The 72,089-nt window shown below is 39.4% G+C and overlaps 2 protein-coding genes across 3 annotated transcripts; one reads left to right on the forward strand and one right to left on the reverse strand.

Moving 5' to 3' along the window:
* Positions 1-10,905: 10,905 nt before the first annotated feature.
* On the reverse strand, positions 10,906-55,348 carry LOC124284951 (gelsolin-like protein 2). Of its 2 annotated transcripts, none has more exons than XM_046721083.1 (15): positions 55,211-55,348; positions 35,968-36,020; positions 35,284-35,364; positions 34,714-34,787; positions 32,085-32,159; positions 30,479-30,550; positions 29,800-29,930; positions 27,880-27,988; positions 25,723-25,833; positions 24,614-24,691; positions 21,499-21,590; positions 19,694-19,763; positions 18,742-18,837; positions 16,452-16,529; positions 10,906-12,266 (listed from the first exon to the last, which is right to left on the reverse strand). In XM_046721083.1, exons 2-15 carry the CDS (start codon positions 35,972-35,974, stop codon positions 12,249-12,251), a joined length of 1,092 nt encoding a protein of 363 aa, XP_046577039.1. In that variant the 5' UTR covers positions 35,975-36,020; positions 55,211-55,348; the 3' UTR covers positions 10,906-12,248. The 2 variants fall into 2 exon arrangements, with proteins under 2 accessions (XP_046577039.1, XP_046577040.1); XM_046721084.1 differs by lacking the exon at positions 55,211-55,348 and adding an exon at positions 36,104-36,128.
* Positions 55,349-62,482: 7,134 nt separating this feature from the next.
* Positions 62,483-68,807, forward strand: LOC124284957 (PI-PLC X domain-containing protein 2-like). The gene is given in 3 exon segments (XM_046721088.1): positions 62,483-62,690; positions 66,275-66,901; positions 66,904-68,807. Coding segments are annotated over 3 exon segments (993 nt in total). The 5' UTR covers positions 62,483-62,605; the 3' UTR covers positions 67,185-68,807.
* The last annotated feature ends 3,282 nt before the right edge of the window (positions 68,808-72,089 follow it).

Below are 72,089 nucleotides of genomic sequence, written 5' to 3' on the forward strand. Positions count from 1 at the left end.
TCAGAGGGTTGATCTGATTTGTCAAATCAGTCTGAACAGAAACTGAAGTGCATTTAGTAGTAAGTAGCAGCAACTGCAGAAAAAGTTTTATTGAGTGGAATTGGTGACTGATTTTCAACAAATGTTTTTGCTTCATAAAACGAGATGGTTTTTTTCATGTTTGACCTTAAGTATTTTAGACTGGTTTTGCCACACAGGACATAACCTTGATGAAGCAAGATGTTGTCCTTTGCAATTTGCACATTTGATGTCTGCTGAGCAATCTGTCCCTCTCCACAGCGTTGACAAAAAGCAGATCGATTGCATGATTTGGAGCCATGTCCAAATTTTTGGCACTTGAAACATCGGAGTGGATTGGGGACATACACCTCCACTCCGATGTTGACATAACCAGCTTTTATTGATTTGGGTAAGGCAGACAATGAAAAGGTAAACAGATATGTATTTGAGGGAATGATATCACCGTCCCGGGTCTTCACTGTAAAACGTTTGACTGTTGTCACGCCTTGATTTTGTAGTTCGTTTGAAATATCTTCTTCGGACATGTCGGACAGGCAACGTGCTCTGTCACGAACAATGCCGCGACAAGTATTTAACGTTTTGTGTGCAAACGCAACGACCTCAGTGTTTACAAATATTTTCAATGATAACAGGTTAAGAGACTGTTGCTTCCGCAAACACTCAATAAGAAGCTATCCACTACGAAGACGTGTCACGTTCTTTACTTCTCCGCAAATTCCTGAAATGGCTTTAGAAATTGCAAACGGGTTGAGCTTAAGTGGGTGCTTGTCTGCTGCTTCAATGATAATAAATCGAGGCCATGAATCAAGTACAGGAGATACATTGTGATCAGTTTTATCTGAATCAACATGTCGACGTTTAGATCTGTTTGAACCAGGATTTTGTTGAGCCATCGTGGAAATAATGGGATTCAGCATCCCTGCTCCCCACCCACCATGGAGTGCAAATGAGAGCGGTGTTTAATTGCATCGGATCTCCAACATGCAAACACCAGGGATACAGGGATGGTATACTTCAGCAAATATGACGCGAATAGCTGCGTAAGTTTACCAAATTAAATGTCTGGCTGGTTCGCCCATAACAAGAAATAGGAAACATACAGATTTCGGAGGTCAACATCACCGAATTGGCCCATGAGCCACCGCCTTCTGGCATGACACTCTAGGCAGATTTAATTTTGATAACGTAAAACGTTAGCCAAGACCAATCAAAACATTGTATATATTCAAAAATTGTATATGCACATAAATCATGCGCAGGGCTTGGCATGACCAGCCGATTGGTTGAACCGGGCCCATTCAACCACCCGTCTAGGTGAAGTCAGGGCCGAAGTGGTGTGTTTGGCAAAGGAACACTGTTCCTGGAACCAGTGCCCTCAACCACCAGAATCCCTTCCTCCACCGACACAGGGGCGCAACCCACGGCCAACAGGTTGGTGGACCAAATATACCCCCGGGTCCACAACGGGGGTTCGAAGAGCGCTTAGCGTGACCCAGCACCCACCACGAGGAGGTGGCTCTTCACGGGTGCCAACTCATTAAAGTGATTGGTCTGTAATTAGACGGATCAGTATGAACCCGGCCAGGGTTTGGTATAGGGACTACAATGCCATTACGCCAAGAAGAAGGGAATTATTATTGGCAATGTCAGCCTTATCAGTTAATAAATTATCACCGTCCTTTAAATGCTGAACGGTAGATTTGGAACGTTTGCCCTTTATTCTTTGTATCATGTTCCACACCTTTGAAATCGGTGTGCGCGAATTTATTTTGGAAACATAGTTTATTTAACACGCTTATTCTGTTTAAATGCGCGTCGAGCCTTGGCATTTAAAAATTTAACTTCATCTAAATTGTGAACTATAGAATGTCGTCAAATATATTTTTCAGCTTTTTTCCTATTCTTCCTGGCCTGATTATATTCGTTATTAAACCATGGTTTGCGAATGTGAGGATTTGCAGAGGACTTAGGTATTGTTTGATCAGCTACGTCATTGAGCTGATCTGAAAATATCTTAATTGGATCTTCAGTATTATTAAAACGGTCAGGTGTTAGGTTTGAAGTCTACAATACATCATACATTTGCCAATTTGCTTTTCTAAAATTCCACCTAGATGACGATGAATCAGCAGTTGGGGTCATGGCTTTCAGAACAATGGGAAAGTGATCACTGCACAAAGGTCGTCATGAACTGATCATTCAAATTCTTTTAATAAGTTTGCATCTGTGAGAGAAAGATCAAGTGCTGAATACGTTCCAGTGGCAGGACGTAAATATTTGTTTGAATCATCATTAAATATGCATAAGTTATTGTCATTTATGAATTCCTCGAGGACTTTCCCTTTATTGTTTGTATTTATACTTCCCCATAGAGGGTTGTGTCCATTCAGATCACCCATGATTATGCATGGCCAAGGGAGCTGATCATATAGCTGTTCAAGCTCAGATTGTCGGAGTGTAGTAGATCGGCACAGAGTAAATACAATGTGTATAGTTATTCGGACGGCAACAACTTGAAGATGGGTATTAAGGGCAACAAGGCTAGAAATGACTCCTTGTCGTATGAAATAGAAGATCCTCCCTAAGCCTTATCTCCAGGTGGAGAAAAGGAATGATAACAGTTGTATTGATTCAAATCAAATTGATCAGTTGATTTAAGATATGTCTCTTGGATATACAGTGCTGATGGTTGAAAATCCTCCTGAGTCCTCTGCAGTTCCACTGAATCAGATGTTTTTAGCCATTCATGGAGGTTCAACTGGGGGTCTAGAATGTGTTGAATGACCACTGCCATGTACAGGATGTGATGGAGTGACGTCCATATGAAGCAGTTCAAATGGGCTTCCAAAGAAGGGGGACCTCTAAATGCTTTAGCGTTTTACCCTTTTTCTTTAACTGTTTCCGTTTACTTTTTACAGTTGAATTGTCTCATTTTCCTGGTCAGATGTTGGCACAGTGAGTGGTTCTGATGGATCCTCTGTCTGAGAAGCTGATTAGTTTTTTTGGACAGTTTGGGATGAGACAGATTTATCAAGTGTGACCTGTTTATCTGTCACCCAAGATATCTGTCTGACATGGAACAGATTTCTGTGAAACGTAAACAGGACAAGATGAAGATACTGCTGCAGAATAAGAAGAAACAGTTGTTTGTGTCTGTATTGGAACTAATTTTTTGGCTTCTGTAAAAGAGATATTGTAAGCATACTTTAGTTTGAGTATTTTAGACTGATGTTTGACTGATGCTAAATGCTGTCAATCACAGTTGGCACACTTGATTTCATTAGTGCACTCTGAGCTCTCAGGAGCCCCACTGCAACGGACACAAATAGAGACACGATGGCACCATGACAAAAGTTTTGACAATTAAAACATCAGAGCGGGTTTGGAATATAAACTCCCGTACTGATGTTAAAGTAACCAGCCTTAATTGATTTTGGAAGAGTGGAGAGGGCAAAGGTGAACAAGTAAGTATTTGTTTTGATAATGGTGTTGTCCTGTTTTCTGGTGAAGCGTTTCACAGAGGTAACGCCTTGATTTGTTAAAGAAGCAGAAAATTCATCTTCTGTCATGTCAGACAGACATATAGCTGAATCCCGAACAATCCCTCTACATTAATTAAGTGATTTGTGCACCGAGACAACAACCTTGGTGTTATCAAACTTCTGGAGACCCAGCAAGTTAACAGATTGCTGTCTTCGGGCACATTCAACAAGCAATGAACCACTGCAAGACGAGTTACATTCTTCACTTCTCCGCAGACACTTTGTATGCCCTTGGATACAGCGAAAGGATTTATGTTCTATGGATTTCCATCAGCAGAAGATAGAACAATAAACTTTGGCCAAGATTTAGCAACATCTAGAGAAACTTCTTCATCAGAAGACAAAGATTCTACATGACATTTATTAGTTTTCAAAGAACCAGAGTTTTGGTTTTGAGACATGGCGTGCACATAGTATTTGACACCCTCGATCCCCACCCGCCATCGAGTGTCAACATGGGCGATGATGCAGAGGTAAACATCTACAACAAAAGGGATACAAGGGTGTTATACTCCGGCAAATACAACATGAAAAGCCAGAATTGTCTACCAAGAAAGAACTGTCCTGCTGGCTCTGCCCATAACAGGTATTTAGAGACATACGGAATTGAGAGGTTGACATTACTAGATTGGCCCATGAGCCACCGCCTTCTGGCATAGGACTCTAGGCAATGTAATGCAATCAATAAACTATACTTTGAAAATCGAAAAAGCCAAGACACAATGATTAAAATGTGTGCACAAATTGTCACCATGCACAGGGCTTGGCATGACCAGCCGATTGATTGAACCAGGCCCATACAACCACCCGTCTAGGTGAAGTAAGGGGCGAATTGATGTGGAATACCTGGTCATGGTTCCAGTGCCCTCAACCACCAGACTGCCGTCCTCCACCGTCCTCCAACCCACGGCGAACAGGTTACCCAATTCGGTCTTATGACCAGCAGTGGGGTGCGGTGGACCTATATGCCCCTGTGTCCCCACACAGGGGTTTAAGAGCTCTTAGTAGGGCTGTGCAATATTACCGGTAAACCAGTATATACCCGTACAGTATCTCGCGATATGATTATTGCGATATTGTTCAGATGCTGTAATATATTGGGTCATCCAGAGTTAGCCCCCTTTGCATTATCTGCCCTTGATATCCAAGCCCAAAAATGTGGGAGTATCTTTATAAATGGCTCCAAAAGTGCCAAATATTCTACCAAATGCGTTACGTTTTGTGGGTTTGAATGGTTTCATATGTGACATTTTGGAGGAATTAAGGGATCGCTCATAATTATGGCTTGGGGGGTGATGATATTTATGGATTAGCATGTGCAATGTGAATCTCTTAAATTTATGTACAAAAATAAGTTAACTTCAGGCGATTACGTCATCAAAACATGTGATTCAGAGATTGTTTTATGTATGAAATCTGCTAAAATATAGATGAATATTAAAAAACGTACTTATGCAGGCGTGTTCCTGGAGGTGGTAATTGGTAAACTATATCCGTTTAATTTAATGTCACGTCTTATTATCCCCAGCAACGCGTTTTTAGGGGGTATTAAAATGCACTCAGTCCGTGCACATTTGTCTTTTCCGGAGCATAACTCTGAAACCGTTCACTATTTCTTCACCAAACTTGGCACATAGATAGATCTGGTGGTGAGCTGGTGCCTTTGGTAGTTTTGGATTTTTTAATATAACATTTTTGTGTTTCCATGGCAACAAGTTTGACTTAGACAGAAATTGGTGGTAGTACTCTTTTCCAGAGCAGAACTCTAAAACCGTTCACTATTTCTTCACCAAACGTGGCACATAGATAGATCTGGTGGTCTACTGGTGTCTTTTGCTAGTTTTGGATTTCTGAATAAAATATTTTTTGCGTTTCCATGGCAACAAGTTCCACTTACACTGAAATTGGTGGTAGTGCTCTTTTCCAGAGCTGAACTTAAAAACAGAAACACTGTTTCATCACCAAATTTCATACATAGGTAGGTCTAGTGGTGAACTGGTGCCTTTTGCTAGTTTTGGATTTCTGAATAAATATTTTTGCGTTTCCATGGCAACAAGTTCCACTTAGACTGAAATTGGTGGTAGTACTCTTTTCCGGAGCAGAACTCTAAACCCGTTCCAGGTTTCCTCACCAAACTTGGCACATAGATAGATCTGGTGGTGAGCTGGTGCCTTTTGGTAGTTTTGGATTTTTTTAATATAATATTTTTTGTGTTTCCATGGCAACAAGTTTGACTTAGACAGAAATTGGTGGTAGTACTCTTTTTCCAGAGCAGAACTCTAAAACCGTTCACTATTTCTTCACCAAACGTGGCACATAGATAGATCTGGTGGTGAGCTGGTGCCTTTTGGTAGTTTTGGATTTTTTAATATAATATTTTTTGTGTTTCCATGGCAACAAGTTTGACTTAGACAGAAATTGGTGGTAGTACTCTTTTTCCAGAGCAGAACTCTAAAACCCGTTCACTATTTCTTCACCAAACGTTGCACATAGATAGATCTGGTGGTGAACTGGTTTTGGTAGTTTTGGATTTTTTAATATAATATTTTTTGTGTTTCCATGGCAACGAGTTTGACTTAGACAGAAATTGGTGGTAGTACTCTTTTCCGGAGCAGAACTCAAAAACCGTTCACTATTTCTTCACCAAACGTGGCACATCGATAGGTCTGGTAGGGTACTGGTGCCTTTTGGTAGTTTTGGATTTCTGATTAAAACATTTTTTGCGTTTCCATGGCAACAAGTTTCACTTTGGCTGAAATTTGTGGTAGTACTCTTTTCCGGAGCTGAACTTAAAAACTGAAACACTGTTTCATCACCAAATTTCATACATAGGTAGGTCTAGTGGTGAACTGGTGCCTTTTGGTAGTTTTGGATTTCTTAATATTATAAAATAAAAAAAAATTGCGTTTCCATGGCAACAATTTTGGCTTCAACTGAATTTGGTGGTAGTGCTTTTGTCTGGAGCAGAACTTTGAAACCTTTCAGTACTCTCCTTCCACTTAGTTACATACACGCCAAAACATTCGACATAGTAACTCGTAGACATATTCATGAAGAGTATTTTACCATTGCGGGGAATATTGATGATTTTGTCTTCTTGTTTGGATGTTAGATTGAATTCTTCTCGCTCTAACGTTCGCCGTCTCCTGCTACATGTACGATGACGCCACATATAGCTTACTCTCGTTCTAAAGCAGCTAGAGACACAATAGACTCAGCGTAAGTAATTTTTGCATTATTAGAGTTATATATTTGAATTAATAATAATTACAGTGCTGCAGTCTTGGCTCTGCCTTTGTGCACAGTAGTTATTTTCGAGCCGACCAGTCCTTGTGCTGATTAATGCCGAGCGCCAGGCAGGGACCATCAGGTACCATATTTTAACGTCCTTTTGGTATGACGCAGGGGGGATCGAACCGAAGACGTTCCGCTCTCCGGGCGGACGCTCTAACCACTACACCACGGATGCAGCGCCTTAAGTGTGACTATCGAACAATTCAACCCCTGGACTAAACAACCTTAACCATCTTTATCTCTGATTATGTATCACAGAGTGTCCTTAAACACTGAGTGATCGAGTACATTAACGTTGTTCGGCCTCGTACGTGTATGTGATTCACAAGTCGCTGGGGACGGTGGGGTAGCCTTGTGGTTAAAGCGTTCGCTCGTCTCACTGAAGGAACGGGTTCGATTTCCCACATGGGTATAATGTGTGAAGCCCATTTCTTGTGTCCCCCGCCGTGATACTGCTGGAATATTGCTAAAAGCGGCGAAAAAAACTAAACTCACTCACTCACAATTTTACTGAACATGCTACGTCATGGTTGTTTATATTTGAACTTAGGGGTGTTCGGTTGCTACGATTTCACTATTCAAGACTAAATACATGCATCATTTGAGTTTTACGTTAATCCACAATTATTCTGTTCACCTGGTGCATTTCATGTCACTGATAAAGACCTGTAGACATAAAACAGTGCACTGTCATCTTGTGCCAAGACGTCACCCACGTTCAGATGGGCCGTACAGTTGCACCGCCAAGAAACGGAAATCTACGCACCACTGCACTGTATGCGTGCCAAGGACTAAGAGTCGGTTTAAATAAGCAAAGGTTAGTCATGGTAAAATGGCGATAAACCGAGTTAGTTTCAAACGATTCTGTCTAATGAACGATGAACACTACACAATGTATTACAGAATCAGGTTCTTCTAAATGACCGATGGTCAAAACCTTTCAAAAATAGTGCTCACTCAAGAACTAGTATGGACGTTTGTAGGTAAATGTGATGTATCACCTTCTGTTCTTATGCTGAACAAACCAGGACTGATCTCTCAAGGGAATATAAATGGATGCATCCGTTCTCATGAAGTACAGATCGTTGCGCTAGTTGACATCTGAAGACATCCATTACACTCGCTGCATGAAGAACATTTTACGTTTGTTGCTGTTGTCAGGCAAGCCCGGACCAGACAATACAATGTTTGATATTGTGAGCGACAAGGTTACGATGACACACGATCACCCATGAAGCCTGATCAGCAGCTCCATCTGGTAACCTCTTAAAACCAGGGGCCCGCCTTACACTGGCGTAAGTCTATGTTAAAGTATGGGAGTATACGATCACCTTAGCGGTAAGATTGATTTGTGAAATGGGGCCCAGGTTGGTTGCTGGGGACCAGCTCTAGTCCCAAATCCCCACAGCACACTACGCTTACACACACAATAATTATTTTTCTTAAAGATTTGTTTCTGGAACATTTCCACTGTCAGATCTGTCTTTACTTTTGAGACAATGAGAACTCATGTTGTCTGCTTGCCTCTTTCATGTCTGTTTGTCAGTATTCCAATGATACAGTTCTCTATTCATTGGGTGTGTGTGTGTGTGTGTGTGTGTGTGTTTCTACGTCTATTACTCTCCATACAGCACCTGAAGTGTGACAGACACAACTGACAAGCATTTATTTATCTCTTACAACAAGCATAGTGGCATCTTACAAAGAGTATGGGTTGCACTTGATGTGCTGAGAACAAGACGAGTGGAAGATTTTTATGTCGTTGCTTGTTACAATCAGATCGGACGGCTGTCTCTACCGTTGCGACACTGAGCCTGAGAACTTTAGCGAATGGCCTTCTCCAACGTATTGGTGGTGGTGTGTAGTCATAGCATAGAGCTCAGGTCACAAATCAGTTGAAGTTAAGCAACGTTAGGGAAGGAGAGTCTTTGGATGAGTGAGCGTGTTTGGCAGCTTGACTCCTGAAAGTTTCTAGGACGTTAGTCTGTGGTCTCACCTGTGCATTCTAAAAGACAGTACCTGTGAAGATCCGGGTTAAAACTGGTTTTCAGTAACCAATTCTTGTCATAACAGGCGACTAACGAGATCGGGTGGTCCGGCTCGCTGACTTGGTTGGCACATCGTATCCGAATTGTGTAGATCAATTCTCATGCTGTTAGTGGTTAGTGCTGTTGACCACTGGATTGTCTGGTCCAGACTAGATTATTTACAGACCGCCGCCATATAGCTGGAATATTGTTAAATGCAGCTTTAAACAACAAACAAACCCAACCAATCTAAAGAAAGTGTGTACAGCCATACTTTTCTGAACAAACATAGCATGGCTGTGCATGTCATCAGATATCCGTCAACACGAAATCCGTCAACACGTCATCCATCAACTGGGTTGCATCCATGTTCAGCAGGCTTTGGCTGGGGAATTTCACTGCACATTATAGCAGACATGTGAGGGTGCCAACGTGGAAATTAAACAAACCCCACCCTTCGGTGGCAAACAGTTTTATAACCACTAAACTACCTCGCAGCCCTGCAGACTTCAGTAAAGAGTTCAAATCTCAGTTACCATTTTGTGTCTGTTCAAGTCAGTGACAAATAGCAATAATAAGCAGAAATATTTAACAATCTGACCCAGACAAAGCACCTGTGTGAAGCCCAGCCTTTTGTTATGAGAACATATATATTCTCATAATGTGCCATATATATAATTATAAATCTGATGTGATTCTCAAATTTATTTATCTTTCCTTAAAAATAACTATTCACCCAAAATCTAACGTCATCTTACCACTGACCACTTTTCATTGTCCATATTGTGTGTGTGTGTGTGTGGTGTGTGTGGTGTATTCAAACAACAAAGGGGGATATTTAAATGTAGCTTGGTGTTTTGTCTTATGTCTTTTTCAAGTTAGGTTAAACACAAAGTGCTCAGTACCCAGGTCGGAAGTGTAAGGAAAGGACAAGCCATGTCGGCAAGTTTGAGGTGAGGTGAGGTGAAATTGGGTTTAACGTCGTACTTGAGAATATTTCGCTCATATGACGACGTGCATGCGTGTGTATGTGTATGTGCGTCTGCTTGTACTAGCCCAGACTTAAGCTGGTTTTATAGTGCTAGCTCACTGAGATACCATGCTGCAGTGAAGCATGAATACCCCACTCAGACACAGTATACTGACTCCGAGCAGACCAGTCCTTGTTGTACCCATTAATGCCGAGCGCCAGGCAGGGACCAACACGTACCATATTTTAACGTCTTTTGGTATGACGCGGTCGGGGATCGAACCCGCGACCTTCCGCTCTCCCGGGCGGACGCTCTAACCACTACACCACGGAAGCGGTCTCGGCAAGTTCGAACTGAATATGACGGCATTGAGTAAATTAAGCACGTTGTGCTATTTCATATGATGGATTTATTTGTGGATTTTATTCTGAGGATCTAGTTGGAACATCAATGATTTCACCACAAAGTAAGACTTTTAACAGAGATGCCAACCCTAATTTAGCCCATTGTACACATTGTACCCGTGTGGGGATTTGAACCCGGGTCTTCGGCGTGACGAGCCAACGCTTTAACCACTAGGCTACCCCACCGCCCATTTAATAAAGAATATATAGATATTCTAAGAACTTATTAACATTGTACTCACCTAAATCAGTAGTAAGTATCCACATATTGCTTGATACTGAATAAAATGTGGTTCCAACTTATTGTGTACAATAAATTCAAACCACATATGCTATTGATAATTTAATTTAATGCATTTTTTGGTGTATTTTTACTGCTATCGTAGTCGTGTATTTTGTGTTGTTTTTTCATAACAAATACATCGTATCAGTTGGCATCTCTCCTTTTAACCATTTACACTGATTTTTCATCACATGTATATAGACTGCCACAATTAAAACTATTTTACATTGTCGTGTGATCTCTCTTTGGTATGTGTGGATACATGTTCTGTGGATCCACCCCTAACACTCTGGTGTGACGGGCACTTACTACTGTACTACATCATCATCCAGTAGATCTGCACAAAATCAAGGACAAAACACCTCACAACAGAGTATTTTTATTTCTATCTAAATATGTCAGGAAGAAAATAAACTGCTCAAAATAACAATAACATACAAAGCTATAAATGAAAATAACTACCAAAGCCTTATATGCTCTGAACTCAATAAAGGCAAGCTACAAGCCATCTAGCAACAGTGTTTGCATAGGGCTGACGGTCATGGATAAAAATGACATTAACTCAAGTTTTATCGTCTCTAAAAATGTTTAGTCAATTCATTGGAGCACAGTATGATGAAAATATATTTTACAGAAAAGACAAATATCAAAATTATTTCAAAATAAATCCACCATTTTAAGTCCCAATAAAAGAAATGACATGTTTGACACTTGTGTCAATAGAAATGAAGTTGGTTTGTATATAACACATAGGGTTTGTTCCACTACTTCGTTGATGGTAGACCCAGAACATAAGTAAAATAAGCATATGGAGTAGTTAGTGCGTTGTTTAAGTATTGTATGAAAGGATTTGGGTAGCATTAATATTTATCAGATCACATAACATTAAGACATGCACTTACAAATACAAGTTACAAGAAAACTCTACATGCATTTTATCACATATGTTCAGGTTTTAAGGCACATGTAACATGGGTTTAATTTTTAAAGAATAACTGTCCGGCAGTTTTTATTTTGAATTATTGAAAAAGCTTTCATTCAGATCTTAATTTTCCTCTTCCACACTGTTTAAATTTTCATGACATGTTATTCATTAACATGACTGAAATATACAAATTTAACTTCAACATCCAATTTCTTTCAGTAAAGTTAAAAACTTAGCACTTGAGGATGAATATCAATAATTTATCATCTATTGCACAAGTATAGTTAGAAACAAATAAATCAGATATGATTAAGTCATTGATAAATTCCCAGGCAAAACCTTGGAGAATCAGCAACATTGTTTAAAAAGTGTGTCATGCACAATTATTACCCTATATGCTTGTGGTAGCAGCTACATGGTACATTAGGCTATTGATACAGAAAATGTTCAACACCAGAATCTCTCAGTCAGGACATTGACCTTCACAAAGGTCATTTCTGTAAGGTCAAAAGGTAAAGGTCATTTCTTAAAAACGAATTTGACCTTGCTTTAATAGCAGTATTCCCAGAATCAAAGATTACCAGTTAAAATGAAACTGTTCTTTAGCAAATATTTCCATTATGGTCATTTTAAAACTTTAATGCCATAAGTTTGTAAGTGTGAGATAATGGATGGAGATGAATCATGCTTCGAACATCCTCCTCCTGGTGTTCATGCCTACAGGAATCTGTGCCGATGCCTGTCTGGGAGATCTGGTGTCCAATATGGCTGTAGTTGTGGTTTATGCAGAGATTGCCACCTACAAAAGAAAACAAAAATTGTGGCAAGGTCCCAAAAACACAAATATGGAAATGAAACAAGAACAGAGGTCATGAACAAAGAGGAGTGAGTGAGTGAGTTTAGTTTTACGCCACACTCAGCAATATTCCACCTATATGACGGCGGTCTGTAAATATTCGAGTGTGGACCACACAATCCAGTGATCAACAGCATGAGCATCAATCTGTGCAATTGGGAACAGATGATGTGTCAACCAAGTCAGTGAGCCTGACCACCTGATCCCGTTCACCTGATCCCGTTAGTCGCCTCTTACCATGAAATTAGAAGATACTAAACCACCATACGCATAATACCATTTTTATTAAACAAGTTAATGATTTGGTATCAAACTAGCGAAAGCAAGTTTGATACTAAATCTTTCACGAGTTTTATAAAAATGTTTTTTCACGGATGCAAGTTTTGTAATCTGTTCATTACTCTCCAACATAAATTGATAGAAACTGCCTGTGTCATTGTGATGACTCTCAGCTTTCTGCAAGTCAAGCAAGGTATTAGCATTGTGATGTCATTGAGTTATGTACTCGCTTGTGTTCATCTCAATTGGATATCCTAATTTTCCTTTGAGTAACCATATAAACTGTACCCACCTCACTCAAACCCAGTTGGGTATTTTGTGATATTCCATTAATTGTAAAAATAGTATAAAGTTTAAATGTTATTTATATTTAATCTGTAACATGAGAAACGATCAGAAAGACTGCAAGTTGTCTTGTTCATGTGTTGAAATAGAACCTCTCAATATACCTCAGTCAGTTTATCTATGCACCTTTACGCAAGCTAAGATTTGACATTTTTGCGTGTACGCATGTAAGATCTAACATATTGAGTATTTACAAAAATCCAAGCGTACTTGTACACAATAGACTTAATAAGAACTGAGTTTTCACATAATTTTTTGCGTAATCTACGCAGATATGCAGCTTATCTGTACCTCTGTGTAAAACATTATGACATCATATATCCGGCATCACGTGCATGCGATGTTACTACACAATGTGTAATACATTGTAGATGTATTAAACAGTGATATCCCTTTACTATGTGAACTTGCTGATCCTTGTCAGACATGCTATGTACTTTTCATTTTATTTTTTTTCACAAAGCTAAACACTAATACATATTTCATATGCACATTTATTGGTCACATGACCATTGGCGCTAGTGTATGCATGTACATGCACTGATGCACATTGGCAAATACACATCAATCTCAAATTTAAATTCTGTTTCATATCATTGACATGATTAAGATATTTTATCAAGGATCAAGTGAGTGAGTTAAAATTTTACGTCACATCGGCAATTTTTTCGGCCATATAGTGACAAGAAACATTTAGTTTAACTATAAGAAATATCTGTCGCAAAGCACAGTAAAACAGTAGCAAGTTATCACAATTTGAATCTAAAAACTAACCATTTCAAATCATATAAGACTTTATTCAACACAAAGATCAATATTGCATGTAATACCAATAAAATACGAGCTATATACCACCAGTCACCAGAGCCAGACCGCCTCACTGGGGATCATGATCAAGGATCAGCAGGGGGATCTAAAGTCAATTAGACACTTGTGGTATTCTTTGATAATTCTCTGGTAGACAGATATATATTTATATTTGTAAGATGCTTCGGTAAAGATCAAAGGCGCCGACAGTACTTTATCAGACGATAATGTGCACTTTTTGCATTACGTCACAATGTATTGGCATCACTGCGCCATTCTAGTCTGCCCCCTCATAACCGAACACTTTTGCATTACGTCACAATGTCACCAATGTCACGATGCATGTCAGTTGTCATCATTGCCTACAGTCTCCTACAGTAAACTACTCCATTGCATCCCGTTTCTTGGTTTGCAGTTGCTTCACTCGGCTAACATCACTGTTGGAAACATTATGTTTATGTTTTCCGACAGATGAAATGTCTCAGTTCAACTCACAATTTTACAGCGAGCCGGTAACGTTCGCAATGTTTACATTCCCACAATGCATTCGTAGAATGTCGCATGACTAGTCAGCTTCATCTGGATGTACTGATCTAAACTTACGTAGTTAGTTAAAATGCAACATTCATATTGCCTCATATGGTTTACGTTAATAACAGATGTAATTAAAATAATTTAGAGAAGATCAAACCGTCATCAAACTGTTTATCATTTGTTTTTCTGGCAATGTTCGTCTTAACATAGGGGGGCAGACATGTCAATAGAACAGCGCGTCAGTTAGCCCTGTGGGATGATTTTTAATTTAGGTCATCGACACTGTCGTTCATTTTCTGCCTCAGATTAATCGTAATTATCCTTAGAAAGTATTAAATTTAGCATCTAAGAAAAGAAATACAGTTCGCCCTACCACCATGTATAGTGTAATAAAGCACACTTTCGCCCTGAACTATTATAACGTTAAAGCACTCGGACGCAAACGTCCTCGTGCTTTAACTGTAATAGTTCAGGGTGAAAGTGTGCTTTGTTACACTATACATGGTGGTAGAACGAACTGTATTTCTTAAACACGTATTTCCTGTAATTAATGCTGTCATACAAAAACCTCTTGATCCATTCACCTGACTGCAGTATTTTGGGGTTGTTTTTATCTTATGTTAATGCTTGATCAAACTATCTCTCTACTTGCTTCAGGTACATTGTCAGTACCAGAATGTGACAGTGATATATAGATGGACAATATGTACATGATATATTACAAAGAATTTTTTTATTTTTCTCGACATATGGACAAGGCATTTTTGGGTCAGAGTATGAATATGTATACATATATGTACATACCAAGCAACAATTTGAAGTATTTTCATCATTGCATTGGCCATTTTTCCTCAATGTTTGCAATATTGCTAGCCATTAAGTGTTGAACAATATGTTTAATCATTTTTAAGAATCCATAAGATTTAAGTTTATTATTTTTAATACCAGAGATGTTTATATTTCTTTTTGCAGATAAGAGAGTACTATTCCAGAAATTACAGCCAGTGTTAATTTACAGAAGCATTGCAAAGTCAGTGAAAATAGCACTGAATATCAAGTTGCCTTGAAATATACAGAGTTATATTATATACTCAAGAAAACAAATAATGGAACACATGAAAGTACAAGTGTTCCTTTATTTATTTCCAGATTTTCACCCACATTGCAATACATACCTTGTGAAGAAACCTGGAAAAGAATAAAGGAACACTTGTACTTTCAAGCGTTACCATATGTTTCCATGAGTATATTATAATCTATTTTGGCTGCTCACAGGCGCTTTGTTTTTTCCTCGATCATAGGATGTCAATCTCAACGGCACTTTGTACTATCAATCTCAACTCCCTGGGGATCATACAACTTTGTCCAAGTTTACTGCACTTTGATCTACCCACAACCAGGCGTTTGCACGTATTCATGTGGCCACCATCTGGTCATTTACCAACGGATTTGTGGGTTCTTTTAAGTGCACAGTGTTGTATACTGTACACTAAGGGATGTGAAAACACTGAAAGAGTCTGCACACAAAGTTGACTCCAAGGTTTTCACACCTGGTCAAAGGTGGGCTTGATTCCGGCACCTCAAGCTCACTGGATTACTAGCCTGGTGCCTTAGAAAGCTCACACCCCACCACACCCCAAAGTTAGATAATCCCAGACATTTTTCACATGCTCACAGGAAAAAAAAGAGATATTTTCTGTTCTCCAAGTTATCCTCACAGAAAGTACAGGTTTTTAGTTAATACTTTCATCTTTCATAATTCATTTTAATGTATTCTAAGTGGTGAATTAGATTGTATTGAAAGTCAAACAACTTAGCACTATTAGCACTTATCTTCTATAATGAGACTTCATAATTCCACAAACATGTAAGTTTAGTTTTACGCCGCTTTGAGGAATATTCCAGCAACAGCATGGCGGAGGACACCAGAAATAGGCTTAACACATTATACCCATGTGGGAATCGAACGCGGTTCTTCAGCGTGATGAGTGAACACCTTAACCACTAGGCTACCATACCCCCTCGTGAAATATGTGTAATGTTTTCCCATTTTGTACATATTGCTGGTACAGTTTGTGCTTTCATAATGTTCCGGGGAGCAACTCCATCACAGATTATCCAAAACTAGAATACTGTCCAGTTTGTCTGTAGTGACCCACTTACCTGGAAGGCAGTTGACCTTCCCCCTTCCTTGATGACCGTCACAGGAGTGGCCAGCTTGGGTCTGGTGCTCATGTACACCTGGAAAAAAAACACAGAGTAAGGCAAAAGATACTGACAAGGAGAACAATATAGAACAAACTTTATGGATAACAACTTCTTTTATTCTTGAGTGCGACGTTTCGTTACAGATTCTTGTACCGTTGTCAAGCATCTGTATCGAAACGTCGCACTCACGATTAAAAGAAGTTGCTGTCCATAGAGTTGGTTCTATATTGTACTTCCCAACTTCTAAAATGCCACTCAAAGAAGAGCTCAAAGAGACAAATATATTTTGGGGAAATAAAACTTGTTGTTTTTATATATTTGTCTCTTTTGGACAACCATATGTTGATGATGACAAGAGTTTAATGTATCTATGTCTTAAGAGGCTCAAGAAGACAGCAGTAAAGTTCTTAGATTTGGAAACCATTTAATAACTGAGATCTTCCCCAGATACTTTAGCTCTTTTGTATGTCTCATTAATATTTGTAAGATAAGACAATAAATTTGACGAAAGAAAAAAATAATAATACATTAAATAGATGACAGAACATTTCATCACAGCAAGCTAATAAATGAGGTATGCTATTTTTTCCTTTTCCAAAATTCATACATTACATACTAAAATAGCTGAGTTACTAGCAAAACTACATAACTGAACATTTGCTTGTTTTCAGTAAATGATCCGCTTTCAGTTAGCGATCCAAGTTTCACATCTTCACATTTCTACTTTTGAACAATGTTGCAACCATGACGACTAAAACAGAAGTCAGAGCAGCCATTACCTTACTGATGTGCCTTCACTAGGCACATCCCAGATAGCATTCGGACGTTGGCAAAAGCATTGCCAACGTTGGGCCAACGTCTGAATTCTATCTGGGATGGGGCAACAAGACATAATATTGTTTATAAAAACAACATTTTGATGTGATATACAGCTATAGCTTACAATACCAGTGCTACACGTACACAGTGACAAAACTGAAGGTTGGATTATAGGGACTTATTGTTGCAAGGTCCTAGTTAGACCCATTGCAAAGGGAAGTAACTCTGACTTGTGCGATTTTAGTAGCCTACAGGAACATCACACACTGTACAATGCATGACTAAAAGTCAGTTCTTACAATAAGCATATAGACCTCGTGTGTGGCAATGTCACAATTAGATCCACAGAGTTACTTCCCTTTGATACCGACATGAGACAAAGCCAACAAACTTTGCAGCGAACAAAGACATCAAAAAGGAACAAGTGGGTGGGTGAGTGAGTTAGGTTTTTCACAGCTTTTAGCACTATTCAAGCATTGTTTCACCAGTAAAGGGCTTCAAACATTTTGTCCCCATCTGTTGAATCCAACCCTGGTATTTGTGATAATGAGTGAACACTTTAACCATCAGACTAATCACTGTGTATCTTATGGAGTACGGACAATTCCCCATCAAGACAATTTCCCACTAGGACAATTCCCCACATGACATTTCCCCATCTTGACATTTCCCCACACCTGTTTTGTACCCAGTAGAGCAATTCCCCACACCCATCACAAATTATGAACAAACACAAGCTGAGATTGTATTAACATAGTTAAGAAGTTATACATATATAAAATTATATAATCAGTTCACTCAGTTTAATGAATTCATTGTCATCAGATCACTCAGTTAAATGAGTACATTGTCAGATTGATTAACTTGAAATTCTGACCAACATACCCCAAATGCACAGATTAGTTAATCCCATCGCCCCTAACAAGTGAATACACATAACACACAGATTAGTTAATTCAATCACATCTATTGTACTACAATTTTATGATGAGTGGGGAATTGTCCTACTGGTTACAAAACAGGTGTGGCGAAATGTCAAGAAAGGGATATGTCATTTGTGAATTGTCCTAGTGGGGAATTGTCCTGATGGGAATTGTCCTAGTTGTGGAATTGTCCTAGTAGGGAATTGTCCTAGTGGGGAATTGTCCTACTGGTTACAAAACAGGTGTGGCGAAATGTCAAGAAGGGGATATGTCATGTGGGAATTGTCCTAGTGGGGAATTGTCCTGATGGGAATTGTCCTAGTAGGGAATTGTCCTACTGGTTACAAAACAGGTGTGGCGAAATGTCAAGAAAACAGGTGTGGCGAAATGTCAAGAAGGGGATATGTCATGTGGGAATTGTCCTGGTGGGGAATTGTCCTGCTGGGGAATTGTCCAAGTGGGGAATTGTCCTGATGGTTAAATGTCCTACACTCGTATCTTACATGTGCACGAGGGAGTCCGTTCCTCTTCTCTGCTGAGGAAGCACCAGAGCCGATCCAGACGAAGACTTCTGAGGGTGTGTCCAGGAGGAAAACATCCTGTAACGTTAAAAATGATCATAGCATCATCATCACCAACTCCTGTGACACCTCTCTCACACAAATCATGGTGTGGTGTAACAACATGCGAATCAAACCTGGGACTCTACTTAACTCTGCAACACACTAACTACTTGACTATCATACATCTCCATTCCAAAACGTGACCTCATGCTAGGAGACTTCTTTGAGAAATGTAGAATGAGAAAGTCATTAGTTAGTGACTGACATATCCAGTTGTACTCCAGCTCTATGAATACTATAGTAAAGTGGCTTACAATTATAGACTGTTTGCTGTGAAAACGTTCGATGAATTTCACTTTAAACAGAAACGTAAATCGAATAAAGTGAAATTAAGACTGCTAATCCTCATAATCTTACTGTGCCAGTTGAACATTTAAATCTAAGAATTTTATTCAACTTAGGATAAAAGTTGTTTAACAAACGATTATAGTTTCAAATCGCTATTATTGGTTTGTATTACAAGGGGGTATGCAAATTAAATAAAAACACCGAGCACAAGTAGGGTTGGTCTAAGTTAACGCTCATCACGTACCGCACGTACATTTGTTTCACTGTTCCAACTACTGCGCTTACCCCCTTGAAATACAAACCAACAATAACGATTTGAATGTATGATCATTTGTTAAACAACTTTTTTCCTAAGTTGAATAGTATTCTGAGATTTAAATGTTCAATTGGCAAGGTAAAATCACGAGGATTCGCAATCTTAATTTCATTTTATTTGATTTACATTTTTATTTAAAGTGAAATTCATCAGTACGTTTTCACAGCAAACAGACTATACACAGTTTTAAGTAACTAAAAGAAAAATCTTGTTGAGAATGCCACTTACCTCAGAAACAAAGTCGTCCTTACTAATATCTCCTGTCTTGACATCCTCAAAGACACCCTCAGCATTCAGCCTGGAGAGGAAAAGAAACATCATTCTACAAACATCAGTATTCAGTCTAGACATAACAGCTAGGTGATGTTTATTCATCTTTCACCGATCTGGTCTACAGGAACAGAAAGCGTGACACTTCACTCATATCAATATACTGCCATGATATATTCTCGGGGTGATGTTTATTCATCTTTCACCGATCTGGTCTACAGGAACAGAAAGCGTGACACTTCACTCATATCAATATACTGCCATGATATATTCTCGGGGTGATGTTTATTCATCTTTCACCGATCTGGTGATGACACTTCACTCATATTATTCATGATATATTCTATTCATCTTTCACCGATCTGGTCTACAGGAACAGAAAGCGTGACACTTCACTCATATCAATATACTGCCATGATATATTCTCGGGGTGATGTTTATTCATCTTTCACCGATCTGGTCTACAGGAACAGAAAGCGTGACACTTCACTCATATCAATATACTGCCATGATATATTCAGGGCGTGATGTTTATTCATCTTTCACCGATCTGGTCTACAGGAACAGAAAGCATTCTACTGGGTGATGACACTTCACTCATATCAATATACTGCCATGATATATTCTCGGGGTGATGTTTATTCATCTTTCACCGATCTGGTCTACAGGAACAGAAAGCGTGACACTTCACTCATATCAATATGATTGCCATGATATATTCTCGGGGTGATGTTTATTCATCTTTCACGGGGTGATGTTTATTCATCTTTCACCGATCTGGTCTACAGGAACAGAAAGCATGACACTTCACTCATATCAATATACTGCCATGATATATTCTCGTTTATTCATCTTTCACGGGGTGATGTTTATTCATCTTTCACCGATCTGGTCTACAGGAACAGAAAGCGTGACACTTCACTCATATCAATATACTGCCATGATATATTCTCGGGGTGATGTTTATTCATCTTTCACTGATCTGGTCTACAGGAACAGAAAGCGTGACACTTCACTCATATCAATATACTGCCATGATATATTCTCGGGGTGATGTTTATTCATCTTTCACCGATCTGGTCTACAGGAACAGATAGCCTGACACTTTACACTTATCAAAGAAATGCTATGATACATTCTCTAGGTGACGTATATTCATTCTTTCACTCATCTGGTGTACAGGAACAGGATCGGTCACATTGCACACACGCGCACGCACGCAGCACACATGCACGCACCCACACACACTTCTGCTATTACCAGGCTACACATATATTGGTTTTATAGTGCCAGCCCATATCGGTACTGCCATGATGCATCTGGTCATTTTCACTACCAAATCACCATCTCGGTCAGTTGTAACTACCATAGGTCTCTTTGCACCTGTTCTGATTTAGAATCTCTCCATTGGAAACAATAATACAGATAGTCTTGAACCACACACAGCAGGTACTTCATTAATAATGCAACGCTGGGCCTAGACTTTCGAAGCTCTCTTAGTGCTAAGATAGTCGTAATACCGTATATTACCGTAGATAAGCCGAATTTTTAGGTGAAAAAAAATAAGATATAATTTCACGAAAGTATTTTTCAGGTAATGGTAATGTATGGCACTTACGACTATCTTAGAGCTAAGAGAGCTTTGAAAATCTAGGCCCTGGCATGAATTAAGACAATATATAGGTTATGCCTGTCATTTTCGGTATTCGACCTAAACATACTTCAGAATACAGACCATCACTGTCAAGGTCTGCTGCACTTACTTCAAGAGTTTCTTCTCTCCATCAGCATCCTCATCCTCGTCATCACTGTCGCCATCGACATCTTCTTCAGTCAGAGCATCGAAAAACTCGGGCTGAAACATAACAAGTTATGAAGATGGTCATTTATACAGCAGAGTCGCAATTCTTCCCAGGAAAAACTACAACTTGTGTCTTCAACAAATGTTCACATTTTGAAGGGATTCACATTGTATTTGAAAAGAAATCTCTATGCAAAATGATTCCCATAACACCTAACAAGACAATCATCTGTGATGCAGTACAGTCACCTAACAAGACAATCATCTGTGATACAGCACAGAGTCACCTAACAAGACAATCATCTGTGATACAGCACAGTCACCTAACAAGACAATCATCTGTGATACAGCACAGAGTCACCTAACAATACAATCATCTGTGATACAGCACAGTCACCTAACAACACAATCATCTGTGATACAGCACAGTCACCTAACAAGACAATCATCTGTGATACAGCACAGTCACCTAACAAGACAATCATCTGTGATACAGCACAGTCACCTAACAAGACAATCATCTGTGATACAGCACAGAGTCACCTAACAAGACAATCATCTGTGATACAGCACAGAGTCACCTAACAAGACAATCATCTGTGATACAGCACAGTCACCTAACAAGACAATCATCTGTGATACAGCACAGAGTCACCTAACAAGACAATCATCTGTGATACAGCACAGAGTCACCTAACAAGACAATCATCTGTGATACAGCACAGAGTCACCTAACAAGACAATCATCATTGATACAGTACAAGACAGTCACCTAATACAGTAATCACTAAACAATCATTTGTGATACAGCACAGTCACCTAACAATACAATCATCTGTGATACAGTACAGAGTCACCTAACAAGACAACCATCAGTGATACAGCACAGAGTCACCTTACAAGACAATCATCTGTGATACAGCACACAGTCACCTTACAAGACAATCATCTGTGATACAGCACAGTCACCTAACAAGACAATCATCTGTGATACAGCACAGAGTCACCTAACAAGACAATCATCTGTGATACAGCACAGAGTCACCTAACAAGACAATCATCTGTGATACAGTACAGTCACCTAACAAGACAATCATCTGTGATACAGCACAGTCACCTAACAAGACAATCATCTGTGATACAGCACAGTCACCTAACAAGACAATCATCTGTGATACAGCACAGAGTCACCTAACAAGACAATCATCTGTGATACAGCACAGAGTCACCTAACAAGACAATCATCTGTGATACAGCACAGTCACCTAACAAGACAATCATCTGTGATACAGATACAGCACAGTCACCTAACAAGACAATCATCTGTGATACAGCACAGAGTCACCTAACAAGACAATCATCTGTGATACAGCACAGTCACCTAACAAGACAATCATCTGTGATACAGCACAGTCACCTAACAAGACAATCATCTGTGATACAGCACAGTCACCTAACAAGACAATCATCTGTGATACAGCACAGTCACCTAACAAGACAATCATCTGTGATACAGCACAGAGTCACCTAACAAGACAATCATCTGTGATACAGCACAGAGTCACCTAACAAGACAATCATCTGTGATACAGCACAGTCACCTCTAACAAGACAATCATCTGTGATAACAGCACAGTCACCTAACAAGACAATCATCTGTGATACAGCACAGTCACCTAACAAGACAATCATCTGTGATACAGCACAGAGTCACCTAACAAGACAATCATCTGTGATACAGTACAGTCACCTAACAAGACAATCATCAGTGTGATACAGCACAGTCACCTAACAAGACAATCATCTGTGATACAGCACAGTCACCTAACAAGACAATCAGATACAGCACAGAGTCACAAGACAATCAACAGTCACCTAACAAGACAATCATCTGTGATACAGCACAGAGTCACCTAACAAGACAATCATCTGTGATACAGCACAGTCACCTAACAAGACAATCATCTGATGATACAGCACAAGTCAATCATCCTAACAAGACAATCATCTGTGATACAGCACACAGTCACCTAACAAGACAATCATCTGTGATACAGCACAGTCACCTAACAAGACAATCATCTGTGATACAGCACAGTCACCTAACAAGACAATCATCTGTGATACAGCACAGTCACCTAACAAGACAATCATCTGTGATACAGCACAGTCACCTAACAACACAATCATCTGTGATACAGCACAGTCACCTAACAACACAATCATCTGTGATACAGCACAGTCACCTAACAAGACAATCATCTGTGATACAGCACAGTCACCTAACAAGACAATCATCTGTGATACAGCACCTAACAAGTCACCTAACACAGCACAATCACTAATCAATCATCTGTGATACAGCACAGTCACCTAACAAGACAATCATCTGTGATACAGCACGGAGTCACCTAACAAGACAATCATCTGTGATACAGCACAGTCACCTAACAAGGCAATCATCTGTGATACAGTGCAGAGTCACCTTACAAGACAACCATCTGTGATACAGCACAGTCACCTAACAAGGCAATCATCTGTGATACAGCACAGTCACCTAACAAGACAATCATCTGTGATACAGCAGAAAGTCAACAAACCTGACAATTATCAGCTGGCGGTGTTAAAGTATTAGGGCGATGTGGGCCAATAAGATGTCTCTTTGCACCCAAGTCAGCAATATTCCATCTATATGACAGCGGTCTGTAAATAATCCAGTCTGGACCAGCCAATCCAGTGATCAACAGCATGATCATCGATCTATGCAATTGGGATACAATGACATGTGTCAACCAAGTCAGTGAGCCTGACCACCTGATCCCATTAATCACCTCTTACGACAAGCATGGGTTACTGAAGACCAATTCTAAAACATGACTTCAGTTTGCCTGGTCATGTCTGTTTATGCCAATTATATTTCTGTGTGCACAATGGCCACATCTACAAGATTATGTTGTGTGCTGGAGTAAAACGGTATTATTGGTGGTGCTTTCCTTTAAAGAGGTGAAACATTTATCTCATACGTTGTGTCATATAGTATGTGAGACTCAGTAGTGAATGCTGAAGTCTAAACTCACACATCCATCGCCCTCCTCGATGACGGTGTCATCGCTGGATCCTCTGTCATTCTTCAGTTTACCCATAAATTCCATAGCCTGCAACAACAATGTTTTCATTGTCAAAATCACCATCAACATCATTACCAACATCAACAATATATCCAATATCAACAAAATTATCATCATCATGATGGTGAATATACTACCATCATCATCATCATCATCATCATCATCATCATGCTGAATAAACTATAGTCCATTTGGCTCAAAATCGGACCGATGAATTGCAATCTAACTCGAAAACTAATAAACATATAGTACTCAATGAAACACTGATCATAATCAAAACATCAGACCAACTCTGTGATTTTTGCAGAATTTATATCCTAAAAATAAAACAGTTGCTTAACAAACTATTATTAAATTTTTGACACAGTTCACTATTTGTTACGAGGGAGGGGTGCAAAGAGAGGAACAGTCAGGTGTGCGAGAAAGGATGGAGACAGCACAGCACAGGTTAATGAATCAATGACTTTGTCGGCACTTGTGCTGGCTGTTCTTCTCTTTGCAGTCTTTGATGTTTTGATTATGATCAGTGTTTCACTGAGTATTCTATGTTTAGTTGTTTTCGAGTTAGATTGCAATTCATCGGTTTGATTTTGAGCCAAACGGACTATACTAACATCAGCATCATCATTTTCAATATTCTCTATTTTACGTTTTACAATGAATATATGCATTGATCTATGTCATCTATGCCAGTGTCTAGTTATTAGTCCTAAGTCAGCTGCCAGAGTAGTGCTGTTTTGCTCAGCTACTAGCGCAAGCGAGCGAGTTTGGTTTTACGCCGCTTTTAACAATATTCCAGCAATATAAGGGCAGGGGACACCAGAAATGGGCTTCACAAATTGTACCCATGTGTGGAAAGGAACCCGAGTCTTTGGCATGACGAGCAAACGCTTTAACCACTAGACTACCCCGCCACCCCTCATCTAGAAGTAGCAGGAATAGGTAACATGGAACATGTGACTGCTTAAGTGTCTACAGTATTCCACTGTTGCCCTCATGAACCTTTGAATGACTCAATGAGTGAGATGAACAAACACATATTCTTACACAAAACTCACCTTGGACTTCTCCATTATGTTACAGCCACTGCCATTGTACTGGATAAACCTCTTGCCGAGGTCGAGGATGTACACATCTGAAGACTTGAGCGAATTCTTGCTGAGTGTCACCTACAGGACAAACTGACACTGATGATTCGAACAAACACTCTTTTATGACAAAGTATGTCAGCTTAATGTTGGCAGAAGTTTAAATCAATGATGTTTATATGTCCATCACTTCAGTGAAACCCACAACGATGTTAATATCAGTGAAACCCACCACTACCATCCTATCAGTGAAACCCACCACTACCATCCTATCAGTGAAACCCACCACAACTATCCTATCAGTGAAACCCACCACTACCATCCTATCAGTGAAACCCACCACAACTATCCTATCAGTGAAACCCACCACAACTATCCTATCAGTGAAACCCACCACAACTATCCTATCCGTGAAACCAGCGTTGCAAACTCCCGCCTGCCCGATCGTCCGGGACGGTCTGTTTTGCAACCGGACGGTCAGTTTTAAAAAGTTGCACGCCCCATGGTCTGGCTGTTGAATCAGCGTAATTTTGAAACCAGGAAGTATACTTGAGTTTTGTCGCCATTGTGCGATTGTGTCCTTGCCCCATTTAGCCTCGTTTTGGTACAGATATGAATATTCATGAGGCCTCATTAAGAATGGTCAATTGTTGATGTTCAGAGCTTTCGAACGATACCCGCCATCAAACGATTCGCCTCGCATGTTATTCATACGAAGCTTCGAAAACGGAGGTATTTTCCGTTGTTGTGTCATGTTACCGAACGGAAAGCCACTGATATCGGGAAATAGGTGACCATACATATTATTTAAGAAATCTTTATAATATAAAGATTTCTTAAATAATATGTATGGTCACCTATTTCCCGATATCAGTGGCTTTTAATAATTTTCTGATTACGTAAATATGAAAATATAAAAGAAAAAGGCACGGGGATGTTATGACATGTCACAAATTGAAAAATATCGCCATAGTTTTTGCTTCTCTTGTGATATTTCTGGACATTATAAATGCTTGAATTTTCATTAAAAACTCAATTTATTTAAGTTGTAGTTGTATTATTTGAAAAATGTTAGAAAAATAAATTTCATATTTATCAACAGTGGGATTAGATCTTTTAATTTTGCTGTATATCTAGAATCCAAGTTGCAACATTAAATGTCATTAACAATTTAGTTATATGATGGCATTGGGATTTAAAAAATGTCAAAAAGAGCTTTAGGTCAATGGCCTATCGCCAGACACCCACTCAGGACATTTGTCCTACTGATTTTTATAGGCTTCAAAATCACTGTTAATCCTGAAAATTCTGGACTGGTAACTTTCCAGCCGGTCTGGTAACTTTTGAGAGTTACCAGACCAGTTGTCTGTCCGAAATTTTGGGGAGTTTACAACACTGGTGAAACCCACCACAACTATCCTATCAGTGAAACCCACCACTACCATCCTATCAGTGAAACCCACCACTACCATCCTATCAGTGAAACCCACCACTACCATCCTATCAGTGAAACCCACCACTACTATCCTGGAAAATATCCATTGCATCAGCATTTATAGGGCGTGTAAGTCTCGAGAAGCCCTACTTCCGGTACTAAGCTGGTTCCCGGTTCTCTTTTCATGCGCCAACTTGCGATATGCAAGACAGGGCCCAGCTTACTTCCAATACCAGATTTCCGGTGACAAGAGTATCTTCAAGAACCAGTTCTGGTTCCGAATCGTGCGACCCCCAATATGACTGTACTAGACCGGACCAAGTGTACAACCATACTTGGCTGTCACAGTCGTAATAGTTGGTGAATTTGGGGATGGAATTTGGAATTTGGAAATCGGAAATTTGTTATTCATGCAAGGATTATCAGTTCTTTACTGTCAACTGACAACCTGGAGACAATACGAAAAGGTATGAAAGGTTATTTGTCACTGGAAGTACTAAGGTCTCGTAAAGCGCCGTGACCTACTTACGAGCCCTATACACCTCATCTCGACTTTGCGTCAACTATATTTCACCAATACAACTTTTTACGTGCTGCTGTCTTTTAGAAATTGACATTAAATTAAAGGCCCTGCTCATCCATTAACCCTGAGACAGAGAACTGTGACAATTGCCAAAGCAGGATTGACTTACCTCCCTGACAGAAATATTCCTTCCTTTCCCATTGAAGTGTAGGAGCCGAGGTTCGTATGTCTCTGGCTCCACATGCCTGAAGCCACTCGCGGCTCCACCCTCCATCGTCCTGTTAAGAGATGTGACAAATGAGTGAGTGAGTGAGTATGGTTTTACGCCGCTTTTAGCAATATTCCAGCAACATCACAGTGGGGGGACACCAGAAATGGGTTAACACATTGCACCCACGTGGGGAATTGAACCTGGCCTTCAAGCATGATGAGCGAACGCTTTAACCACCAGGCTACCCCACCACCCCTGTGACAGAAGAAAAACAAAAAGAACCATGACCAAGTTGAAAGAACACTACACTAGTTGAACTTAAAACCATGTACATCGACAATGTACTTTCCTGAATTTCTTATGGGCCAGAATATATACTCAGAGAAACAAATAAAGGAACACAGGAAAATTCAAGTGTTCCTTCAATACTTTCCAGTTTTCACCACCAGCTTTGAATAGTGCTGTGGGAGGAAATCTGAGAATAAATAAAGCAACACTGACATGAAGCGGTGTTCCCTTATTTGTTTCCCTTAGTATATATGAAAATGCAACATTTATAAAATAATTGACATTTCTGTAAGAGAAGAATATTGAAAACTTCCTCTATGGCTTTTCCTCACAAAGAGAACCTTGACAAAGCATCATAAATTTGGTTTCACCTGGATTTTGTCAAGTAGTTTTGTCAAGGCCACACTCAACAATTTTACAGCTTTATCAAAGTGGGGAGCAATAAATCAAACCTGGACTAGACAATCCAGTGATTGGTATCATGAGCAACAACCCATGCCATCAGAGTGCAATGTCACAAACTAAGCAATCATTGGTTCCTGCGGGCCAATTCTAACCTGGAAGCCTCCAAAGAGCTGAATTTTTATTTCTGAACAACTATATCTATGGTTGCACAATTTTTTCATAAGAAACTAATGATTGTAACAATAACAGTTAAGGTGGGGTGAGGTGAAATTGGGTTTAACGTCACGCTTGAGAATATTTCGCTCATATGACGACGTGCATGCGTGTGTATGTGTATGTGAGGCTGCTTGTACTAGCCCAGACTGAAGCTGGTTTTATTGTGCTTGCTCACTGAGATACCATGCTGCAGTTAAGCATGAATACTCCACTCAGACACATTATACTGACTCCGAGCCGACCAGTCCTTGTTGTACCCATAAATGCCGAGCGCCAGGCAGGAACCAACAAGTACCATATTTTAACGTCTTTTGGTATGATGCGGTCGGGGATCGAACCCGCGACCTTCCGCTCTCTGGGCGGACGCTCAAACCACTACACCACGGAGGCGGTCAATAACAGTTAAGAATAATTGTAAACCAAAAGTCACTGTGCTCCTTAATCTGATTGGTTGAAAAACGTGATCAAATGGTATTCGATTCCCGGAAATTCGCTGCGTATTAATACATAAAAACATCGCTCACACCATTGTATTGTTATGTCGTCAGCTGAGATGACGTCATTCAAATCATATTGTGACGTAAAGTCCGCATGACGTCAGAAATGAGCAGTTCTAGATGCTACCATGGGAGACAGCCGAAACGGCCGGCTGATGACATTGCACTGCTGTACCCGTACTCTATGTCAATGAGTGCAGACACAAAAACGTGTGTGGAGCTTTTGGTTTACTTTTTGTGTTTTACAATGTCGATAAACATCATGTGTTGGCCAATTTCCGGGTGTTATTGAGTATTTGAAGCATCGGGAATATTCCATTTGAAACCTCCGGCTGACGCCATCGGTTCCAAATGAATTCCCGTGCTTCAAATACTCAATAACACCTGGAAATTGGCCAACACATGATGTTTATCTCCTAACTAGAATCTGAGTTAGTGTAGAAAGCAGTGCTTAGAAACTGCATAAACATACATGATGCCACGTGGGAAGTAGGACTTGAAGAGAGATGATTCGTGACCTTGAACTTCCCGATGTTGTACAGCGGCATCATCCAAGAACGTGTCAAGCTCCACAGTCTTGTAGGCAACAGTTCCATATTCATCCTGGTGAGGAAACAGGTATTTCATGTTACCAAAGAAATAATTATTGCCTGAGTGGGAAAAATCTATAATGCAGGAAGTCCTAACAGTAACAAATTTCGTTTGTTTATTCTTTCGTTTCTTGTTGAAATTAAAATTGTAAAGAATTATATTTTCTGCTGTCATCACAAGATCTCTTTCTAACATCAACTTACATCTGTGTTCAGTGGATGTAAATACAGAATATATTGTTTGTAACCCCCAAATCGCAGAACATTAAAAATGTTATTAGTGAGTGATCGAGTTGAGTTTTACGCCACTCTCAGCAATATTCCATCTATATGGCAGCAGTCTGTAAATAATCGAGTCTGGACCAAACAATCCAGTGATTAACATACTATGAGCATCGATCTGTGCAATTGGAATACGATGACATGGGTCAACCAAGTCAGCGAGCCTGGCCACCCAATCCCATTAGTCGCCTCTTACGACAAGCATGGGTTGCTGAGGACCAGTTCTAACCCGCATCTTCACGGGTGCCAGTACATTGCATTTTTCTATACAAGGTATACCTGAGTGCTGTTCTTGCCGATCCAGAAATGGACATCAAATTTGAGTTCTTCTGTTTCCTCCTCCTTGTATGTCTGAAATAGAAATAGGAATTGATCATATCCAGCCTTAATTCAACAGCATAGTTACAGTCATGCAGTCACTACTTATAAGGCAGAATTGCTACATTCATTTCAGTTGTTGAGTCCACTTCAGTATCGCCATAATCTTTTCAATCATAGATTCTACGACAGAATCACTACAATCATAGGCGGATACAGAGGGGGGTGTGCACCCCCCTTTTGTGCTGAAAGTTTGTTAAATGACCATTGAAACTCAGGTGAAAATGAAGTGTGCACCCCCCATTTTCTCAAAAAGCTGTATCTGCCCTGACTACAATAATTTCAGCCATAAATTCTACAACAGAATCGCTGACAGAACAATAAACAGAGCTCCAGATAAGATTTAGCTCATGTGGGTACTGTACCCCCTGTATGTTTTTGGAGTGGGTATTATGAATGTTGAGTGGGTATTTCATTTTCCGTTTCCAACTGATTTCAAATATGTGCTTATTTCAGTCATTTTACTCACCTAAGTATATGCCATTGAGTAAGTTTACTAAGCAGGTATGTTCTGCCTCATGTCATACCTAATCAAAACCAACTTAAACATAATGGAAATGATTTCATAAAAAATCACTCATCCTATACTGACAGTACAACACTAGTCCTATACAAACAGTACAACTTGATAGCAATCGATGTCTTTTTCATTACGCAAGCCATTTTTACAAACATATTCCGAACGCAATTGTTTTAAACTTTTTGCATATCTTACATTTTAAATGCGTAATTGGTACGCAACAATTATTTTTCAATGTGTAATGGAAAATTTCTATGCGTATTTTACCCGGATACGCAGCTTATCTGTGCCTCTGAATAAACATTAATATCTGAATGAATGTGTGACGGACAGTGAGATTTCCTAAAGATCTTCCTCCTGCCATGCATGTCATATTCTTAGCAACCCTACCCAAATGCTTAGCCAGATACATCATGACCTTTTTCCAACGACATAAATAAACAAAAGTTGTTACAACTGTGAGCATGTGCAGGGGTGGAAATAACTTTAAAATTGCTAGTGTACTCGGTACAGTGGCACATGTAAAATCACTTGCCCTGATAATTTTTCCACTATACCGTCCATTTTCTTGTTGATTTTTTAAATAAACAACATAATTAACATTGGAAACTCAACTGGACACCGGTACAGTGTGATATACAAATTTGCTTGCCCGACAGAGAAAAATACTGGACTCGGACGTCGGGTAATGGGTTATTTCCACCCCTGATGTGTTTGGTTTAATGTTGCCTTGAAATGTAGTTCATTCATATGAAGGCATATCAGATAAATATTGGAGGAAATCATGGAGAAATGTGTGTCGTTGATACTTTCCAATTTGGAGAAACCTACAGGCATGGCTATAGGAACTGACGACTTGAAACATAATCAAGGTGAAACTTGGATTCATGTCTGTGATAACAGGTTCCTGGCACATCTAAGGGGGGTAACTCTGTATAGAGATTGACTGATGATGATAACTGTTTTGATGATGCATTAGCTACTCACATTGAGGATGATGTATGAATCACCATTGAAGAATTCACCATAATCCTCTTCAGGCCAGTCTTTGACTTCAAATTGCTGTTGACATAAAATGGGGCAAATTATTACGCTTCACAAGTCGGAATACACGAATGCAACAAAGAGGGTTCATTGGTCCTGGCACAGTCAGGCTGGTTAGGCTGATCATCAGCTCAGGGCCCTTGCCTGCTGTACATGGATCTCAGACAGTGAATGGGATCTCCCAGGAAGCACCCTGTGAAGATCCAGGTTAGAATTGGTCTTCAGCAACCCATGCTTGTCGTAAGAGGCGACTAACGGGATTGGGCGGTCAGGTTCTCTGACTTGGTGACACATGTCATCGTATCCCAAATGTGTAGATCAATGTGCATGCTGTTGATCACTGGATTGTCTGGTCCAGACTTGATTATTTATAGACCCCTGCCACATAGATGGAATATTGCTGAGTGTGGCGTAAACAACAAACCAACCAACCAAATCTACCAGGAACCACTGCCAAGTTGAACCCACCAAGAATTTTTCAGAGAATATGTAGATTCCCCAACACTGAAGCCTACTGCATTGCCCAGAATGACACAGGCACCCTCCTGGTCTGCACCAAGAGAGGAGGTACAAAACCAAGGGCACCAAGAACAATGGGGAGCCAGACAAAAGTGTATTTGGGATGCAAGTGAGACGTTTCAAAGGTGAGGTCCACATAATTATCATGCTTTTCACCGATTATTGCCATCATTATCAGTATTATTCATTCAGTCATTCATCACCATCCTCTTAAACCCTGACTCTCACCTACCCACCTCCACGATCCTACTACTGTCTGACTGTCACCTACCCACCTCCACGATCCTACTAATGTCTGACTGTCACCTACCCACCTCCACGATCCTACCAATGTCTGACTGTCACCTACCCACCTCCACGATCCTACTAATGTCTGACTGTCACCTACCTACCTCCACGATCCTACTAATGTCTGATTGTCACCTACCCACCTCCACGATCCTACCAATGTCTGACTGTCACCTACCCACCTCCACGATCCTACTAATGTCTGACTGTCTCCTACTCACCTCCACGATCCTACTAATGTCTGACTCACCTACCCACTACGACCATTCCATTAAAGCCTGACTTTGTCTACCAGCCTCCAACTGCCTTTTAAACACTGACTGTGTCGGACACTGTCCTATCCACCTCCACCCTCCTATTTAACCCTGCCTTTGCCTACAAACCTCCACCCTCCTATTAAACCCTGCCTTTGCGTACAAACCTCAACCCTCCTATTTAACCCTGCCTTTGCCTACAAACCACAATCCTCCTATTAAACCCTGCCTTTGCCTACAAACCTCCACCCTCCTATTAAACCCTGCCTTTGCCTACAAACCTCCACCCTCCTATTAAACCCTGCCTTTGCCAACCCTGCCAAACCACAATCCTCCTCCTATTAAACCCTGCCTTTGCCTCAAACCAAACCTCCACCCTCCTATTTAACCTCCTGCCTTTTGCCTACAAACCTCCACCCTCCTATTTAACCTCCCCTGCCTATTTTGCCTACAAACCTCAACCCTCCTATTTAACCCTGCCTTTGCGCCTCTGGCCAAACCTCCACCCTCCTATTAAACCCTGCCTTTGCCAAACCACAATCCACCCCCTCCTATTAAACTCTTTTGCCTACAAACCTCCACCCTCCTATTTAACCCTGCCTTTTGCCTACAAACCTCCACCCTCCTATTTAACCCTGCCTTTGCCTACAAACCTCCACCCTCCTATTTAACCCTGCCTTTGCCTACAAACCACAATCCTCCTATTAAACCCTGCCTTTGCCTACAAACCTCCACCCTCCTATTAAACCCTGCCTTTGCCTACAAACCTCCACCCTCCTATTAAACCCTGCCTTTGCCGACAAACCTCCACCCTCCTATTAAACCCTGCCTTTCTACAAACCTCCCCTCCTATTTAACCCTGCCCTGCCTTTGCCTACAACCCCTGCCTCCAAACCTCCTATTTAACCCTGCCTACAAACCTCCACCCTCCTCCACCCTCCTATTAAACTCCCTGCCTTTGCCTACAAACCTCCACCCTCCTATTTAACCCTGCCTTTGCCTACAAACCTCCACCCTCCTATTTAACCCTGCCTTTGCCTACAAACCTCCACCCTCCTATTTAACCCTGCCTTTGCCTACAAACCTCCACCCTCCTATTCCAAATTAAACCCTGCCTTTGCCTTTGCCTACAAACCTCCACCCTCCTATTAAACCCTGCCTTTGCCTACAAACCTCCACCCTCCTACCCCTAAACCCTGCCTTTGCCTGCCAAACCCTCAAACCTCCACCCTCCTATTAAACCCTGCCTTTGCCTACAAACCTCCACCCTCCTATTAAACCCTGCCTTGCCCACAAACCTCCACCCTCCTATTTAACAAACCTCCACCCTCCTATTTAACCCTGCCTTTGCCTACAAACCTCCACCCTCCTATTAAACCCTGCCTTTGCCTACAAACCTCAATCCTCCTATTAAACTCTGCCTTTGCCTACAAACCTCCACCCTCCTATTAAACCCTGCCTTTGCCTACAAAACACAATCTTCTTATTAAACCCTGCCTTTGCCTACAAACCTCAATCCTCCAGATCTTCAGGCTTGGCTCCTGCCCTGCTCCCTGCCAAGCAGGTTCTGACTCTGCAGATTCCTCTGGAACAGGAAACAGACTTTTAGCAAGTAGTTGACAAGGTCAAGAATGGAGAATGGCCCAAACGCTTTGCATTAGAAAACTGTTTCAAACTTAAAACTTCAAACTTCCAATTCCCTATGCATTCAGGCTCTATACATGAGAGTCACCTACTTTCATTGGAGTAATCTCCCTTGGAAAGCATTGGGTTCAGTAGGTGTATTGTTGGCAGTGTGTATTGGTTATTCTCAAATAACAGCATGCTCAACTATTCATCAGAAGTGAGTCTACCAAACCACTACATACTGGGTTCTGGCTGTTTATACATCATGCGGAAAATAATATATGAAATATCAAACAAAGAAATTTTCACGGGGAAAGAATAACAATAGAATTATTTTTTTTAAATCAGAAATCTCAACAAAACTAAACAAATACCAAGCTCACTTGGAAAAATTTGAAACCAGAATGACTTGATTAGCAACGTATGACGACAGTACATATTTAAGTGAGACTTACTTTTGACCTGCTTTTCCGTGTCGGAGCCAAATAGAGCCATGTTGGAATCCTTCCAGTCATATTTCTTGGCTTTCACTAATCCTGAAAAATAACATGTTTGCACATACTGAGATACAATTACACTGGATGAGTCTTTTCTTTCTTTTACAGATATTAGTATCACTTCATTGGCAAGAAACATGAGCCCTTATCCAGAATAAGTCTACTGCCATCTCAAAATAAAAGAAGATTAAACTGAAAATAATCAAAAAATCTTTCATATTTGATTACTACCAAGCCCTTATGATATGTTGGGCAGATCTAATTCGAAAATCTGGACTAGAGTTAGAAGCACACAAACTCTCAACAACATAATAATAATAATATGATAAAGTCAGATTCAGAATGTTTCAAAGATGCTTAATGAAGTGAAATCTACAATACACTGACAATATCATCATTCTAACGCTTAACATAACATGTTTGAGATGAGACGACTGTGAAAAAGACTAGACACAATCAGGGATTGGGAAGGCAGGGGCCATGGGCTATTTTGCACATTAGAATAAACAATAAAATTTTGAAGTTTACTATTGATACACGGGCAATGGCCCATTCTAAATTCAGAAAATGGCTAATAATCCTGATAATGGCCCATTGTCAAAGTTCTCTATCCCAATCCCTGTACAATGAATGACTCCTTACCTCTCATGATTGAGTAGGTGATGAATGACTTCGTTCAGAAACAGTTAACAAATCTGGAACAGAAACACAAACTAATCAAACATTTACCCCACATAGTCAACATCCAGATCAATGGTCAAACAAGAGCAAGACTTACAGAGTCCGAGCTTCAGCAAAGCCAGAGCTATTCTGATACACCTGACCTCATTAAAAAGCTATGACCACGCCTCCTCTGTTTGAGCGAGGTCACATGACCTCGATGGCGGATGGGAGCTTGAGAATCACTGAGTAAACTGTACAAGCCCCGGGCCAGACATTTCACACATAAGATTTGACAGTTCAGTATCTTATCACTGCCCACAGTTCCCGGTGTGGCTGGTGTGCAACACTCCTTGTTTAACGGCTTGCTATTATGAAAATGGAGATTTATGAACATCATTGCGAATTCAAGTGAATGAAACAGAATGGACCGCCTACTCGTCTAAAGTTAACATGACAGAGATAAATATGAAGGACATGGAATGTTTAGCTGTTCTGAATCATGAAGGAATTCCAATAATGGACAGCAAACTGACCTCAGCATCAAACCCAGTTCGTGTGTGCAGCTAACAAACCCACTGTCCACTGAACTAAATAAACCCATCTAAATACCAGCTCATACAAACAGTGTCAGATATTTCATGAACATATCAACATAATAGAAGACAAAATATCCAAGGTTTTCTGAGCACACCAGATACATTGCCCCTGCTGTGATTCATAGCCTAGTGGTTAAAGCGTTCACTCATCACGCTGAAGATCTGGGTTTGATCCCCCACATGGGTACAATGTGTGAAGCCCATTTCTGGTGTCCCCCGCCATGATATTACTGGAACTTTGCTAAAAGCGGTGTAAAACCCAACTCACTCACTCACTCTCACTCATGGACTTAACAAGTCCTGTGTACATCAACTGACTGTAGTGTTCTCAAGTACACCAACAAGTTCATCGTGCCAAGTCAACTTCAAGCTACCCTTTGCATCAGGAAGATTTGATGACAATATAAACAATTAACAGAGGACAGAGGCCACAAGGAAGAACTACTAGAAGATACATCAATTGCACATCCGTGATGCAGACTTCAATGTCTTCCTGAATTATTCCTGATTCAATGACTCTTTTCACTGAAAAAATACATCAGAAGTCACAACCATGAATTTTACAACCATGGATTTCACAATCATGAATTTCACGTCCATAAATCTAACAGCCACAAATTTCACAAATATAAATTTCACAAAATGAAAGAAAACAATGTTGTTTGTTCATTACAGCAGACCCAATATACGATTAGCAACCTCTATCATGAATTTCACGTCCATAAATCTAACAGCCACAAATTTCACAAATATAAATTTCACAAAATGAAAGAAAACAATGTTGTTTGTTCATTACAGCAGACCCAATATACGATTAGCAACCTCTATATTTTACTGTAACAGCAAGGTTTTGGTAGATATGTAGCTATTAAAGTAAATTTAAGAAATGGTTATTCATAAAGTTAGTCTACTCCTTCCGGCAACTTCTGAGCAATGTCTATCAAACAGTTGTTTGTTGTTGAGTCACAATCATTCTTGGTCGTCTGTTAATAATCAAGTCTCGACCACACAACCCAGTGAACACATGAACACCAATATTAACAGTTTCTTTTCAAGAGATCATCAATAACAAAAGGGCTGTTACAATTCACTCTATATTTGGTGAATAAAGTCATATTCTTTCATGAATTCAATTCACAATTCATGATCACTCATATCAAATATTCATATTCAAGGAATATTTTTACCTTCCTTTTTCGAAATTTGGGTGCTGTTAATGAAAGTGATATATGAATAATGGAATACACCAGGGGTGGAAATAACCCATTGCCCGACGTCCACATCCAGTGTTTTTTTCTGTCGGGCAAGCAAATTTGTATATCACGCTGTTCCGGTGTCCAGTTGACTTTCCAATGTTAATAATGTTGTTTATTTAAAAAAGCAACAAGAGAACGGCCGGTATAGTAGAAAAATGATCAGGGCAAGTGATTTTACATGTGCCACTGCACCTGAGTACACTAGCAATTTTAAAGTTATTTCCACCCTTGTACACCCAGGCCAAACAGAATAATTGTCAACAAACCTGTATATTAAATTTGACAGTGATGTGGTCACTGTTCATTGCCCTGGTAATGTACCACTGACATTATAGTCAAAACATGTCAAACATTGTTTCAATGAATATACTGTATAATACGCAAACAACTCACTTCTTATTGCATTTGCAAACCAATATCAATATTCATAAGTCAATATTTTGTACATGCATTATATTCGCCGCATAGTGGAACAAAAGTACTATGCTTTACGAGCTAGTTTTTAACAACCCATGCTTGACGTAAGAGGTGACTAACAGGATCGGGTTATTCCGGGGTAGAATAGGTCTTCAGCAACCCATGCTTGCCACAAAAGGCGACTTTGCTTGTCGTAGGAGGCAACTAACGGATCGGTTTGTCAGGCTCGCTGATTTGGTTGACACATGTCATCGGTTCCCAATTGCACAGATCGATGCTCATGCTGTTGATCACTGGATTGTCTGGTCCAGACTCGATTATTTACAGACCCCCACCATATAGCTGGAATATTGCTGAGTGCGGCGTAAAACTAAACTCACTCACTCAGGCTCACTGACTTGGTTAACACATGTCATCGTATCCCAATTGTGTATATCGATGCTCATGGTCACTGGATTTTCTGGTCCAGACTTGATTATTTACAGACCGCCACCATATAGCTGGAATACTGCTGAGAGCAGTGTTAAACAACAAGCAAACAAAAAAACATAAAAAAACTAGCTTGGTCACTACTTCACCCAAGTTTTACGACCTCAACTAAAACCTCAGACTTTAACCTATTCATAGGATCAACTCCACTAACATTTGTCTAAAAACCTAAAGAAAGTAATTTGGCCACTGGCCATATGCTACAACACGAAGGGTATGCATGTTAGTCATCGACTTAATTGGCCTGAAACAGGTGAAACTGGAAATAACTCCGTGAACATGCATTCCAGGTTTTTCCTTGTGCTATTACACATCCTTCATTGCTTTTATTAAAATTCGAACTGGATCACCTTTCAATATTTTTACCTTAAAATGTGAATGTTTATTTGGTGTGCTAAGCCTTTGTCATCAAAGCTGTGATGTTTGCTGAACAATCTTCCTCCATCCTTGACCTCCAGATGTCTGGGGCACCTGCACTGCACAAGCTATACTAGGCGAAGTGTGAAAGTGCACTTTGCTAGGAAAATGTTTAAAACAAGCAACACATGCAAAGCCGAGTTTTACCTTGACGTGAGTCCCACAAATGGGTGTCCCGGGAACCCCTAATTATTAGTTTAAAGGGTCTTTACAGGCAATATAAGGGCTGTGTGATGTAACAGATTAGAGAACTGTATGTTTTGATAATTTCTGTAGAGCCTGGAATGAATCATTGATAATCTGGACTGATGGGTGAAATGATGCATGTAACTGCTCTCAAAGAAACAACCAAACACTTAGCAAAGTCAAAGATGTCTTGTGGGTACAGTGAATAATATTCTGCATCCCTCTGGACACAATGAATTTTTTTTCTGCGCTCATTCTCTACATTTGTGTGTATTTGACGAACATTTGTGAATCACGAAAAACCCTGCACAAAGTATTTTGTCCCTTGCACATGTTACAAATTCTGTCATGACTTCAGTAAAAACTGGATTCTGATTGTATAATCAAAGGCATTCAGAGGTATATAATCACGTTATATACCTCTGATTTTCCAACACAGTATGTATTTTTTTTTAATCTTAGCGCGATAATGGTAGAATGGACATAAACGTACTGTGTTGGAAAATGTGAAAAAAAAATTGTTTAAGATTGGACTTATTTTATGATAGTTTCAGGGAAATTTTGTTTCACAATCTAATTACTTGATTAGGCTAATATTGAGTTATTATAACACTACGCGTTCGGTTTTAAATCAAATTTAGAGCTATTATAATTTTGTTATATACCTTTGATTTTCCAACACAGCATGTTGATCTCCTAATTATGTGCACAGGTTTGATAACTGTTTACTAAGTATATTGAATGTTAGGTTTATAAAATTTCTCTCCTAAAGAGGAGTGAGTAAATAATTTCTGTTTTGCAAATCCTCGAACTCTATATAAGGGGTTGACGTTTGTTTGTTTGTTTGTTTGTTTGTTTGTTAGTGCTGCATCATTATTCCAGTTATATAAAAACAGCTTGTAAACACATCAAGTCTGAACCAGAATCTAGTGATCGATATGCTGAGCAAAGATCCATGTCATCCTGGTATGTATAAACTCAATCAATCATCATCCATTTGGTCATTACAACCTGAATAGATTGATAGGGGCCTATTCTTACCCAGGACAACTGATACCTCCAAAGTTCAGACCAGTGTTTTAAGTAACATTATTATTATACTAGATTTGGGAAAAAAAACAAGTTCAACTTCGTTTTTTAAAATTATCTCTGTCCTTGCTTCTGGCTGCAGAACACAGAAATAGTGAAAGCTTTGATTAAAATCTTGTGATATTTAAAATGGTAAATTATTATTTTTCATTCATGTTTTCCACAATGTGGTCACAAGATCTTTTCATAACATCAACATGCATTTGTGTTCAGTGCATGTTAATACAGGATATATCGTTTGTAACCTCAAAATCGTAGAGCATTCAAAAAGTTATTAGCGAGTGAGTGAGTTCAATTTTACGCCACACTCAGCAATATTCCAGCTGTATGAAGGTGGTCTGTAAATAATCGAGTCTGGACCAGACAATCCTGTGACCAACAGCATGAGCATCTATCTACACAACTGGGACACAGTGACATGTCAACCAAGTCAGCGAGCCTGACCACCTGATCCCATCAGTCGCCTCACATGACGAGTATGGGTTACTGAAGATCAATTCTAACCCGGATCTTCACGGGTCACAAAAAATTTAAAATATGTAATGAAATATAAGAATAATAGAAGGAACATAACTCTCACCTTCCTCTCTTGCTACAACACAGATAAGATTCAAATTATACTGGGCCCGATATTAACTGCACATACTAAAATTGTTATTACTACAGAGTAAACATATCAAAGCAATACATCCCGTCTAACACTGTCACTATGTGAAGGGCGTATCCCATAATAAGATCACGCGGTATGAACATGACATCTCCATAGCAACCTCCAATAAATCTGCTCATCAATAATCTGTACTGTACATGCTTTGTACAGTATGTGTGTCTGTCTTGACAAGGTTATTTCATTTGTGATAAAACATTCAGACATATTAAAAAACACTTTATTGGTCCTTAGACAAACAATTATTGTTCTCCAATCATCTGGTTATTTAATGCAGTGTGAAAATAGAATGATTGTAAAGTCAATAAATATGTTAATCATAAACGTAAAGTAAGCAGAACTCCACAAATATTTATATCATTTAATATTTCTTGTACAGATAAGTGAGTTACAGTGAGTGAATGAGTATATTGCCATTTATCTTAGTATCATGGCCTGTCAGATTAATTGGAAAGAAAGCTTAAATCATTTCAGGTATCTGACGTTTACCACATCTGTATTACCCACAGGCACAGGGATCATGCTGACAAACCTAGAATCATAATCAGAGAGAACCATAATTCAAACCAATATCATAAGTTTCTGGTGCACCAAAGGGAGGCAACTCTGCATAGCAACTTGGACAGCTGGACCAAACATGCCTCCAGATTCCTAGCATGGGATTGGTGTGTGAGTGAGTTTACTTATACACTGCTTTTAGCAATATTCAGGCAATATCATTGTGGGGGACACAAGAAATGGGCTTCATACATTGTACCCATGTGGGGAATCGAACCCGGGTCTTTGGTGTGAAGAGTGAACGCTTTAACCACTAGGTTACCCCATGGCCCCTGAGGGATTGGTTTATCCCCTTGAATGAGACGAGATTGTAACTTGTGTAAAAGTCAATGTAAGGCCAGACCAATTCTATTTCTTGTTTTACAGCTCGCCAGTCCTATTTTATCAAGAATAAAAAAAATAAATATAAATTAATTTTCCCCTTCCAAAAAATAAAATCCTAATGTTTTTGTTGGCAAAAAATGTAAACTTACACTCAAAATTCTTTTAAATTGTTTTTTTGCCCCATATACACATCATAAATTGCCCAAAATAAAACACTTTTAGCATCTAAAAGGAAAATTACTTTGACTGGTGATTTCTCCCTCCTGCCTTTAGGTTTCCTGAGGACAAAAATCTGTAAAACAAGAAATAAAATTGGTCTGGGCTTAAAATTGTAACCAAAGTTTTGAGGAGGTATTAAATTTTTAACGGAGCATGTACACAGATAAAATTTTACAGTCTTGTCTCAAAAGTGTTGGGTGGACATTAAACACTATTTGCCACTTGAACTATTTCAGTCATCCAAAACAGTTAAAATTATACACTTTTAATCCAGTTACAATCTATTCATTCTACGAGACATTCCTTCATTAACTCAGCATGTACAGTATGCACTGCTGATACATGTATTATTACATTCAGACATTATAAGTTGAATGGCATGAACAAATTTTAAAGCTTGAAACATTTCTTTAGACAGGATAATAATAATACATAATCCATTCATTAAAGGGAGTCAGCCTTGTTCTATTTTGCAGGGTTAGCAATTAACGCATAAGCAATTCCTCCAAAGATTAATGTCTCATCATAAAAGACATACCTCCTGTCCACTCAAGCAGAATAGCTCCCATCATGCCTCAGTTATCCCAACATGCACTATTCCATATGGCCTCCAGTGAGTACAACATATGTGAATGACTCATCATGCCAAGGTGACATTTTACATACCAACTTAAAACACCATTTTTGCATATTTTTCATAAAGGTTTACAAAAACCTATGATACTTTGTTGACTTCAAATATTCAGCCATCAGGAAATGACAGTATCCTGCAAATAAACATCATCATGAAGATACCCTAAAGACTGGAGTGAGTGAGTATGTTTTTACGCCGCTTTTAGCAATATCCCAGCGATAAGGGGCGCGGTGGGCGAGCTGGCTAAGGCGCCAGGCTAGTGATCCAGCGAGCTTGAGGTGCCGGGATCGAGCCAACTGTGACCAGGTGTGAAAACCTTGGAGACTTTGTGTGCAGACTCTTTCAGTGTTGTCACAACCCCTAGTGTACAGTACACAACCCTGTGCACTTAAAAAAAACCATGAATCCGTTGGTATATGACCAGATGGTGGCCACATGAATACGTGCAAACACCTAGTTGCAGGTACAGCAACGTGCAGTAAACTTGGACAAAGTACTGTGACAAGTGTCCCAGTCCACCCAGCTGTGAATAGGTACCTCTTTAGCATGAGAAAGCCACAAAAACTCTGTGCGCCTAGTGGCAGCAAGAGTTGTATACTCCCCAGGGAGTTGAGATTGATAATACGATGTGCCGTTGAGATTGACATCCAATGATCGAGGGGAAAAATACCATCGCCTTGAGTATGCACTAGTTGCATGGATATGTTCGCTATATAAATATCCAATAAAAATAAAAAAATAATATCACAGTGGCCAAAGACTGGAAGACATCATGCAATACATGACCCTCATATGTTATTATGGTGATTACTTTTCTGTACCCAGGTCGGAGATATGAACTAACAGTATATACTGATTGAACATACCACTGAAAACAGTCACTCAGTGAGTGAGTGAGTGAGTGAGTGAGTGAGCATGGTGAGTGAGTGAGTTAAATATAGTCATATGTTTTTCCCCTCATGTTTATAGTAACAAGAATGCTCTTGATACAAGTACATGTATGTAGAATGCTCTTATTCCTTGAATATGAAGTAGCTAGAAAGGTCCTAACCTCTTAACATAGATACTTTTAGTTTTAGTAACTAGAATGCTCTTTAGTTCTTGCCAGCTGTTTAACCTTCACAGGAACCAAATCTGCTGGCTCTAAGCTTGGGGACAGAGCAGGAATGATCCAAGTAAGTATCAGATTCAAGTGATAAGTCGTGAACAAGTGGCTATTGATTTCATATAAACACTATGTTCAAACTAATGATTCATTTTTTCATGTTTATATTCACATCCCTATACGTATCAAAAGTACTGAAGCATAACATGTCACAATAGTTGATGCAGTTGGCACAAAAACAACCAATGTGCCAAATCCACACACCAAAGGCTATATATTATTACTCTGGTCAATGGAGCAGCGAGTACCTTAGTATATTTAGCTATGGTGATCAGCGTTAATTCTAGGCTGCACCCGCATGCATACATACATACATACAAATATTTGTAAAGCGCTTTTTATCAATGTAATTGCTCAAAATCGCTATCTGAGTCCACTTTATCCATGTGCAGAGGTGAATAGGTGCATGCACTATTCATGCTTAATATTGTAAGGCACACAGTACAGATATGGTTGTGTTGGTGCAGTCATTCAGTTAGCTTTCCGCTTAGCAAGTCAGTACAAAACTCCAAACAAAGAATGTTTTTGTTAAAAAATAACATAGCACTACGTTCCCTCAGTGAAGTGAGCTGAGAATTTAGACCAACAGTTCAAGCATCATCATGTTATAGGATTTCAGATGCTCAAGAACATCCTCCATTTTCTTGATTTTTGCACGGACAATTATAGAATATGTCACAAATTTATCAAAGACAACTTCCTCTTAAACACAAGCCACCATCATCACTGTCTGTCCACCTTGTTGATGCGAGAGTAAAAACTGTCGTTCAAAGACATATGACATCTGAAAACATAATCTGACTGTATGAATGTATCAGTCACTGTCAGACTGATAATTATGCTCATTGTGTCCAGTTGTGTTATTTAAAACTTTTCAGGCTGAAAGCTCAGATTTACAGTTTCAGCTAGACTAAGAACCTATTGAGTCAGTTTTGAAGTGTTCAGACGAGTTGCTAATGAACATTGAAATTGGGTATTATCTATAATTTATCATTTATTTTTTCATTCAAATTTGTTTAGTATCAATGATAACTTTTTTTATAAATGTGTTGAGAAGATCTTTATTTGGTTTTTCTTCTTCAAATTGTTGACCTTCGCTGTATTGGAACTTAGAAAAACTAAATGAACTCATTCTCATTCACTGATTCAGAAAAACACAGATGATAAAATTTTCCAAAGTTTGCCAGCACATACATCTGCACTGGGTGGTTACAGAGGAAAATATGAAGTAGCAATATGGTGGACTTCAGGGAGAGCTCGTAAAGGGACATAACTGCTGCTCCTCTTTGGGACACCACCAAAGGGAATTATCTCCCCTTCATTTTTTTTACTGATTTTTCTAAGGATAGTCTGTAATAGTCCACAAAATGGAGGAGGAAATGGCCAGCGCAAACCAGAGGGAACGTTTAGAAAAACTAAATCAACTCATTCTGGTAACTAGTAGTGAATGGCTAACAAGTCACAGCAATTTGACATGACCCATAATGTTTTCTAAATGGCCTTCATAACTGATGACAGGTGGGCCATGGGCCTACTTTTTAGAAAGGCTAACATGGTCTCTGGATCATACCTGTACCTTTTTTAAAAGACATTTTAGCATTCCATTTCCAATTTTTTCCAGGTTCTCTCTAAAACATTACCCTTGTTTTACAGTGTACATGGATTTTGACATATCCACAGAGGAATCCTTGCATGCTTGTATTACAGAAATTTTAAAAACAACACATTAATTTGTCAGCCAACTAATCACACTATCAATGATTACCCTACTTTCATTTAAACAAAACTGCTAAAGGGAAACTGAGGAACACAATGTCAAGACGCTCAGGCAATCAATCAGTTTTGGCAGCTAAATATCTGATTCAGATCAACCAAATGGCAAGGGAGTATCAAAATAAAATAATAAAATATGATTAATATTCTAACATTGATCTGTACGCTGTGTACCATGCCAATGATGACACAGCCACAGATGTACATGTATTTATTGACCATGAACTATTTCACCACATAAAATATATCAGGAATTTATATTTCAGATCAACACAGCAAAATGGTGCCTAAAGTAGCTGAACATATGTTTTCACATACAACTACCGTAGTTCACTTTATATATCCCCCATTACCTCCCCATTGTGATGCTGGGGATTAGAAATAGCCTTAAGCAACCCAAGCTTGTTATAGCCTGGTCTACCCATTAAGATCCAAGTTAGAATTTATCTTCCGTACCCCATGCTTGTCATAAGAGGCGGGTGGGTCAGGCCCGTTGACCTGGTTGACACGTGTTATCATATTCCAATTGCGTAGATCGATGCTCACGTTGATCACTGAATTGTCTGGTCCACACACAATTATTTACACACCACCATCATATAGCTGGAATATTGCTTGCTTCTGGGCATAAAACTAAACTCACTCACTCACTGCCGGGCTTATGTCATTATAATCCTAATTGCCTAGATTAATACTCATGATGTCGCTCACTGGATTGCCTGTCCAGACTGGATGATTTACAGACCTTTGTGATATAGCTCGAATATGTGAGTGAGTAAATATATTGTTTTACGCTACTTTTAGCAACATTCCAGTAATATTACAGCAAGGGACACCAGAAATGGGCTTCACACATTGTTTGCAAGTGGGAATCAAACCAATAATGACATGCAAACTCTTTAACCAATAAGCTACCCCACCACCCACGTAATGCCGAATGAAGCTTTAAACAATTACAAGTTCACCAAACCATGCAGACAACATTTGGTGATGCTTGTTTTGCTAAACTTCAGTGTTCATTGATATTGTACTATTTGTGACTCACTGAAAAGTATAATTCTGAAGGGTATTTATTTCAGTTATGAATTATCATCGTTATAGGGGAGAAAGCCCTTAGAGAAGCCCTTAGAGAAGCAGGTAATGCTGGTTTCATACTTTGAATGGGAGACCTCCTAAACATGCCTTGAACAAAAAATGTAAAAACAGTCTGAAAAAATTACTGTCCCAAACATGTTTGACCCAGTGAGCCTGCTGTTTGAGAAACATGGTACAATGGTCCACATATGAGAATGTAGGAATCGGTTCCTGTAGCAGAATGGCCTTTCCTAGTGCATGTGGTATTACTTTACCATTCCTCGGCCCTGGCAGCGCCATGCACAGCTTGTTTACCAATACTACCAGACTTGTAGCCTTTCTCACAACCTGCTACTCGTTGGAATATTACAACATAACATACACTCATGTACTGACAAAATAAATGAGGATATCAATTTCCAGTCTATGATGAAACACTGATAAACTGTAGACAAAAATGTGGATTTTACAATTCAAAGAGAAAATCAAATGATGAGCAAATAGTGGTGTAACGATTCATCGATAGTATCAATGTTTGCATCATCAACTACACGATACGAGTGTATCGATACAAAATACATTTAAGCAATATATCAGGATATCCATGTCTCGAGGGTCCATGATACATCAATGTATCCCCACAACAGATGATATATCCCGATACAACTTACGTAATTTACTAAGAAAACTAAAAGTCATGTTGAAGTGTCGACTAAGTTCAGTTAAAGTTCTTTTACTTGGAGATAATGATTGCATTGTGAACTTCATGAAAATGTTCTTCAACTTGACTTTGTTAAATTTGTCATATGATAGTTAATTAACCAACAAAGTTATCTTTTAATTTGATTGTTTTCTTTTTATCTAAACTTTTCAGCTAAATTCCAAGTGATTTTTTAATTTGACCAATCAAACAATGTCCTCTTGTAAATATATATTAATTCACCCAAAGAAAATTTGATTTTTCCTATGATCTTATTCTGATTTTGTGATATCCATTCAATTGTAATTTTTATGACAATTAATCTGAAATCTTTGAAGAAAGGGTTTTATTTCTGTATCCAGTATTTGTAGGTGTGTACTTATCAAAGGTTTATTCTTTCAAATTGTGCACAGCTGAAAGTTGTAAGGAGTATTGCATTAGGAATAGGGAGGGAGTGTCTTTGAAATTCTTCTGAATTTTAAAAACAAATTGAACCTTAAAGGAATTTGCTGTTATCTTTGTTACATGAACAAACGAGTTGGTGTAGAAGTGAAAGAATGTGAACAGTTTTCAAACTCTGTAAACTGTAGAATATTCGTCTTCAAGTAATTGAAATATGGTTAGTTGTTTGACAAATAACACCATTTATTAACAACTATGAACAATGTCTTAGCTTTGTTAAGAAAGAGAACAAAGATAAGACAAAATTTAGAAAGCAGACTTAAGAGTTTTTTTCAGTGATTCGGTGAGGTGAGGTGAAATTGGGTTTAACTCTCGCTGGAGAATATTTCGCTCATATGACGATGTGCATGCGTGTGTATGTGTAGGTGCGGCTGCTTGTACTAGCCCAGACTGAAGCTGGTTTTATAGTGCTAGCCCACTGAGATACCATGCCGCAGTAAAGCATGAATACCCCACTCAGACACATTATACTGACTCGAGCCGACCAGTCCTTGTTGTACCCATAAATGCCGAGCACCAGGCAGGGACCAACAAGTACCATATTTTAACGTCTTTTGGTATGACGCGGTCGGGTTCAGTGATTCGGAATTCTGATATAAATTACACTGAATTGTTTATGGAAGCATTGGTGTAGAAACACAACTTCCCAAGGGAAACTTCAGTTTAAAATTTTAGATCAAGGTATACTGAATATGTTTGACTGTACTTTCTTAAGCATTAAATGCTGAAATTGTATTAGATCAACAGCTTTTAAGTGTGTGTGAATGTAACACAAGTTCTGCTGTTTAACAAATATAGTTTCAGTCATTTTATCTATCATATCCATCTGTTAGTTTTTAGAAATCTAAAGTAATAGGATATGTATCATATCACCACCATTGTATGGTGATCATAATCGTCTCGCAGGTTCCTTGCCAATTCCTTACCAATATTTTCATTAAATTGGTATCAGGATATATCGTCTCACCACTTATGCCACAAGACACAGCTCTATGAGCAAATCTGCGAGCAAACAAGTGTTTTTGAAAGTAGGTTTGTGATCATTAGACTAATGCTTAGTATCTGAATACATATAATTTTAATTGTAACCAATAAACTCATTTAAATTGAAAAGAAGCCCCAAGGAGACCACAGATTCAGAACCTGGAGAAATCTAGACTTGCTTCATTTAGGGCATTAGCACTGCAGGGAGGGCTAGGCTGTTGGGAAAATAATGTGGTTCAGGGACTGTGAGACAGATTATGACATCATCGACTTGGGCAGGGACTGGGAACTCGGATACCTCGGTCATGTGGGTCCTGAGCAGGACCAGAGTACCCACAGGTACCCACAGACACCCACACGACCACCCGGACCAATGGTCAGTCATGTCATATATTGTTCATGACAACAAAAACTTCAGTGGTTGCACTACAAGTAGATAATGTTTGCATTTCCCTCCGACCATGCACAGATAAATTATGACTTTTTTTGTTTGACTAAAGATTATTTGTAAGTCAATTAAACTGTAGACACGAGACAATATTTAGCAGGGGCTTCAGTAAAACAGTTCCCAATACATTTTTGTACTAAATTCTTGGAACCTGTAGCGGGATCTCTGGTTGCCATGGACTTGTCCCTTTTATAAACCTCTTCTAAAAATGAAAACTTTAAGAACTATATCATGTATATATTTAATACATGAAAAAACCTCTTTCACATGACATCCACAATCAGCCTCTCAGCTCTTACATGTATTTGTGTTCGAAGTCCAAAACATAAAAGGAACTAAGTGTTGTTCAAGTGAACCCATCTCATCATTTGCTTCCAGGTTAAAGAGTAAGTGGTTAATTTTTTTCACATTTAAGTCTTTTGTTTCCCAATTCCATGTTACAAGTTGCAAGTGGTTAATGATAAAATCCTCAAGTTAAGTCTATATCCTTGAAGCATCACACAGTCAACTGAGTGCAATTCCCCTCGCAGCAAGAATCCAAGAGTTAAGCTTCCTCATTAACCAGGAACAGTTCCTTATTGCCAGCTACCCCTAGCTACATGTAGCAGTGTTTCTGCCGGTTCCATGAACTCTGGGTTTTATTACACAAGTATGGAAGGAATTCTGTATGATAAATTTACATGAGTAAGCGTATTGGCCTTGTCCAAGAAATCTGATACTCTTCTTCAGGCACTTTAAGCCGCAGTTGTATTTCAGTTTAATATTATCAACACATCAATTTTTTAACAGTACTTGTTTGAAAGAGTAACATTCTTGATACAGGAGTTCCCAGTATCGAAAACTTGATCTGTTGTACATGAAAACTGCAGGATTACAGAATTCTGTACTGCATTAAACATAGGAGAGTTCCACATCAACTTAGCAACGAAAAAATAATTATCTTCCTGTTGATGTTTCTATTTTTACTGCTTGCTCTTCCGTTATGCCACTCCCACTTGTGTTAATACTGCTACTTGGTCTTGCTTCTACTACTTGTGTTATTGTTTCTTCTGCTACTTGTGTTATTGTTTCTACTACTTGTGTTATTGTTGATATTGCTACTTGTGTTATGCTACTTCTGGTATTTTCCTGCTGCTACTAGTGTCAGTGTTGCTGTTACTTGTGTTATTGTTGCTACTACTTGTGTTATTGTTGATATTGCTACTTGTGTAATGCTACTTCTGGTATCATGGTGCTGATACTGGTGTCAATGTTACTGCTACTTGTGTCATTGTTATTGCTACTTGTGTTATTGCTTCTACTACTTGTGTCATTGTTGATATTGTTACTTGTGTTATGCTACTTCTGGTCTCTTGCTGCTGATACTTGTGTCAATGTTACTGCTACTTGTGTTATTGCTTCTACTACTACTTGTGTCATTGTTGATATTGATACTTGTGTTATGCTACTTCTGGTATCATGCTGCTGATACTTGTGTCAATGTTACTGATACTTGTATCAATGTTGCTGCTACTTGTGTTAGTGTTGCTGCTACTACTTGTGTTATTGCTGTTGATACTGCTACTTGTTATTGTTGATACTACTCTGTGTGTCATATGCTACTGGTCTCTTGCTGCTGATACTGGTGTCAATGTTACTGCTACTTGTGTCAGTGTTACTGCTACTTGTGTTATTGCTTTACTACTACTTGTGTTATTGTTGATATTGCTACTTGTGTTATGCTACTGGTCTCATGCTGCTGATACTGGTGTCAGTGTTACTGCTACTTGTGTCAGTGTTACTGCTACTTGTGTCAATGTTACTGCTACTTGTGTTATTGCTTTTACTACTGCTTATGTTGTTGTTTCTATTACTACCGGGGCAGTGTGGTAGCCTAGTGGTTAAAGTGTTCGCTTGTCACGCTGAAGACCCAGGTTCAATTCCTCACATGGGTACAATGTGTGAACCCCATTTGTGGTGTCCCCCGCCGTAATATTGCTGGAATATTGCTTAAAGCGGCGTAAAATTCAAGTCCATTACTCACTCTATTACTAATGCTTCTGCTACTACCTCTTGTCCTATTGTGTCTCCTATTACTTGTGTTACTGCCACCAGTCCTCAGGTTCATCATATCGCCACTTCAAAATATTAACACAACTACTGTCCAAACAACTACTTACATATACAACAGCTACCAATGTCACACTTCACAACTAAGACCTCTACCATTTCATACACCACTAGCTGCTAAAATAGAAATACACTAAACCCTTTCAGTAAGTACATTATCAGTATTTAAAATAAAACTGCATGAAAGCACATATTTGTTAGTCAAAGCTAACACAACTCTTCTCAGCAAAATGGCCGTCACATCATCATCAAAGAATGTATGATCTCACATTATCCGCCCCAGCTGTCACTCCCCCATGTTGCCATGGCAACACTACCTATCAATATCTAACTGCTGATTTGGCAGATGTGTTACTTATGTTAAGTACCTACTAAGCTTTCTTGAGACAAAACCAAGGACATGGTGCTAAACTAAATGATGGGTCGACATCCAAACACACTCTTGATAATGTCAAAATATGTCAATAATCAGCTGATAATTGACAAGAAAATATTATTTACATACATTTCTGTAATTCTTTCCTCTCAAAACAAGTCTCAGACTACATGCAGAGATACATATATCTATAGTACTGTAAGAAAATAATTCAAGTTCTTAACTGCCTTAATTTGATTTGCCTACAAGCAGTATATTTAATTATTCATCAAGTTCTTACTTAGAAAACACTACCCCAACAAAATGAAAATATGACCCTTTCCGATTTTACTTCACTATGAAGAAGCATGTAGAATAAACCTACTTGTGTCGTAACCTACCTGACTACCTACAGTTTATTTCATACATGATCCAAATATGGATTGTTTTTGTTAACAGATACACCTGCCTAGTGAACTAATAGTCAATACGCTGTGAGCAGTTAACTGTGCCAATGAACTTTCATTTGAATACGTTCACAATATATCAACAACAGACTGAGAGAGTCATGAAAGTCAGAAAGTTATTGAACAAGAATAATGAAACTTAGAACATGGAAACTGAAAACGTGAGTGAGTACAGAACATATTCAAGAGGGGATACAAAGTCATTGAGCCATGATCAACAGGCATTAACAAGTTTCATTGGGCATTGACTCATGATGTAAGTGTGGATATGAAAGTGGGGCAAAACCTTTTTAATTGACATATGGATTCTATCAAAGTCAAATAGGTTAACAATGATCAACAATATTTTCCAATGTTTATGATAAAGACATGAAATAAAACCTGCAAAATTAACATATACAGTAAACTTTGAAAAGCAAAATAATCTGAAATATCTTTTTAAATGTTTGTTACCACTCTACCAGTGTTAATTATGTAAAATCATTCACAACATCTGGTCTAATATATTTGCTTTTGTATCAATTCACAAAATCAGTCTGATCATTTTCTCAAGGAGGTCAAATTCAATATGTGTGTGATTATGGTTTACACTGCTCTTAGCAATATTCTAGCAATATCACATCGATGGACACTAGAAATGAGTTTGACATATTGTAGCCATGTTGTGTCTTTGGTGTGACCAACACTTTAACCATTAGGCTACCCCACCACCCCAAATAGGTAAAACTTTGATGACAAAGCTCAGTAATTTGCTGTGCCGAGTTGAGTAATATATTTGCTTTTGTATCAATTCCACAAAATGTGCTTGAAACCTACAATGATGGGTTCAAATCCCTTTCTAGGCACTCATCCTGAATCTGGTAGGGGGATTATGCCAGCAGCTTGCTTGAAAGTGAAGGAATGATTTTTAAGCTATAATATAATCCTTTAAACAATTTTGGTTGTTAAAATAAAAGTAATTGCATCAAGTAGACTAAGGCAAGAATTGTTTTCATTAATTTCAGTATATATTTTCAACATTACTTCACATAAAGATGTTTGGTTGTTTAGTTTGATCTGATCAAATTTGATCAAAACATTTAATGTGCCTGTGCCTGTGCCTGTGTGTCTCTCCCTCTCTCCCTATGTCTGTGTGTGCACGTGACTCTCTATGTCTGTGTGTGCATGTGTGTGTGTGTGCGCGTGTGTGAGCGCATATACAAGTGTCATGGGTCACTTGCAGTAGCTACAATATGCATATAAATCGTCATTAGGAAAAAATGTAAACATATTATACATTTTTCCAAAAACAATAAATACAAGCAGAGCGAATGATCAAAACAATTATTCTTAAGATAACCATCACCAATAAATGTAGATGAAATAATTTTTATATTGTTTTCTTGTGGTAGATTTTTGTTGGTGTCCTATCAGAAAGATTAGTGTCACCTTTCTCTAGCAGGTCAACATCACATGTCCAGCCCTGACAGCCTCCTTCACGTTGCTTATTCACAAGAATGTAGTGGAATTCTCATGGCTGACTCAACAGCCACGCTCCTTGTTGGGGAAGGAAGTAGGGGGAAATGTTGCTACAATGAACTATGAACCAGTCACACAGGGTTGCTGGTGACACACTAGCATCCAACAGATAAATATCAAGTCATGGTGTTTTAAGCAAAGATACAGCTTATGGAGAAAGCACTTAACACACAACATGACAGAGGAATGCAAATTATTTGCAAAGATTTTTTTACATTTTTTCACATTATCAAATTATTCAGGGTTTTTCAGGTTTTTAATACAATAAATGTTTTAAGTATTTAAGGGAGGTTGGTGTCAGAGAATATCATCACTGGACTTGTGCCACTAAAGAGGTTGTTTATCCTCATATGATTGTAATGAGATAGTCATCCTTCATTCCCTGCTAACTAAGGAAGCTCAGGTTACAGTCTATCAAAATTCCTCCATTTTCCTTCCTCAATCTTAAAATGATAAGAAATGTGCACAGGGCTGTTGTCCCACCTATCAATCTAATTATTTCCCCTGTGTGTCCACAGTTAATTTCTGAATCTTAAATTGTTTGGGGTTTTTGTCATTCATTTAACATATTTATCTGCATGTTATGATCATAAAGTGTATTGATGAACTCTCATTCTTAACAAAACAATGTAAACACAGTGTGTAATGTGTATTTCGGAATTTCGACACACAGACGTTTCTAATGTGAGGTTGAAAATCTTCTGGAACTGATGTCTGAAAATAATGAAACCGGATACCCTTCCGTTTTGGCTCTTAACAGGAGAAAATATAGACTAATGATGGTGATATCGAAATTCCTGTACATCATATTTACCTTTGTAGCTGTTGTAATTACGATGTCAACTCGGGAAAATAGTTGACAACGAACCAAACTTCAAAATAGAATTTGCCAGACATTTAAATTTCTCACACTCAGACATCGGCCAGACAGGTCGCGTTGATCTAACCCAAGACACAACAGCAACCAGTCGACCAAATTGAATGCACTAAGTAAAAACCGACGTCTTTGAAGAAAAAGGAATTGACGATCCCTGAGTTTATAGGAATCAAATGTTCTGGTACAATGATATCATTAGTAAAAGTCCCGTTGAAGGCATATCCTTCCTTTGAGAACGAGAGGCACGCATGACTGAGCAAGACAATTCGGTGAAAACCTTCAAAGAACGGTACATAGCACCAGCATGAACGTGATTCTGAATGGGCGTGGTCCCTACGACTGCTTTAGACTAATAACCACGCGTTTTCTTGCACTAAGAGGTATCCCACGAGTTCGAGAAAATAATGACAAACATCGTCATCTAGAAACTATCCTTACCTGCTCGTGCTGGCGACAGAACGTGGAGTGCAGAAGGCGTCGACCTGCGTTATGCTACAGCTTCCGGATTCTCCGCTTGACCCAGATGTTGCCATATAAGGTAGCGATGAGGGTCGGGGTCAGGGGTTACAAGGGGCGATACGATTGACTGGGCCTCGTAGTGAGTGTCTTGAATGGGTGTGTTTTCTGTACACAGTACATAGTACACATGAAGTTCGGAATGATATCTGTTAACGTTCCAGCGTACACACTTGTGCAGTATTGCTGACTGAATTGAACTGAGTTTTAATAAAAATGTATATGCAATAGTATAAGGTGATAGAAGAGCTAGGCCTTGATTCAACGTGATGTATGTTTTTTGTATTTGACATGTTCAGAAGGTTTCTCACAAACCTTAGCTAATGACCAAGGAGCATGCTGCACTGGGAAGGAAGTGTCAGTTTTTTTAGCACTCTTTTATTAATTGATTAATTAGCCCATAATTACATCAATTAACGTTGATTTAACCTGCACAGAATGTCTTCTTGTTGTTTTTTTCTTCTTGTTTTGTTTTGATGGGGTTTTTGTTGGTGTTTATATTTTCTCTCCTTTTTTTTTTTTTACTTTTCTTTTTTCTTTTCTTTTTTTGGGGTGTGTGTGTTTTATTTGTTTTTGCTTTTGTGTGTATTGTTTCTGTGTTGTTATTTGTTTTGTTTGTTGTTTTGTTTTTTTAATGTTTTTGTGTTTTGTTTTGTTTTTGTTTGTTTGTTGTTTCTCTTTGGTTTTTGATTTGTTTTGTTTGTTTTTGTTTTGTTTTGGGTTTGTTTGTTTTGGGGGGTCTTTTCCTTTTTGTGTGGGAGTTGGGTGGGGGTGCTTCTAATAGTTAAATTTGAACGATGGAAGTACAAGAAATATCAAAAGCAGTAAAACATCAAACAATAATAAAAGCCTCTGAACTGATGCACTGAAACATTGAAGAATGTGGGTCTACAGGTTTATCACAGAAGCATTTAATAACAATGAAGTAGTAAATTAACTTCAGTGATGAGTAGGGTGTGGGATATTAGGGAATAGAAAGTTCGGTTTTGGCCTTGTACAACAGATTAAGTATCTATATGTTTAAGATCATGTTGTACTGTTAAACGTTCAAATGTGTGAGTTAGAGAGTGAGAGTAATTCCAATTAACTTAACAACTTAACTTTTATTACTTTCTACAAACTCAGTAAATGCACGACTGTGTCACTGTGTCCAGCATCACTGGAGTGTGTCTGTTGACAGCTGTATGACAGCCGGAATGAGTTTCATACCTTGTACGTGGACCTTGTGACGTGCAAACCGTTTGAATATATATATTCGCCAGGGAGATGACTGAGACGTTAGTTTTACGCCGCTTTTAGCAATATTCCGGCAATATCACGGCAGGGGACACCAGAAATGGGCTTCACACATTGTACTCATGCGGGAAATCGAACTGGGTCTTCGGCGTGACGAGCGAACACTTTAACCACTAGGCTATCCCACCCCCACCCAGGGCGCTGAGAATGCACACTGACCCACTGACCGGTGCAATTACAATATAGCTTACTGATTGGAATCTTGTGCTTCATGCTTTGTTCACGACGAAGAGCCGTGAAGATCCGGATTAGCATTGGTCTTCAGTAACCCATACTTGTCTAAAGAGGCGACTAACGGGATCGGGTGGTCAGGCTCGCTGACCTGGCTGACACATGTCATCGTATCCCAGTTGCTTAGATCAATGCTTCTGATGTTGATCACTGGATTGTCTGGTCCAGATCCGATTATTTACAGATCGCCGCCATATAGGTGGACTATTGCTGGGTGCGTGGTTACACAGCAAACCAAACAAACATCATCAAATATCGTTCTTCTTTTCTACAGATAGATATGTTAAGGCCCATTATTGTCCCGCCGTGATATTGCTGGAATATTGTTAAATGCGGCATAAAACCTCTCTCCCATACTCTTCTCTATCATGACAATATCATTAAAAACTATCGATATGTAACATTCAAGTTTTATACTGATTGCATGAATCTTCTCCATCCATGGGATGTGCAAACATTCCGACTCACGTTCCTGCTATTATCATTATATATCATTTTGTACGTATGCCAGATACTCGAACGGAGAAAACTTTGAAGGTAAAGCGCTCATAAAATCCAAACTAACGTTGCTTCGGTCGTGTGATGCAATGTTCTCACTTTGCTAGTTTGTTTAGCTCTAGTTTGTTTCTTGTTTAAAGCAATATTCCAGCTATATGACAAGCCGGTGATCAACAGCATGAGCATCGATCTATGCATTAGGGATACAATGACATGTGTCATCCAAGTCAGCGAGCCTGACCACCCGATCCCGTTAGTCGCCTCTTATGACAAGCATGGGTTACTGGAGATCATTTGTAACCTGCATGGGTATAATTTGTTTAGCGATAGCGGGAACTAAGATATGATTTTGTGTGTTTGTTTGTTGTTTAACGCCGCAAAAGTTTCCGGCTGTATGACGTTACAGCCGGCGGTTTGTAAATGAAATGTAGTTTTTCATTATCATGAATATTTTCTAGGCAACCATGATAGCAGAAAAAGGGATTAAATTAAATACTACTAAAGTTTTCTTACTCAATAATATAATTATCCGCTGGTATACATAATCAATAGATGTAAACCTGTTTTCTTATAAATTAAAGAATGTCTCTATGGATATTAATAGTTAAAAGGGGCGGTGGGGTAGTCTAGTGGTTAAAGCGTTGGCTCGTCACGCCGAAGACCCGGGTTCGAATTCCCACATGAGTACAATGTGTGAAGCCCATTTCTGGTGTTCCCCGCCGTGATATTACTGGAATATTGCTAAAAGCGGCGTAAAACAAAACCCAGTCAGTCAGTCAGTAATAGTTAAAACATGTCTGTTTACCAATGCTACAACCTGACATACATGGTTAGCAATTTGGTTTCACAGTTTGAAATAGGGATGAGTTTGTTCTTGTATAATTAGTGTGTCATGAACTATCAGAGCTGTTTGTCATATGCATGTACAAGACCATAGTCAATGTACCCCATGTTGTGATTCCAACCAAATCTGAAATATGGCTGTACACCTGTCGAAAATGAAATGGTCAAATGGAACTTCAAACTAACTATTCTTTCTTTTCCGAATTTCAGACTAACTATTCACTCTTATCCGAACTTCAGACTAACTATTCATTCTTACCCGAACTTCAGATTAACTATTCATTCTTACCCGAACTTCAAATTAACTATTCATTCTTATCTGAACTTCAGATTAACTATTCACTCTATTCCGAACTTCAGACTAACTATTCACTCTATTCCGAACTTCAGACTAACTATTCATTCTTACCCGAACTTCAAATTAACTATTCACTCTTATCCGAACTTCAGACTAACTATTCACTCTTATCCGAACTTCAGATTAACTATTCACTCTTATCCGAACTTCAGACTAAATATTCACTCTTATCTGAACTTCAGACTAAATATTCACTCCTATCCGAACTTCAGACTAACTATTCTTTCTTTTCCGAATTTCAGACTAACTATTCACTCTTATCCGAACTTCAGACTAACTATTCATTCTTACCCGAACTTCAGATTAACTATTCATTCTACCCGAACTTCAGATTAACTATTCATTTTATCAGAACTTCAGATTAACTATTCACTCTTTCGAACTTCAGATTATTCATTCTATCGAACTTCAGATTAACTATTCACTCTTATTCCGAACTTCAGACTTAACTATTCACTCTATTCCGAACTTCAGATTAACTATTCACTCTTATCCGAACTTCAGATTAACTATTCACTCTTATCCGAACTTCGAACTATTCAGACTAACTATTCACTCTTTCCGAATTTCAGATTAAATTCACTATTCACTTTCTAAATATTCACCGAACTTCAGATTAACTATTCACTCTTATCCGAACTTCAGACTAACTATTCACTCTTATCCGAACTTCATTCATTAACTATTCTATTCTTCGAATTCCGAACTTCAACTTCAGATTAACTAACTCTTATCCGAACTTCAGACTAACTATTCACTCTTATCGAACTTCAGACTAACTATTCATTCTTATCCGAACTTCAGATTAACTATTCAATTCCTATCCGAACTTCAGACTAACTATTCACTCTTATCCGAACTTCAGATTAACTATTCACTCTATATCGATTAACTATTTCAGAACTTAGACTATTCCTCCTATCCGAACTTCAGATTAACTATTCACTCTTATCCGAACTTCAGATTAACTATTCACTCTTATCCGAACTTCAGATTAACTATTTAACTATTCACTCTTATCCGAACTTCAGACTGAATATTCCCTCCTATCCGAACTTCAGATTAATTCTATTAACCATGAACGCTCTTATCCGAACTTCAGACTATTCACTCTCATATTCCTCTCTCTATCCGAACTTCAGATTAACTATTCACTCTTTTTCCGAACTCACTCTTATCGAACAGACTAACGAACTCCAGACTAACCATTCGCTCTTATCCGAACTTCAGATTAACTATTCACTCTTATCCGAACTTCAGACTAAATATTCACTATTATCCGAACTTCAGACTAAATATCCCTCCTATCCGAACTTCAGATTAACTAATCACGCACATCCAGCTTTAGCGGGATATACAAACAAATGAACTTTCTTGTGGCCTGTTGTGGTTGAAGCCACAGAAGCGCAATAAAATATGACACCGCAATGGCCTGTCACCGCTCAGCGTTCACAGTAGTCGTTGGTGAAGCCGGTTTGATCTACTCCAGGGACTGAAACATGGGACAATCGTGAATTTCTTTTGTCTAATTACTATATGAAATATAACATTAAATTGAAATCTTGGTGACGTATGTTGCACCTGGACAACAAAATGTATTCGATTGAGAGTGCCAATTTAAATTTTGATGAAAGACGTCCGTTTTGCGAAAACGTCGTAAAATGCACGAACAACCTGGTATAAAAACTGCTGACAAAATTCGTTCGGAACATCGTTAAAGAAAGCAGACAAAGGGCATCACTGTGACTAATCTGATGAAGTCATCCCCGAAACATCTTCATCTCTGCGACAGCACCAGCACCAACATGACTATGGGGCGCGATGGGCGGATGAAGCTGGCTAAGGCGCTAGGCTAGTGATCCAAAAGGTTGAGGTGTCGGGATCAGAGCCCACCTGTGACCGGAGTGTAAAACCTTCGAGTCAACTTTGCATTGTGCAGACTCTTTCAGTGTTGTCACAACCCCTAGTGTACGGTACACAACCCTGTGGCTTAAAGAACCACGAATCCGTTGGTATTTGACCAGATGGTGGCCACATGAATACGATGCAAACACCTAGTTGCGGGTACAGCAGCGGCGATGCGTGAACATGGACAAAGTACTGTGACTATGTGTCCCAGTCCCACCCAGCTGTGAATGGGTACCTCGTTAGGATGAAAGCCACAATAACTCGGTGCGCCTAGTGACTGCAAGAGTTGAGACTGATATTCGATGTGCCGTTGAGATTGACATCCAAGATCGAGGGAAAAATGATCAGCGCCTCGACATGCACTAGATGCGTGGACATATTGCGCTTTATAAATAACCTATAATAATGATCTCAGTCGACAGTGTCACCGTGGAAGGAGGCAAGGTACAGCGTTGGCAGGTTCAAAATGTGTACAGAGGGCAAGGTAAACTAGCGCCGAACTATGTCCAGAAAGGTCATGGCGGTATCATGAACTAGTTAGAAGTCAGTGGGGCTGGACTTGAGGCTGGTTATCATTTTAGGCAACATTACTGCACAGAGGTAATTGGAATAAGGTTTTACCTTACCTTACCTTACCTTACCTTACCTTACCTTACCTTACCTTACCTTACCTTACCTTACCTTTAGTTTATTACCTTACCTTACCTTACCTTACCTTACCTTACCTTACCTTACCTTACCTTACCTTACCTTACCTTACCTTACTAGGTCGGCTGCCATTTATCCAACAACAGCCACACGGCACAGTCTATACCAGCATGATAACGCAACTCGTGAACATCCGGGTTAGATGGGTACAATGTGTGAAGGCCATTTCTGGTGTCCCCCGCCGTGATATTGATGGAATATTGCTAAAAGCGGCGTAAAACTGAACCCACTCACTCACTCCGGGTTAGAACTGGTCTTCAGGAACCCATGCTTGCGTAAGAATCGACTAACGGGATCGGGTAGTCAGGTTCGTTGACTTGGTTGACACGTCATCGTATGCCATTGCGTAGATCGATGCTTATGCTGTTGACCACTGGATTGTCTGGTCTAGCAGACTCGATTATTTAAAGACTGCCGCCATATAGGTGAAATATTGGTGAATGCGGCGTTAAACAAAAATACAAACAAAAAATATTTAAAGACATTTATTTTTATATCATTCTGCAATGTCATCAGCAACATTAACGTTAAAGTTTCGGCATTGCCTGCACGTTCCCTTGACGTGACCCAGTCGAACATTTGTGGCACCATCATGGCAGGCGAGTCAGACTGACCACAGATCCACCGGCCACCCTCCTGGGCGTGGAACGTTGTGTCATCAGGATTGGTAACGGATTTCCGCTAACGTCATCAGGCGTTTGACGTCATCAATGCCGTGACGTGTCATGATGAGGTGGACATATTCAACATTGTGCATGTGATGAATGACTTTGCAGTGACTTACAAGTTTGCTGTTTAAGTCTTTCGAATTGTAAATGGTTTCTTTATGACACCTAATGGTTTTGCATCATTGTTACTCGTAAAGTTTCTTCTTTTTCTAGAGTAATCGTTTTTTAACACGGTGCCAAAACGTCACTCAATTAAATATGTTTTCCCTTCAAATATGGTGTCTCTTTATTTCTTTCGTCTAAAGCCGTCATGTTATTTATGTTCGACGACAGGTCAGTTGAAATATTGCTGGGGGCACATCAAAGAAGCAAACGAGCACATTGATCTCTCGGGTTTGGGAATAGTAAAAGATCAATACATATGACTATACAGTAAAGTCATTTTAAAGCTCTGGGATTGGCTGCAGCTATGCTAACAGCGCTTCAAGGCACGACTCGCCTAATTCACTTGTTTCTATATGTAATAGATAAGTATTACCGCTTTACTAACGTCAAACGTGCGATCGTAATCACAAGTGGTCATTTTAATGACAGTCATAAATTCTGTCACTAACGCGCACGTTAACTGCTCGAGGCGTATTCAGTAACGCGTGGAGCTATGACTCTCTCGTGAGGTAATGCTGTCCTAGGTTGGGAATATATGACCTTATAATTCCATGTGATGCTGGACTAAACACATTTACATACCTGATGCCCTTGAAGTCACAGGTGTAAGCTACAGATTACAGGTGATAACAGGTGTTAAACATGTCAGACGCTGACTTCTCAAACTGGATGGGGAATCTACCCGAGCGTCTGACCAAAGTACCCCTTGGTCACCTCGCTATACCAGGTAGGTTTGTATTGAATACGTGACCTGAAGAGGTGTTTTGTTATTGTGTGTTTACTGGTAACTTTAAGGGTTGAGTATCGGCATGTCCGTGTATTTCATCTTCGTGTCAGAAGGCTTTATCTACATTGGTATTGGCGAGTGACACGTAAATAGCAGTATACTTTCGTGAACGCAATGATCATTATTGATTATTTTATACTTGTGTGGGCATGATTGTCGACCTAACATTAACCAGGTGAGGAGTAGTTGTACCGGTAGTAGTAGCAGCAGTAGTAGTAGTAGTAGTAGTAGTAGTAGTAGTAGAAGAAGTAGTAGTAGTAGTAGTAGTAGGAGTAGTAGTGGTAGAAGAAGTAGTAGTAGTAGTAGTAGTAGTAGTAGTAGTAGTAGCAGTGCGGGCACATATGATTCTCGATCTAACATTAACCAGGGTAGTAGTAGTAGTAGTAATAGTAGTAGGAGGAGTAGTAGTAGTTGTTGTTGTTTATATTTACGCATTAGTTCTTCCCCTATTATCATCATTGTTATTATCATTATTGAATCACACTGGTGTAGTGTAGCGTGTAGATATTGAACTATGACAACAGCAAGTCACGTGATGTGACTCGGAATGCTATGTTTACGGTAGGACAAAGGCGTTGTGCCACATTCATGACTGAACCTGACCACGGTGTGTACTTCACTCTCAAATACAAGTCAGAATATGTTTGTCTAAGCGTGATCAGTTATATGTGGGTCAACACCGGCTGTATGCATACTCACATGCCGTGAGTTGCTTTTATGCTGAGCAATTCCGTATGCACAATAGATAACTGTACTTGATCGGTTTCAACATGACAGAATATCACTCGTTGTAAATCACTTCCGTGTATGGCTATTGGTTTCGCTCGCAAGCACGGATTATTGTCATGTTAGTATTGCACTTAATAATTCCTTTGTCTCACTCCACAGACACATCAACACCAATGATATTAATGATATTTATCGTCATTAAAAGAAATAGTTCCTTCTTGATCTTTTGAGTTGAGTGAGTGAGTGAGTTTAGTTTTACGCCGCTTTTATCAATATACTAGCAATATTACGGCGGGGGACACCAGAAATGGGCTTCACACATTGTACCCATGTGGGGAATCGAAACCGGTCTTCGGCATGACGAGCGAACGCTTTAACCACTGGGCTACCCCACCGCCCCTTAGTTGTTGTGAGAGTTTTTAAGGTGAAATATATTAATAACAGTTGACAGTCCGTATCCCTCCAAACTCAAGTTACGTTAAATTAGTTGTATTATGACTAAAAATGTTGTTGTTTTTTGTAATAATAGTCTCAACAAAAACAATGGCTCCTACAAAAAATATCTTTGTTCAAATTCATAGACAGAACATATTAGAATTACGCGACAAACTAAACAATGTTTGGACCGTACTTTAGTCAGCTTAAATTTTGTTTAAAAAAATCTCTTCCGCGTTCTCTCATCACCTCATCTGTCAACAATACCCGCGACAACATTCTTGTCACATACGTAATGTGATAAGCATGAGTATACTTATGTTGGATTATGTAACAGATTAACCCCCCGACATCCATCACATGGAAGTACTTCCTTGACAACTAGTTACCATTAAAGATAGCATTTCATGCATGTGTGTGACGTAACGCAATCAAGGAAGAGTTCGTCAAATTTCTTACAGAAAACTTATTACACTTTAATTGATTTTGTGGAAGGGTTTCTTTATAAAAGTTAGAATGTATTAACTGGCTTGAATATCTAGTGAGTGACTGATTTTAGTTTTACGCCGCTCTTTGCAATATTCCAGCAATATGACGGCGGGGGACACCAGAAATGGACTTCGGTGTGGCGAGCGAATGCTTTAACCCCCCACCGTCCCATTTTGAATATCTAAGATGGATTAATAATATATAATATGAATTAAAGATGTTTTATACTGATGGATAAGGCTTATGGTGTTTTGGGTTTTTTCTATTTTATACAATATAGAAAAACAAAATTCGCAAGTAAAGTATGTTGTCAACATTACATCATTGGGTGGAACGATTTCATCAGCGATTATGAAATGATAGATTAATGAATCCATATCAAATAAATCATTAGTTAAATGATAGAAATATTAACGATGGACGAAATACATAAATAAGTGAGTACCTATGTTTTAGCAATACTACAGCGTTATCACGGAGGGGGTGGGGTGGGAGTGGCTGGTATACATAGGGCTTTAGGCATTGTACCCCTGTGGAAAGCCGTTGATTTCGACACGAGATCTTTAACCCCTAGGCTCTGCAACCGTCAGCTTGTAAAACAATGGGAGACTTCTGGTGAATGAACTTGTAGAAACAATGAATGAACACTAATGGTTAATAGATAATTCATATGAAGATTTGTGTTTGTGACACGAACATCAAAATGAGGTTAAAATCCAAAACATGACTTTGAAGAAGATTATCTCATATATTAAGTGTGTTATGATTGTCGTTTGTTAACTTAAATGTTATAAGGCATATATAGATTAACGTGGTTTTTAGAATATTATTGCAAGGGGTTATATAGAATGAATACTAGTAAATAATGAAAAGATGATAAATGTGATGTCTAAATTTGATGCATCTATGAAAGGTGAGGTGAAATTGGGTTTAACGTCGTTCTTGAGAATATTTCGCTCATATGACGACGTGAATGCGTGTGTATGTGTATGTGCGCCTGCTTGTACTAGCCCAGACTTAAGCCGGTTTTATAGTGCTAGCCCACTGAGATACCATGCCGCAGTGAAGCATGAATACCCCACTCAGACACATTATACTGACTCCTTGTTGTACCCATTAATGCCGAGCGCCAGGCAGGGACCAACACGTACCATATTTTAACGTCTTTTGGTATGACGCGGTCGGGGATCGTACCCGCGACCTTCCGCTCTCCGGGCGGACGCTCTAACCACTACACCACGGAGGCGGTCGCATCTATGAAAGATTTATGATAACTTCAAGTACTTAATGAAACAGAATTACAGAGTAATCACTTAACCAAACGTACAGTTAACACTGAAAATCACACACGGATATTTTCTCTGTCTATCTGGGTGTTTCTTGGAATTGTCATTAATTCATATATCAGTGTGGTTTTGTTAAAATTTGTAAAGATCGCGTTGGCTCAACTCGATTGTCATTCCTCCTGAACCCATAATAGTTGACAGGACGTCTGCATTGTTGCTATTATAACGTTTTATTCCTAAAAAAATAATTAATCTTATAGCCAAATCAGAGTAAGGAGCTATGTAATTATGAATACACAATGTCATTCAGAAAGCAGTCAAATGCGACATATCAGTAAAGTACTCATTCTAGTACTTTTGCTAGGTTAAGTCCCATCCGGGATTCGAACCCACACTTTCAGAGTCAAGCACCTACTCGCCAGCACACAAAGTCAGCGATCTAACTCACTCAGCCACCGTGGGTAAAATTATTGGATTAAACTGTTATCATGTTAATGTATTTGTAAGATTTACAGGTATTATAACAGCAATCATAACAAAAATCATGTTTCATATAGGTTTAGTGTCTGTTTATTTCCGTTGCAGGTTCTCATAATTCGTTCACGTCTACTCTCGACTCCTCGCAAGGCGTGGCAGTGGACCAATCAGAATCGATTCAGAACCTGGGTTCGTCTTGCTGCGGAGCTATCACAAAAATCATCCAACGATGGTCAGTCAATCAAAGCATGGCACTGTTTGAGCAGCTCACAGCAGGAATACGGTATTTCGATTTACGAGTGTGCAAGAAACCCGACACAGAACAATTCCATTTCTTACATGGACTTTATGGAGACAATGTCCAAACTGCACTTGGCACCATAAGGTCGTTTTTCGAAACCAACCCAAAGGAAGTCGCCATTTTGGACTTGAACCATTTTTATAACATGGAGCCATCAGATCATGATCGGTTGCTAGGGGAGATAGAGGACACAGTTGGTGGTTTGCTAGTTCCGGTCAATGGTTACCAATACAAACTATGGAGTCTCACTCTCGCTAACATCTGGAGCCACCCCGGTCGGATTATTCTGATTTACCACAATCCTTTTAATGCAGCCACCTTTCCAAAGATTTGGAACAAGAATGTCATCCAGTCACCCTGGCCCAACACGTCTAGTACAGATTCTCTGATTGATTTCCTGGAGAGAAATTACACCGAGAAAAAACGACCCCCGGATATAGTTTTCATGTGTGGCAAGGTTGCCTTACACCGAGCACAGGAACAATTGCCATGCGACTGTGTGGCTCTCTGAAATCTGTTCTAGCTCGCCCTTCCACGACCGCGTTTGTCAACTGGGTGAGGGATAAAGCTCCAGGGGAATACAGAATTAATATCTGCCTTGTAGACTTTGTAGAAATGGCAGATTTTATTCCCGTAGTCATTGGCATTAACGGTGAAAGTTCAGGGGCATTTCGGGAACAGATGACAGAGGATATATTTGCCAAGGAATATGAGTGACTAAATTGTGAATTGATGATTTTGGATTTATTAAAAAAATAAATTCCTCTACCAAGTGACCTAACTTTACTAAAAAAGGGTAACCGCATTTAACACCAGACGCTTTGATAAACCAGACTATCATTCTTCAGATGGAATGTGCAGAGGCTCAGAGCAAGAGGCCAAGTTTTCGATAGTCTGAATATTGACATAACAGCGAATTTTTTATGGCCCAAAGGGTCATGGATTCCAGAGATTTACAAGAGAGTTGTCAGTAGGGTAGAAGCACATCGACCCATGATACGTGAACGGCTTTGAGCGACTGCTTTGTGAACGTTGATAAGACAATGTCTTGATGAATTCTGAAATTCCATTTGCTCTTAACTGGCATTCAAATGGTACATCCCAATCTACGTTAATGTAGTGCAGCACGGCTTCTAGTCATACCTCGGATGTCACCATTGAATTGGTCATGTGGAAAAGGCCGACAACGAACCATAAAGTGATTTTAGTGGTCCTAGTGTAAATAACGTTCAAGTACAAACTTTAAGTTGCTGCATTATTTTAAAACCAGAAGATACAAGTATGTAAATACTAAATACATTGTGTTCAATATCAATCATGCGCTTCCTCTGTTAAAGAGGATCGTCAGCAGAAGCACCTTTAAGGCTTAGATGCTCAAATACACAGTTACTTTAATTACGTGTTATCGCCGCGCAGTGTGATTGATGATCAGAAGTCAGTGGATAAGTTGCATCACCTTATCTTAAGACCCTTTCTGTATTTCATCCTTAGGGATCAAGCATGTCCCAGAACTCCAACCAGGAGAAATATTAAGCGAGAATTATGACTATAACAATACGTTTTCTGTAATGAAAGTCTAACCAAAACACATGTTCCAACAAATTATTTATTGGTTTAAATTCAAAGATAAAACAACATTAAAATACATGACAAACTCAAATTTGTTGGTTACTTCGAATTCCTTCAGTAAGCGTTTAAAACTGTTTTTAAAAAATCTCTTCCGCGTTGGCAAAGGTCCAAACCGCAACATCTGAAACAATACCCGCGACTACATTCTTGTCACATACGTTATTTGATTAACATGGGCATACCTATCCTGGATTATGTAACAGATTAAAGCAGACATCCATCACATGGGCATACTTCCTAGACAATCTGTGGCCTTTGGAAATAGCAATGTTTGTGTGACGTAACACAAGTTGCAGGTCACTTTGAATTAGTTTATTTACGCCAATTTGAACATGATTTCGGTCATATCCGTCAAGATCCGAGTTAGATTTGGTGTTCAGCTATCCATGCTTGTCGTAAGAGGCGACTGACAGGATCGGGTGGTCAGACTCGCTCGATGAAACATATCGGATCCCAGTATATTGTTCCGGTGAATGTTGTCATCGTAAATTGAAAGAAGCGTTCGTATAATATGTGTCAGTGTTGCGATTTGTAAGGCTCACTCGTGTGAGCGTCGCTCAGTGTCAACACGTTCCTCGGTTGGAGTCTGAAAATCGTTTCGTAACAGTGAAACACATTATTTGACGTCAGCTTTTTACAGGTCTTTTATACGATGAGATTATTCCAATATTTATTTTAATGCATTTATGTGTCTTTGTGTTTATTTGTCTTCCATCAGTATGTATTTTTGAAAATAAAGTTATAAAATAAATCATGTCTGTATAGAACATACTTATGTATACAAGAGCACGTTGTTTGACATGGGTGCTGTTGCTTCTGTGATACAAAAAGCTAAGGTATTTTCCGGCACAATTATATTCCCACGCAGTGAGCGGGGATCTGACTACTAACGCACATTTACTGGTATTTGCATTCTAATATTCAAAGTGTCAAAGTCTGACTGATCTTTGGAGGTGCTCTTGTAGTACTGTCTAGTTTAGTAGTTTTGTTCTGATTCTCACAATCTGTGTTTGCTAATCTAGTGATTGGGCTTCAGAACACAGATCTAGAGTGAGTGAGTGAGTGAGTTTTACTCCGCCTTTAACAATATCACAGCCGATCACAGCAGGACCAAGACCTGGTTTGGAATGGTGGACACGATGAGAGACGGACCAAAGACCGACCACACGACTGGCACCAGTAATGGTTGGCGTAGCTGTACGTGACGGGGTTGCGATTGTGCGACAATCGAAGAATATCACAGGGATGTCACGTCGCAAACAAATTGTAGTGAGTGAGAGAGTTTATTTTTACGCCGCTTTTAGCAACATTCCTTAGTAAATGAGCCCCACGGAGGATAAAGATGGGACACCAGAAATGGGCTTTCGCAAAGACACATTGTAAAAACCATGTGGGGAATCAATATCACAGCGGGGACACCAGAAATGGGCCTTCACACATTGTAACCATGTGGGGAATCGAACCCGGGTCTTCTGCGTGACGAGCGAACGCTTTAACCACTAGGCTACCCCACCACCCCACACTGATCTGAGTGGTGTAAAGTAAAACCAAAGACGCACCGCAAGCGGACCATGACAATTCAAGAAAGTATTAGGAAACATATATTTTCGTTCAGTAAATTTATGATTTATGAAAGGCAGGCGAATATTACATTTCTTACAAGTGCGTAAATACAGAAACTTAAACATGCAAAACCGAGCATCTCCGCAAAAGAAAACAAACCATAACCTGTCCTCTTGATAGGTCGAATGCTGAATTACCACGATAGAATGTGTGTATTTTAATTGGCATGCATATGAATTGATAAAGCACTTATAATAGAAGTAGCTCAAACAAAGGACCACTGACATGAAAGGCACCAGCGCTGGCATTCTCCCCAAGTGTACCTACAAAGCGGTGGAGTGTTCGAGCGTCGTCACCGTAGGGGTCACGGTTGTATCGCCAGCATGAACCAGGAGGGTTAATTATGGATATCCCTGTAGCCCAGCTGTCGGCGTCAGGTCGTATACCCCTGGGGTCACTCGTCGCATGCCCCCGAGACCCCCACGTCACACTTTGACGTAAATCTAGCAACGCCTGCAGACATTTGTGACAGGTACTTTTGACTGACGTCACCGGGCGTGAGAAGCGCCCGTTCAATCTCTACAAGTGCCTTGCTCAATGGTTACAATATTAATTTTGACCGACTTATTTCAAGGGGTGAGGAGCGGTGCGTTAGCCTTGTGGTGAAAGCTGACGCTCTTCACGCGGAAGACCCGGGTTCGATTCCCACATGGGTACAATGTGTGAAGTCCATTTTTCTGGTTTCCCCCGCCGTGATGTTGCTGGAATATTGCTAAAAGCATGACCATGTCCAAAACATTTCGATTTAAGATATAGAATCTCTTTTCAGATAATCCTTAAGTGTGTACACATATTTCTTTAATCCATATAGGCCTTAAAAACCGATGGATATACAAATTAAAATGCAGGATTGTCCTTTCTACAACAAAGAGAAAGTCGATAATTCGAATTCTTAAAAGCGTTATCGTCATCCTGGCCTTGTATCGATTCGGTCTTTTAAAAACCATAAAGTGACTGCAAAAAGTAAAAAAAAATTAATGTCTTTAATGCATGTCTGGTAAATGTTCAATTAGAATGCGCCCTCTGTTGAAACCATTATTGTAAAATTGTTCTGATTCCAAAGCGTCACCAACGTCAAGCACAAAAACACTTAATTCCAAAACCCATGCAACTGCGTTGTGGCTGTTATTTTAGCTTCTTTAGTTTATTACTAATATTAAGTAATCCCTTCACGATGTTTGATCATTGCTGAACAAATCCACCTTAAAGCATTTGTCATCTGTGAAGGTCCGGGGTAGAATTGGTCTTCAGCAACCCATGTTTGTCGTAAGAGGCGACTAACGGGATCGGGTGGTCAGGCTCGCTGACTTGGTTGACATATGTCATCAGTTCCCAATTGCGTAGATCGATGCTCATGATGTTGATCACTGGATTGTCTGGTCCAGACTCGTTTATTTACAGACAGCCGCGATATAAGTGGAATATTGCGGAGTGCGGCATAAAACTAAACTCACTCACTCACAATAGATGAATACAGTGTTGACTTTGTTTTAGGTTGGAATCTTGCTGAATACACGATAACCCAACAAGGATAACATACTGACTGACTGAGTTTGGTTTAGCAACATTCCAGCAACATCACGGCGGGCGACTCCAGAAATGGGCTTCACACATTGTACCCATGTGGGGATTCGAACCCGGGTCTTCGGCGTGACGAGCCAACGCTTTAACCATTAGGCTACCCCACCGCCCCAAAGGATAATATATTTTAGATTCCATTGGGCGTAAATAAACCACAGAGGTGAACATTAATAAGTGGCCTGGATCACTTACATCCGTCAGTCAGAATCTGATGAACAATCGTAAACATAAATAAAAATCGTATAAGGAAAAAAACATCTACACGTTACATGCATTTAGATAATATATGAATTTCTAGTAACATTAATACCTTCAATGATGATTACTATCATATCTCCTATCAGTGGTGGGCGGTGGGGTAGCCTAGTGGTTAAAGCGTTGGCTCGTCACGCCGAAGACCCGGGTTCGAATCCCCACATGGGTACAATGTGTGAAGCCCATTTCTGGTGTCCCCCCGCCGTGATGTTGCTGGAATATTGCTAAAAGCGGCGTAAAACCCAAACTCAGTCAGTCAGTCAGTCCTATCAGTGGTCAGTGAGATTCAACTCAGATCTTTTAATGACCGCTGGGCATAGGCCAAGAAAAAAGGTCAAAGGAGCCTTAGAAGTCTATTTATTACTTTGGATGCTACAGGCGCCTGTATCAATTCTGTCATGTGGGGAAACGGGTCATGGGACAGTGCGAGATCGATAACGTTGGAATATACGTTTGTTTGTTGTTTAACGTCGCACTCAGCTTGGAGCATGTTTTGGACTCGAAACGAAACCGCGACAGGTTCTTTGGGCTTTG

The sequence above is a fragment of the Haliotis rubra genome, unplaced genomic scaffold (genome assembly GCF_003918875.1).
Source record: "Haliotis rubra isolate DU_JTF1 unplaced genomic scaffold, ASM391887v1 Scf349, whole genome shotgun sequence".
Taxonomy (NCBI): Eukaryota; Metazoa; Mollusca; class Gastropoda; order Lepetellida; family Haliotidae; genus Haliotis; species Haliotis rubra.

Excerpts from the sequence above, each read along its gene's own strand:
- LOC124284951 (XM_046721083.1), bottom strand. Across the intron at positions 19,764-21,498 it reads GGAGAGAAGAAACTCTTGAA|GCTGAATGCTGAGGGTGTCT; the intron begins GTAAGTGCAGCA and ends TTTCCTCTCCAG. Across the intron at positions 16,530-18,741 it reads ACGGACTCCCTCGTGCACAT|GTGTACATGAGCACCAGACC; the intron begins GTAAGATACGAG and ends TTTTTTTTCCAG.